General features: G+C 40.3%; 5 protein-coding genes across 10 annotated transcripts; 3 read left to right on the top strand and 2 right to left on the bottom strand.

The window, feature by feature from the left end:
• Window positions 1-2,766: 2,766 nt before the first annotated feature.
• Window positions 2,767-7,323, bottom strand: bub1bb (BUB1 mitotic checkpoint serine/threonine kinase Bb). The gene is made up of 9 exons (XM_023284617.3): window positions 7,175-7,323; window positions 5,734-5,895; window positions 5,315-5,374; window positions 5,083-5,227; window positions 4,788-4,984; window positions 4,527-4,690; window positions 4,198-4,391; window positions 3,994-4,094; window positions 2,767-3,680 (listed from the first exon to the last, which is right to left on the bottom strand). The coding sequence occupies exons 2-9, from the start codon at window positions 5,871-5,873 to the stop codon at window positions 3,386-3,388; spliced, it is 1,296 nt and encodes a 431-aa protein (XP_023140385.1). The 5' UTR covers window positions 5,874-5,895; window positions 7,175-7,323; the 3' UTR covers window positions 2,767-3,385.
• Window positions 7,324-12,185, top strand: zfyve19 (zinc finger, FYVE domain containing 19). The gene is made up of 11 exons (XM_023284701.3): window positions 7,324-7,550; window positions 7,645-7,766; window positions 7,863-7,916; window positions 8,001-8,167; window positions 8,280-8,422; window positions 8,618-8,726; window positions 8,897-9,115; window positions 9,347-9,423; window positions 9,644-9,745; window positions 9,840-9,997; window positions 10,230-12,185. Exons 1-11 carry the CDS (start codon window positions 7,497-7,499, stop codon window positions 10,306-10,308), a joined length of 1,284 nt encoding a protein of 427 aa, XP_023140469.1. The 5' UTR covers window positions 7,324-7,496; the 3' UTR covers window positions 10,309-12,185.
• On the bottom strand, window positions 11,943-19,830 carry ppp1r14d (protein phosphatase 1 regulatory inhibitor subunit 14D). The gene is made up of 4 exons (XM_023284715.3): window positions 19,344-19,830; window positions 12,955-13,035; window positions 12,597-12,629; window positions 11,943-12,415 (listed from the first exon to the last, which is right to left on the bottom strand). Exons 1-4 carry the CDS (start codon window positions 19,521-19,523, stop codon window positions 12,347-12,349), a joined length of 363 nt encoding a protein of 120 aa, XP_023140483.1. The 5' UTR covers window positions 19,524-19,830; the 3' UTR covers window positions 11,943-12,346.
• A 4,116-nt stretch (window positions 19,831-23,946) lies between these two features.
• spint1a (serine peptidase inhibitor, Kunitz type 1 a) lies at window positions 23,947-32,207 on the top strand. Of its 2 annotated transcripts, none has more exons than XM_055005912.1 (11): window positions 23,947-24,076; window positions 24,256-24,703; window positions 25,241-25,398; window positions 25,494-25,635; window positions 27,610-27,777; window positions 28,777-28,824; window positions 29,486-29,617; window positions 29,745-29,795; window positions 29,959-30,129; window positions 30,845-30,904; window positions 31,184-32,207. In XM_055005912.1, the coding sequence occupies exons 2-11, from the start codon at window positions 24,304-24,306 to the stop codon at window positions 31,363-31,365; spliced, it is 1,512 nt and encodes a 503-aa protein (XP_054861887.1). In that variant the 5' UTR covers window positions 23,947-24,076; window positions 24,256-24,303; the 3' UTR covers window positions 31,366-32,207. The 2 variants fall into 2 exon arrangements, with proteins under 2 accessions (XP_054861887.1, XP_023140228.2); XM_023284460.3 differs by having other exon boundaries at window positions 23,952-24,119.
• Window positions 32,208-34,471: 2,264 nt separating this feature from the next.
• On the top strand, window positions 34,472-68,210 carry LOC111578120 (pleckstrin homology domain-containing family G member 3). 5 transcript variants are annotated; one of them, XM_055006096.1, is made up of 20 exons: window positions 34,472-34,655; window positions 40,395-40,462; window positions 41,472-41,513; window positions 51,015-51,550; window positions 54,262-54,362; window positions 56,557-56,626; window positions 56,723-56,769; window positions 56,864-57,014; window positions 57,371-57,502; window positions 58,083-58,265; window positions 58,549-58,641; window positions 60,566-60,652; window positions 60,747-60,777; window positions 61,416-61,517; window positions 61,658-61,690; window positions 62,529-62,539; window positions 62,907-63,272; window positions 64,075-64,191; window positions 65,161-66,631; window positions 66,754-68,210. In XM_055006096.1, exons 2-20 carry the CDS (start codon window positions 40,414-40,416, stop codon window positions 67,398-67,400), a joined length of 4,269 nt encoding a protein of 1,422 aa, XP_054862071.1. In that variant the 5' UTR covers window positions 34,472-34,655; window positions 40,395-40,413; the 3' UTR covers window positions 67,401-68,210. The 5 variants fall into 5 exon arrangements, with proteins under 5 accessions (XP_054862071.1, XP_023140495.2, XP_054862070.1 ...); XM_055006095.1 differs by lacking the exon at window positions 34,472-34,655 and adding an exon at window positions 36,175-36,329; XM_023284727.3 differs by lacking the exon at window positions 41,472-41,513.
• Window positions 68,211-70,223: the final 2,013 nt, after the last annotated feature.

Here is a 70,223-nt window from a genome sequence, read left to right as displayed (position 1 = left end):
TCAGTATTAGACAGAGATTACCTACAAAACACAAAATAAAATTTTTAAATGGTGAAAATTTTTATTGAAAATCTATATATCCCTGTGAAAAAAAGTAATTGCTCCTTTAAACCTAATAACTGGTTGGGCAACCCTTGGCAGCAACAACTGAAGTTAAATGTTTGTGATAGCTTGTGGTCTGTCTTTTACGTTTCCATGGAGGAATTTCAGCCCACCGTCCTCTTCAGAATTGTTTAAAGTTGGCTATATTAGATGGTTTTCGAGCATGAACTGTCCTTTTAAGGTCTTGCCACAGCATCTCAATTGGATTCAAGTCCAAGTCTTGACACGTCCACTCCAAAACCTTGATTTTGTTTTATTTGTGCCATTCAGAGTTGGACCGGCTTGTGTACTTTTGGTCATTGTCATGCTGTATGAACCGTTTGTGTTGAGCTTCAGGTCATGAACTGATGGTGGGTATTCGCCAGGAGGATTTTCTGATAGAAAGCAGAATTCATGGCTCCATCAATTATGACAAGTCGTCCAGTGGAAGAAAAGCAGTCCTACACCATCACACTACCACCACCATGTTTCACTGCTGGTATCATGCTCTTCCTGTGGAATGCAGTATTAGCTTTACACCAGATGTAACAGACCCATGTCTTCCAACAAGTTCCACCGTTGACTCATCAGTCCACAGGATGTTATTTTCTTACAGATCTTATTCCTTCTGGGTCTTATGAGTCTTACTGCTTTTCCAGATCTTAATTTTCTTCCATGTCTTACAGGTCTTACTTTTCTTCGGGTTCTTGCTGTTCTTACTACCTACCGATTTACCCGGATGTCTACTTACCTGTCTGTCTACCCATCTATCTTCCTAATTATGGACTGGAACCAATGACTTTCTACCTTTGAGGCACCTGTGCTAACCACTACACTGTGAACACTGAGGTTTGCTTCTTGTTCCTCCATTCATATTGTTGTTGAACATCTAATGTTTGTGGTATACTTGAGGGCTGCAAGTTAATATTGCACTTGGACCTCTGTGTTATTCTATTGTAATCTAAGCATTCAAATACTTTTTGAAGTACAACAGGATTCAAAAGTATGTATTTAAAACATGTTCAGCTGTCACATGTTCCACAGATTTGGTTTGGTTAGTAGAGTGGAGGACTGATGGCTGACAGCTATTTCTAGGTCGCTGGTTCAACTCCGGCATAAAGCATGAGCTTTTCATATAATAAAAACATGTTCAGTGGTTCTCAAGTTTTCGATGTTTACATGTTATAGATGATTTTCGTATATGTTTGTTCAGGCTGGAAGGATGTTTATAATAGCAGTTATTCATGGGTCAAGGGTTCAACTTTGGTGTGAAGATTCTGCATCCATGCAAGAACAGCTCTAATGTGTACCTAAAGTTGCTAGTTGAATTCTGTCTCAAAGACTGTTTGTGTTCTATGTGTTTCTATCTCATGTGTCTGTTCAGATTTGAAAGTAAGGCTTGGAAAAAACTGTATTTATGTGCACTCAGACATACTATATATTGTGTGCTTCTTTTGCCTGGTCTTAGTTTTTTATGGACAGATAGTGATTTTTTTGTTTTATTTGCACTTTTGCAGGCTTTTCCATCTCCATACCTGAGCATCCAAGTGCAGTTCACCTCTGTGCCTGGGCAAAAACATCTACCAAAGACTTCTAAGTGAGGCAAAGGCTCATCTTTCTGTTAACTGGTGCATGTAAATACAAAACGCACAAATAGGTTAAGAGCGCTGACTGTAAACACGGCCCACATGGTGCCTGAGTGTTCTTGGCTGTCACAGGACAAAAGCTCTTCTCTGAGAGCCTGTCTGCAGCACATTAAGGAAATGTAGCTCTGCTTGTACCATTGCTCCAGTGCAGTAACAGAGAGCTATGGATTTTCTGTCTGAAGCGCTGGCTGCTTGCTTTCATGAGATGAGCTTTTAATAAGTCATGTCAAATAGCGCACCATAGAGGATGCATTATGGTGTAGTTATGCTGTGTTATTATGATGGAGGTGCATCATGTTGCCTATCATTTATCACTGAATTCCTGGTACTCTGAGCTCTATGGAAAACTTAAGTAGACAGTATGGGAAATTACTATTTTGGATGATCTTGGCTGGCAGTGTCATATTACCGGTGTGAGATTAGAGTCTGCTCCTCCTGTGATCCACATGCATGTGAAAGCAGCACCACTCTGTGCCATACATCAGAACAGTGGCCTCTTGGGGATAACCAAGGCCTGCTCTGCCCGCAGCTGCAAACTGTGGATTTCACTTGCTAATGAGCCAAAACCAACCGTCTTCCAGCCATTCATCAATGTCTGGCCTGCGAGCTGTCTGTGTGTGAAGTGGACCCCATCATCACACTAGATTAGGTTTAGGTGTAGTTCCACCACTTTAGCCAGTGGCCTTCTGGGTAACCTCTCCAGGACAATGATTAACATTGTTGAGCTAAGTGCAACATCTGCTCCTAAGTCTCATGTCCAGCAAGTGTTGTACAAGAGGCCCTGCAGCGAGATAGTTTATTAGGATAAATATGTAGGTCATTTAACCTTTCAAATGGGTATTGTTCTTATTTTAACTCACCAGTGTCTCTGAACCTGCAGCAACAGATTCCACTCAGCACTAAATTGTTCTTGCACCCCATTAACAATCCAGACACCATTACCTGGAGTACAATCCATGCTTCCCCTTGCATGCCCCCTGCTGACAGAGCATTACTACAACACCCCTCCTCCACAGTCTCTGGACAAGTCAACAGCAAGATGTTTTAACAGGTTTATAGAACATCAATGACACATGCACAAGAAGAGGTTTTTTTTTAACAGACTGAGACATAAATCCTCACTGAAACCCTTTTTTGACTGTGTTGGAATTGTATAGAAAAAAAAACTGCTGATCAAATAATGAACACAAAAAGTTAAAGAAGGGAGCACACTGTTCTTAAGGACAATGCAACTGAGAAGATAGACAAATGGACTATAATGGAAATTATGAACAAATGTTAGTGACTTGAGTAGTGGTTTAGTATGAACATACATGAATATATAAATATCTATAATATCAAGCAGCCCTAAAACTGCTACTCTAAGTCTTTTCTGTTTATATGAGGTGGTGTAGATGTTTATTCCAAATTGTGTTTATTATGCATCCCAATATTTGCTCCAAAGTATGTTTATTGAGTCCAAAACATTTAAAAATAGTGTCTTTAGTTCAAAAGATTTCCAAAAAGCTTCACTCCTTTGTCTTTTTACTCTTCTCAGTAACTCATGCGCCATGACAATATTTACATCCTGACAACAAACATATAAAGTCTTTACATGATACTTGCCATAAAATCTTGTCAAAACAAATGTAAAAAAAAAAATCATTAAAGGAACAAACTCAGTCTTCTGCTGCAGCACTGGCAGTAGCTTCATCCTCTTGATTTCTGACTTCTGGAGGCTGCTGTGACATCTTTTTGAAGAAGCGTTCAGCACGTAGTTCTTCAAAGCAGAATTCAGTGGCGCCACTGAGCAGCAGCTCTTTACAGTACATGCCCTGCTCCTGCAGTTTTCCCGATTCTGCCTCCTTCTGTTGCTGATGATGGTCCTGGAGTCTCTTGAGAGGAGTTTCCTCTCTGCTCGGCTTACGCGCTGATAAAACTGTGTTCACTGCCGGATTGATCTTACATGGAGTCCTGAGGGAGAGACACAATGATGCACTTACTTTTATTTAACGTACAATTTGAATTTCCCTTGGGATTAATAAAGTATCTATCTATCTATCTATCTATCTATCTATCTATCTATCTATCTATCTATCTATCTATCTATCTATCTATCTATCTATCTATCTATCTATCTATCTATCTATCTATCTATCTAGCTATGTATCAACCGTGAAAACCGTTCATTTCAGTCAACAATTTCAGCAATATGCGACTTTTTATTAGCAAATATAGAAAATGAGACAAACATTCCGATGAAAGTGAGATTCTTGTGGTAACTCACATCGTTGGAGGCTGGTCTGACTCCTCAACAAATGGTTGGAAAGTGGGTTTAGGAGGAGGTGGAGCCATAATAGTATGTCCAAATTTTGACTTCTGAGGCATCTATGATGATGAAACAGAGAAAACAAGGAATTTTAAAAACCTGCCAATGCTTCATTTTACAATACGCATTAATTCAACTGACAAAGATCTCATTATGTCATACCTTGACATCGCACCATCTTTCAGGCCTCTGCTCATTCTCCTTTGCCCTAGATGTGGGAGGAGCGACCCAAGATTCCAACTTTGACTCTGATGAACTGGCGCTTTCAGTTTTGTTTTCATCAAAGATCACCAACCGACTGTTTGAAGCATTGCCCAGGACAGGAGCGCCCTGTGACTGCAGGCCTCCAGAAATATCTGCTCACAAAATGATCAAAATGAAAATTAAGCATAATTTTTCAAAAATGAATGCTGACGTTTAAAGTTGTTGGAGCACTGGTAATATCAGCTGAGCATTTCAAAACAGATTTCTATTTGTATTTGTGGGCTTACTTCTGATTGCTGGACCGGTTCTGTTGACGGGGGCGATGGCCTTTTTCTTCCCTCGATGCTTGAGGTCAGCTAGAGAAACTCTCTCAGGTTGTTTAAGCTCATCATCACTATTGTCTTCTTCCACGTTCATCATCACATGTCGGGACACGCGTGCCTGCAGAGCCCTATGAATATCGATAGAGAAAATTTTGATTATGATACAATTGTTAGAGTGGAGAATTAATTGTATTCGTTCTAAAACTACATGCGATGGATCCATACTTGTGAAACTGGAGCAGCTTATCCTGAGGCTCAGCATATTTCTTGAATCCCTCTTGATAGACCATATCTGCTTTGCGATAGTTGCCCTGATTCTCATACTCCTCAGACCAAGCGATGTACAAGGATGCCTGTGTCACTCCTATTCCCTGGGCTTGCATGTACCTGTAAATGTCCAAGGGCTCCGGGCAGTGTTCTGCCTGATTATATAAAATACACATGTATGGTAAAAGTTATTACTGTTGCATTAGTTTGTCAAAGTAACAGAATTAGTCAGAGGTTAAGCTACAGCACGTACAAATTTGATCCAGAGCTCAACATAGCGAGGGTCATTGTGGTAACTTTTCTCTTCTGTGAATCTGGTCACAACTCGTTCCAACAATGTGGCAAGGTTGCTCTCCTTTCCTCCCTGAGGGAAGGTTTGCTCTGTCCACTTAATATACCTGTAAAAACAGAACCATGTTAGGATTAGGGAGAGATTCAAGAGCATCGTTTATAAATGCACTTTGCCATTTAAACACTTAACGTACCGATCCCAAACACCAAGCGGATCATCTCCGTCATACATGCGCAGCTCAGACTCAAAGACCCTGGAGAAACAAAAGGGAAAGCTATTCATTTAGCTTTGCAATAAATGAAAATTTTAGTGAAAATACGTATTTTTGCATTTCTATATTGTATGTATTGTTCTGTACACTGGTGATAACATAACAGTAACAGATATATGAGCCTATGGCTTGATTGATTTATCACACATCTAATAACATGTTGGTAATGTTAGATTAGATAGGCCAATCTTAAAGTTGACATTTGTTCCTTAGGTTTGCTACGTATAAACGGGCAAGACTGTCAGTGGTACACTGCATTTCTAAGGCGTACATACTCAGTAAAGGCTATTTTGTTCATGATATATTTACTAGGTAGGGTGTCTTTAAAAGATCATTCATACTGTCTCTGTTGGTTGATTGCAGACGTGGGTCCGTCCTGTTGACTGAGTGCTTGATGTAACGCAGATATGGCTCTGCCTCGTCGCAGTGGCTGGATGTTTTCTTTGCTTAGCTCCCATTCCACATCTCCTCCTTCTGCCATTGTGGAAATGAAAAACAGATTCCTACAGACACACACCACAGACACAGATGTAAGTCATCAGCAGTTTGTTTTTTAGTGCTCATTTTGCACTAAAGTATCTAGTTACACTGGCCCTTGTCTACACTGATAATCTCATCGTAGAATAACATGTATGTTATTCAATTCATGCTTTATTATAAGAAACAGTTCAAGTGATTTTAAGTGATTTGTCTGAGAAAAATGGCAAACATTCTCCAGGTTGGGCTTCTACAATATGCAGATTTTTGACTTTTCTGATTTATATTTTCATCAGTGTACATACTTTATAACCATATGTCATTGTTTTGAATTGCATCCTCCTCATATACATATACTACTGTTTAAAAAAAATGGGGGTCAATTAGAAATGTCCTTATTTTTGAAAGAAAAGCATTTTTTTTCAGTGAAGATAAGATTAAATTCAGAAATACAGTCTAGACATTGTTAATGTGGTAAATGACTATTCTAGCTGGAAACAACTGTTTTTTAATGGAATATCTACATAGGTCTAATGGTACATTGTGTTAGCTAATGGTGTTGAAAGGTTAACTGATGATTAGAAAACCCTTGTGCAATTATGTTAACACATGAATGAAAGTGTGTGTTTTCATGGATAACATGAAATTGCCTGGGTGACCCCAAACTTTTGAACAGTAGCGCATATATTATAATTAATCTATAAATAATCTCTCTCCCTCTCTCAAACACACACACACACACACATATATATGTGTGTATATATATATATATATATATATATATATATATATATATATATATATATATATATATATATATATATATATATATATATACTTCCACGCATTAAATAAAGGACGCAGACTGAATTGTAATCAGGTCATGGGAATCATATTATACTACGGTGATATAAGTGACAACACAAGGGTATGAGCACAAAGACCATGTAACAGTAAATTGTAACAATACGAGCATGTCTAAAAAAAATATGAATCTGAATTTTGGTCTAACATGAATTAATACCTCTAAGAATTAAAAGAATACATAGGAAAGTGATAGAAACAACGTACTATTTGCTGTAGCTATCATCGCACATGTATGACTAAAGGACAACTGACGTTTCCACTGTATGAGCTGGTTACTAACGTTAGGAGGGGACTAACGTGGGGCGATAGCTAACGTATTAGCTAGCTAATATTAGCTTTAGCTCGCCATACATTGTTAGCCTAACATACCGTATACACTTTATCGTATATGAAGCAAATCTGTTAATCTACAAAATGATGATTTTCCATAACACTTACACAGCTGCTTTGTCTCTTTTCCAGACAGTCGCAGGTCTGCCGTTGCTGCAGGAGGACTATTCAACGGCTCAGTGTTTTGAACTAGAACCGCGAGACAATTTGGAGAAATCTGATTGGACGACTGAGAAACAGGAAACCGCTAACTGACGTCACAGCACGCCTTCCGGGTTGGTTCCTGTTTTGATTGTAGCAACCTGAAAATAGGTAGCTAGCTGCTAAATAACTCTTCACTGAGTTGATTTTTCATATAGATTTAGCCGCTACAGCAGCATCAGTCATACGAAAATTGCCTGTCTCATGACTCGGTGTCTCGCGTGTCGGTATGGACAGTCGTTGCTATTGTTGTGCGTCAAAGTTTAGTCTCTTCAAGAAGGAGGTAAGGCATCGCTGGCTAATATAACTCACACAGATGTACACAAAAGGTTTAAAGGAGAGCATACTGTGTGCTTTACGCTGTAATGTCCTCATAGCTGGGCTGTAAGAATTGCGGCCGCTCCTTCTGCTCCAGCTGTTTGACTTTCAGTGCTGTGGTGCCTCGCTGTGGCAACACCCAGCAGAAGGTCTGCAAGCAGTGCCATGGTAATCTGACAAGGTAATGCACAAACTATACTGAAAATATTAGTGTAAAAAAAAACTGCAGATAATAAGCTTTAAAGCTAAATGCCTGTTTTCCTTTCCTCATTGTTAGTGGGGAGTCTCCAAACAATGCTGGAAAATGGTCCCCTCCTGAAAATTACAAAAAGTCAGTATATAATGAAATTTGATCCAGTTCCACGCTTTCAGTACAGCTGAGTCATAATATCTAAACGTCATGTGTCCTTCCTAGACGGGTTGCTGCATTCGAGGCGAAACAGCAGGGACAGTCAACACAGCCCGTTGTCCATGGAGGGAGTAGAAACAGCAAAGCAGCCCATCTGCCAACCAAAGGCCTGAGTAAAGAAGATCGAGCTATTGCTGAAAGACTTCAAAAGCTCAAAGAAGACACGACACCAAGTAATGGAATGAGTTTTTGTGGCAGCTATCATTTTGATTCTATGTGACAAATGTAGTAATAACCTTCTTTCTTTTTGCATAAAGCTATTATAAGATCTCACCTTTTCTTCAGAGTCTGTCCCCTCTGAGAAAGATCTTGAGTCTCGCCTTGCTGCTCTAAAAGCTCCCAGTCAGCCAGTACCTTCTGCAGCAGAGATGGAGGACCGTTTAGCAGCTTTACGGGGTCTCTCCCCACCTTCTCAAGCTCCTCCGCCTGTGAGCTAAGTCCTGTTCTACTCTACTAGTATTGTAACCCCCGTGGATGTTACAAACAAGACTTGTTTGTAATGTCCCAAGAGTTAACGTGCAGCTCAGTGAGAGCTTCAAGTATGTTTGGTGTTATTTAAAAGAAACTGCATGACAAAGAGCTGTTCTGTAATTGGTTACAAGTGTATGTGCTCATCTGTACAGGTACATCAGCCTCCAGATAGCCGGACTCAGACAGAACAAGCCAATGATTTGATAACTCGCATGACAGAAGAAGTTGCCATTGACAACCAGCAATCAAATCCTGAATGCAGTAAGATATTACTTGTCTCACTGATTCCGTCCACATTCAGTCAGTTCTTAACGATGCAGTCGTTTCATAGTTTTACACAGTCATACTGATTTTATTGTAGCGTCCCGACACCAAAATCAGCCACTGTGTTGCTCTCCTAAATGTACTGAAACCTGTTCTATTCTCTGCAGGAGTAGATGGCCGTATGAATGATCTCAACAAGGGGGAAGGGGAAACATTAGACGAGAATTTAGAGGAGAACCAGGGTGCAGTCAAGCAGCTGGAGGCTGAGAAAGCCCATCTGCTAGAGGAGGCTATGGAGGAGCTGAGGAAGGAGCGCCATTCACAGGACCAGATTCTCAGCATGGCCAAGAGACTGGCACAGCTGAAGGGGCAAGACCCAGACAAAGGTGCATAACATACAGAGTTATTGGCACACAAGTCTCTTAACCTTAACTTTTATGCGTAGTTTTCCATCGGAATGTCAAAAAATAATTGCAAATTTCCCCCTGTGGGACAAATGAAGGATATTCTATTCTATTCTAGTATGATAAGACCTTTCATTGTAAACATTGTGGCCATTATAGAAATGTTAGAATGTTCATGTATCACAAATTGTCATTATTGTATCTTACTTATAGTTACTGCAGAGGACTTCCAACATCCTGACAGTGATGAGGAAACTGAGGAAGAAGCTGTGATGAGAGTTTTGAAACAGGTGTGGGATTTAAGGCAAAAGAACCCTTACAGTAGAATGTAGATGATAATGATTTGCGCATACTTCATTTGTTACAGTATATGTATTACACTTTTAAAGACCACTGTGAACTAACTTAGGCGGGTCAGAGCGGCCACAAGGGGCTGCTATTTTTCCATTTTATGCATTTGTAATGTGTACTGCAGACATGTTTTAAGGTTATTGCTGATTTTGGTTCCAGCTCTCAGAAGAAGCTGCATTGGATGAGGCCAGTGGCTACAACATACCTTTCGAAGCTAGTGGCCCAAAGAACACTGAGAAGAAAAAAGGTTCTAAGAAACCGGTACAAAATAACACTCAAAATACACATTACTAATTTTTTTAAGCTATTTGAGTTCAAAAAATTTAAATGCTTCCTCATCTGATTTGTTTTAAAGACTCCAGCACACAAGAGCAGAGTTGTTCCAGCTGCTGTAGCACATCCACCATCAGACAGTGATGACGAAGAGCTTCCATGGTGCTGCATCTGCAACCAAGACGCCACCCTTCGCTGTCACACCTGTGATGGAGACCTCTACTGCAACCGCTGCTTCAGGTAGCATGGCATACATGGGTTTTTATAAGCACAATGAGACTTCTGGGTCTCGACTCGCAGTAGAGCCTTGCATGGAAATCTTCTTCTGGTGCCCAAGAAAGATGCCTGTGATTTGGAATGCATACCATGACCCAGAAAAATTGTAGGCAGGCTGCTGCCATCCTGTTAAGCAGCATGAATATAAAGTATTTAGTTTGATGAATTATCAATCCACTCTCCATTATCTCCCCAGGGAAGGCCATGATAAATATGACAGAATGGAGCATCGCACCACCAACTACACTGCGCCAAAGAAGAAGAGGAAGACATGATAGTGAGACTCTGCTGCAGGTGTTTTGCCTTATGAGGCTCTGGTCAGTCGTCACTATTAGACTTGTTCTTTAGCCTTAAGTGACCTATTATTAGAATTACAGTAGCATCCCAGAACGTTTCAACACTACCTAATTACTAAAGCAAGACAGACCCAGTCATAACCCATTAATTATTAGTTCATCCATTTATTAACAGGAAGAGCAGCATCAGCTTTCTGTAATTGCTAAGGCTGATCTATGAATTTACAGAATATATTAGGACACAACTGGTAACATTGCTAATAGAGCACCCATTAGGCAGTGACGTAAACCTTGTGTAAGTGCAATACAATATGTACAATGGCCAAAACATAGCTTATATTTGTGGAATGTATAAAAAATACAAGTAACATTTGCAGAGGTTGCTAGACCATGTTGATATTTTTGCAAAACTGCATAGCTCCTTCACACAGAAAAGTTTCAAACTGTCCAACTGAATAAGAAGCGTAAGGTTGTTTTTTTTAATGTCACTTGTCCTACTTCCTAATGGCAGCAAAGGCTCATTTTAAGTGTACTTTGCACTTGTTATCATTTGATCCTTTTTATGTTTAAACAACACATACAAAAAAGCAAATGCATCATGAGCTCATCTGGGATGATGTACAATCCCAGACTACTGTCATCTCCGGACTGAAGAAGCACAGAGGAGTCAGTATAAAAGGATTACTGAAGGCTTTGTTTTCTTTTGGCAGCCACTGCAGTCACTCTTGTAATCTATGTTTGGCTGCAAGTCTGTACTTATGTGTAATTTCATTATAAATGAAGCAAATGTGTCAGACATTATGTCACATCTGTGAGAGAACTTGGCACATCTGTTAGTTTTATTTTTAACACTGAAGCCTTTTTTCGATCAAAGATATTAGTTGATGAAAATGTGTCAGACTGGCAGGCTTTGTCAGAAGCGAAGTCTGACATTATGTATGGCTTCTGTGTCAGAGAAGAAAAAAGAGTGGAAGTGGGAGAGAACCATACAAATTACTATAATGGAGCCCTCAACCAGGACCCCCTGTGTATGACAGAGAGAAGGCCAGAGTGCAGTTTCATCAGTGTGCATTACTGTCTAGCTAACTGCAGAGAAACCATAATTACACTCTCCTCTGGGGGCTGGCTCCATTAAGGTTGGTATAGAAGCCGTTACTGTGTTTGCCTTTTCTGGCCGTGTCGTACACGTACCACAGACAGGAAATGGATGAGGATAATGGATGAATACTTAATGGAACATCCTGCTGCTGATTTCACTGTGTTTACTTCTAGACTTGACATGTCAACGTCTCCTTTGTTTCCTTTGTTTCACTGTGTTGAAAAATTTACACCAGAAAACAGAGCCTTGCCTTCTGGGAATATGCTGACTGCCATTCTATAGGAAAGTGTTAGAGTTGTCTCCAAGCAGTAGGGCATGATCAGCATTTGTGTTTTAGAGCAGTAGTAAAGAGCAATTGTGGTGACAGGGTAGTTTAATGGGTACTGTAAAATCATGAGTGTAATGTACGTGTCGATGTTTATTTGTATATGTGGAATTAACACCTGACCATACGTATTGGTTCATTGCTTTGTTTAAAATCCAATGTAACCATTTCCATAACTCATGAACCGCCTTGTTTTGAAAATGTTGAATTTTATTTCGACAACACTGTCATCTGAACAAAATATTTATGTACATAAATAGGCAATGGAAAATGTACAGTCTTGCACAAAAAAACAGTCCAACTGAGTAATAGTACAGCTTTTATCACATGTACATTATTGGTATGCTAATGGGAGACAAAATGTTCTAGCAGTCCATAAATTAAAGTGAAATAATAATAATAATACTAATAAAAAATCAATTCAAAAACCCACTGCTGTGGTGTTAGTCTGCTGTTGACCCGGGAAGGAGGCAGAGGGCTGGAAAAGATTCCCTCGGACACGTGAACCGCTCATACCGGTATCCAAATGGTTAATGCGTGGGAGATGGGAAGAGAAGAGGCTCCATTGTCTCGATTGGTAATTTGACCTATAATTATTTCTTCAAGGGACCAGACATTTTGCGTAAACCTTTTATCCTGTAGAGCAGCCCGTTAATAAAATCCTGTAGGGAAGATGGAGAAAACAGATTATAGTTTTTCTGAGCGTGACTTTTATGAACTAGACAACACAGCCATAATACTAACCAAGTCTTTTTAGTTTTAGTGAATTGATATTACAATCTTCAAGAAGACTGTAATATTAGTGTGTAATTTGACATAAGTAATGGAATTTTTTTGTCTCACCTCTTTTGGCTTGCCGCATTCCTGCAACAATTCCTAACAAAGACAATAAACAGAAAAAGGCTCACTAGCAACACTTTCCACTGCAAACATTGCAAAATCAGATTCCATCAAGGGTCAAGTCCCTCTTAAGCTGTTACCCCACATAGCAAATAGTCATATATGTACAGAGGTGTCGATTAGGAAGTGTTAAAAATTCTTTGACCTGACTGTTGGACTCCCTATTTGTTTGCACAACTGAAATTTCAGTGAACTAGCTTAATGTGGCACCCTAACACGGTCAAATTAAATAGATTTCTGAATAAACAAACAGCTAGGGAATATAGTTTTGCATTGTGTAGGCTATTTAACACAGTCTTACCAGCAGCCGGGTTCTCTGCCCTTCATCTGACAGCTCCAGGAGCTCGTCTATGTCAATCTCTAACTCTGGGATCTCTTCCTCCTGTGAGAGCAGAGAGAAATACAAGGTAAAGACAATATTCCTTTATTGCTATATTGCCCATACTTGCATGCTACAAAAGCTCTTTCAGACTGCATTGTATAATGTGGTGTGATCCTTCACTCACAGTGGTAAAATGTCCACACCCCTGAGCACAGCCATTCAGAAGGGAGAGAAGGAACATGAGATGTGATGCAACATGGCAAGGATTTCTAGGCAGCTTTAGGAGCTTAAACTCTACTATTGTGGAGTTTTAAAACATTTGCGCCCAACTTTTGCTAGCAGTCATTTCACTTAATAGTGTTGGTTGAGTTGTAGAAATTGAAAAAAAAAAAAAACAATTCATATTTCTCAGCTGTAGAGCACTGAGCCATGAAGGCTGTAGGAGGCTAAACTTGCCACGTGCCACCATCAGATTTCATGGGTGGTTTACCAAGTTGGCATCTAGCTCAGCCATTACTGAGAGATCAGTTCCAGCTTAAATATTTTCCAAAGATCTTAGATGGGTTTTACACACATCGGGTATATATCTGAAATAACATACAAACCCATGGACGGCATTAACTGTTATAGAGCGACCTGCGTGTTTCCTAAATCCATACAAACCTCTTTTCCTAAAATGTCAGCCTTAACTAAGCAATAGCTGGCAGCACATATAAAGATTACTGCCAGAGATTAATGTGGCAGAGTCTCCACTTATCAAAAGCAAATATAGCAAAGTAATCAATTCATATCACAGGCTCTTAATACCTTTCAACTACACTTTCCAGGGGGGAATGAGGAGTGCTTACTGGAGCAATCCTGAACACTAAGATATCCGGAGTCAGCAGGTGTACACTCACATTTGACAAGTGTGGCCTCTTTTTTAGGAGGAATATTTTCCGGTTGGGGAGTTTTCATGGCTGCACTGGATGAGGCTCGTGCGGCTCTCTAGATGAGGACAGAGCTAATCAATGTGGAAGTGCTGAGTGGCGGATTAGATGGGCCCACCTTCACAGTCCCCTGTGCCCCCTCTAATTGATACATGCTGCCAGTCTGGACCCTGTGTGACTCTGCTGATGTCTGCAGGATAAATGCAGGTCTGATCCCTTTAGTTTTTTTGTTGTTGTTTTTTTCTTTGGCTCATGCTGTTCTTGTCTGTGCTGTGTGGGCTTTGCTTTACCAGCTCTGCTGTGTTGAGCTGCGAATGTTTTTTTTCTATATTTTCTGCACTTTACTGGGTTTGTCCCGGTGCTTGTAGAGTTTAGGGTTCATAAAATAGCGCAGATCATTTTAGGCCTATCTATGTAGTATACTTCCTCCTCATGCATTACATATGTAGGCTTTATTTTTGCAGTAAAACATTGTTTCCCTAATGCTGGACAACTTGCCAGTTAGATTTCACTGCACTCCCACACTCAGTCATAGTGGTATATTGTGCTCAATGTGAGTACTTATTTAAAAGTTAACTGGCAGTTTTGTTGCTGAATTACTGCAGGTGACTAATTAAAGGAAAAACTTCAACCATTGATTGCTACATTGAGGAATTCTGGAGGCTCGGGGTTATTTTGTTTGCATGGTTTGGGTCCACTTGTCCTCTCAAAGGGAAGGGTCAATGGAAATCAAAACAACCCTGCTCTACATGATGACCTTTATCCTATGATGGAACATTTCCATCTTGATGGAGTGGTCTCTTTCAGGATAACAGAGGGCATGAAGGGTCACTCAATGGTTTGATAAGAATGAATATGATGTAACTCATATGTTCTGGCCTTTGTAACACCAGATGGCAACCCATTCAAACAACTATGGGACATTTTGGACCAACTAGTTAGAGAGTGCTCACCAAACAAACACCAAACGGGGGAATTTCTTTTTGACTTTTATGTTGATTTTTCTGTCACCTCTTGTCACCTCTCTATATATTCAATTCACCCTCCGTTGTTAATATTTATAACTGCAGAAATTTGCTCTGGTATAGCTGTTGTGTCATTCACTTCGCTTTGGAGAGTTTTCATTTTCACAGTTAGGATTGTTAAGTGGCCCCACCATAATTGTATAGCTCTGTATGTTCAAAAAGTAAAGACTAAGTGTTAAAATGAAACCTAGAGCTGTGAGTATAAAAGAGATACAGTGCTCTTTTATTTATACTGCTCTTAAACCTCCCCTGTCTGCCTCTGAAAGCAGGGCCATGCCGAGTACCGCTGAATATCAATGAGAGACATTTTCACTAAGCTGAGGGGAACATGTGCGTTTACCATGAAGAAGTGTGAACCTTCAGCTCACTTTTCAGTATTTGTTATTGTTGAGAGTTACCCTCATTGTCGGAGGAATATAGCATTTTAATGAGGCCTCTGGGCAGAAACATTTCAGCAGCACTTTTTGAAGTTAAAAGCAATAGACAAGCTAAAATGAATGTTGACACTAACAGTGGAATTCATCAATATCAGAGCAGTTTTCAGAGAATTGCAGTTTCAGACGGTAGTGCAGACAAAGTCCAAATAAGTAGCTCAGATAAGATGAGAGCTGCTGGAAGGCATAGTTGAGACTCAGGAAAGTTTCACCATTGTCAAGTGTTGATCTAAAGATCCATTTGTGCGTCTCTGTTGTACTGCACGGAAAACTGACCATATAAAACAGATTTTGGTGGTGTGCTAAGTAATTTTTTTTAACATGACTGCCTAAAGGTGGCTTACTGATTAATTTGTTTTTGGTCCAGCCATTGCTTTCATCCATAGAGGATCTTGAAGCAAGCAAAATAGTAGTGAAATTGAATATTGATATTCATGGTCCCAAGTGAACGATTCCTAATGATTTAGGTGACCCCTGACCTTGTTCTCACCTTTGTTTGGTACATTGAAAATCAGACTATGCGTTTGAATTTCCTTGACATTTAAGGTGGATATTTGCCATTATGTTTTAATAAGATTCTTAGTTCTACATAAATGTCATCAACTATTGAAACTAGATATCATCAAGGGATATTAGGCACCCCCTGAAGAGGTATTAGCCAACGCCAAAGGAAAATCACTAGCGACAAAATGATAAGAATCGAGAACCGAAAAAAAAAAATCTACTCGTTGGTTGAGTGGTGGTTTTATTTACTCAAGCATAGTAGAGATTTTGTTAAGCACATGGTAAAAAAATAACTTAAAAATGGCCAGATTTCTGTCAAATAAGGTAGCATAGACTCATTGTCCTGACTGTATGTGGATCAACCCTGTCCCTGCAACCAGGAAAAACCCTGCATGTTGCCATCAGCTTTGCTATTCGTCATCCTCTCCGAGGAAAACATGTAAATTTGGTGATTTGGTAACATGTTGTGTCATGTCATGTAGGTGAGGTCCAACTTTTTAAAATCCCCTGTAGCAGCAGAGCTGAGGCAAGAATAATGTGGTGTTTCAGCAGCTAACAGCATGTTAGATGTTTTAACTGTTACTATTTGAAACAGGTTTGGTTACACTTCCTGTAGTTTCTTTACATATTAAATGACATGCTTCACTGGCCTCTCATTCTAGAAAACATTCAAACAAAACACTGAAATCAAACAGGCTGTGGTTCATTTATGCACAGTGTGTGTTTTGATATTATAAGGAAGCCATGCCCAGGAAAATGTCTGTTCTGAGATGCCAGTGCATGTTTAACTTATCAGAGCTTTCCCTTTTCCTGTCAGAGGAACGAGCTGCCCACATATCAAAATATTCATGAACTTCTCTGAGTGAGTCTTGGTATAGTTACGAGAGGGTAAACAAAGTTCCAAAGTTGGTCTATTTACATAAACCCAAGCCAATTCTGAAATAAGAATTTGATGAAATGGTGGGATTATTCTAAGTCTACACAAAGTCTTAAACAAATGAGCATTTTGTCAGTGAAAAATCTATCACTACCCTGCAGTATACTTATTTCAATAAAGCAGGTGTTCACTGAAAAAACCCAATAGACTCGGAGTTAGTTCCGTTAATACACAGGATCAGGATCAGAAGATGCTCATGATTTTTTAGCCTGTCTGACAACTGTTTTTCACACCTTTTATTAGTTTACTGTTTTTTGAAAAGGTGTGAAGACTGCAATGACGGCGTCCACTCCAGACCGAGGCAGCACTTGTATGAATTAGAGATGTGGCTAAATAATTCAGGCGGTGACACAGGGGGACTGATGGTAAATGCTTCCACGCGGAAGACTCAGAGAACCAACAGAGTAACCTTCCCCTGGGCCCATGCAAAATTCATTACACTGGCCAGTGCACATGGACGAACCCAAGCTAATTCCACACAGGTAGCTAATGCAAATGTCCAGGCTATCCCAGCTGGAAAGTTAAGCCTTCATTTACATATGTGAAGAACATAAACTCCTTGTAGGAAACTTCTAAAGAAGAGTAACTGAAGTCAAAATGTGACAGGTTTGATCATGATTCAAACAGAGAAATGAGTAGTTTTATTATAGAGTGTTGTCACCTCATGAATCATCCGAAGACTTCATCTATCACCTAGCTAGGAAACATCCACTGTCTGTACATGTGCTTCACATTAATACTCACATTAGAGCCAGAACATGAAAGGCAACGTACAGCAAATGTGAAATAATTATATGTTTCTGAGACGAGATCAAACGAGTAAGACCGAGAAAGACTTCAGATCTGGTTTTGTTTTCTGCATGTCCTGGTTTCCACTAATGTGATTTATTCCACCCTCAGCTTCACAAGCACATTACCATATATTACCTCAGGGAAGGAGGCTTGGGCTGCAAATGGAATAAAGCTTAGGAAATAAGTGTTGTGATACTGAAAATATTTAAACAATATTGTAAATCCCTTGCACCCTGCTGTGACTAAAATGTTTTTACATTAAACCAGGCAGGCTTAACCCTGAATATCCACTGATCTAGATTAAGAGATGTTAGCTGCTTATCACCACATTTACTCCTAAGAACTTTCAGTTCAGCCAGCCAGATGGATGTGCATGCTTGCTCACATTCTGCAGCATTAGTATATGCCATATGCAAAGGGCTCCTCGGCAGTGTAAGGGGATGCCAGGCAGAGATGTGGCTCTATGCCACATAGAGCTGAGGGTCTCTGTATGGTTCAAGAATTAAATGAGAAACGCTTTGTCTCTGCCTTCTCCGGCATGAAACGGAGGTGGTGTTGTCATCTGATCTGCATCGTCATTAGGAAGCTCATGCTCCTTAACAGACACCCCTAATTCCACTCTGCCATGATGCCTGGTGTGGGCGATGAGACATCTGTTGCCATGGTTTCCCCTCAGAGAATGCCAAGCAAATCAATATGGAGCCTCTGACATAATTGGATTGTATCCCACGATACAGGAGTGGAGTTATGAGGGTTGTGTTGTTATTGTGTGTGTAAGCTGACTGATGTCTGCTATAATCCCCAGTAATATTAAAATGTAACCATCTATAGAAACATTAATCACTCCATGGAATAATGTATACATATTTCCATGCTATAACTGTTGTAATACCATAACACGTGGCCCATGTTAATGTAAAGTCTATATCTTAAAGCATAAAAATATCTTTCTTGTTTTATGTTAATTCATGTGATGTTGTATGATCTCACAACCATCATCATTAATCCTCCTCTAATGCATAGGGTTATCTGTGTAGTGTCTATCATGCTTAGTAAATGAGTGACTGTAAATGTGTTTACAAACTAACAGGACACATACACAGACACTAAAAGGAGGACATGATGTCCTGGATGCCACCATTAAAGCAGGACATAAAAAACAGAAAACGTTTCAGTGTGTTTAAAAATAATAATATCCTCTATTGTTATTACATTTTCTGGCATTTCAGTTATAATTTATCACCAAGTCACAGTAGAAATTCATGTGGTGCTCCTATGCTGTTCCTCCTCAGTATTGTTTGCTTTAATTGTTGCTGATACTAGAATCTAACACTGTGTACATCATCTAAATGCCTAAATTGTTAATGCAGCTATATGGCAACCATATGCTTAAAGTGATTGAGATGTTTTATTAAGGCTGCATCGTGCTTGCAAATGCTTCCTTGTGACTTCACTCAGACATCATCACATATCTGCAAAATAATCACATCACCATAGTAGAACACCCCACAGCTGACACTGCAGTCAGGCTGATGACACATGAGGAATCCTGTTCCAAAAAAATTGCAGCCATGAAGCACAGCTTCTTGCCTCCCACCCACTCCCCTTATTTAGGTAGCTGTAATCCCTCACACATGATGGATAGCCCACTGCAACCACCTATGAGCAGTTTAGTGCCTCCCTCACCTCCTGTTCAGGCAGCAGTGTACATCTGAGTGTGTGTCTGTGTGAGCCAGCCCTCTCCTACCTCACAGTCAAACAGCAGGTGCAGCTGCCCGTCGATCCACTCCTCAATATCCAGCCTCCTCTGCAGGTCCTTGCGGTTGTATTTGACTGTCAGCTTGCCCAGCTTTCGGTGCGCCGGCTCCTCTGTTTTGTCCGTTGCCTGGAACATCACCCTGGACTGGGTGCTGGGCTCAGACGCCATGGCTGCCACGGCCTCAGGAGAACCGTGGAAACACACCGAGCTGCCTCTCTCACACACACACACACACACACACAGACAGACAGACCCACCGGCTCTGACACGCTGGTCCTGCACACACCGACTCCCCTGATCTGCCTCTATCTGTGATTCTGCTTTTCCAGTGGGCTGCTGTTCCCACGCGTATCTCCTGTTATCTTGTTGAGTGTTCGTGCTCTCCCTCTCTTTAATCCTGGCTCTGGTTCCTGCCTGTCCTCTCCCTCTCTTTCGCTCTGAAGCTCACTGTCTTGCTCTCCTTCCCTCCTCCTCTTGCAACACCCACTGGCTGCACTATCAGGAGGATGGTAATGAGATATGGCTCTGTGTGTGTGCATGCATCTGTATGTGTGTGTGTGTGTGTGTGAGCGTGCACTTCACAGGGTGTGTGTTTGCTTTTTGCTCTTTTCCCTTGTCTTATAGTAGGTGGGGGAGCATAGTTCAATTACAGCAATAAAAAGAGTGGAGAAAGCCATCAAGTTATAATTATTACTCTGGCTGCCAACATTTCATCTGACATCACAAAATATATTTAAACAACACATTTACACTTTTGTTTTTTTCCTCTCTCTCATTACTTTAATCATAAATGTACACATACCAGCACAACACCCTAATTTTCTTCTTATTCCACCCAGTAAATGTATTCATTTGCTCGTAAAGTCAAAAGTGTTTGACACACTAAGGGCTCTTGTGTTCACAAACACGTCTAACAATGGCTGGGTCCCCCTGACAGGTGAGCCAGGGTTCCTCTACTGTGATAGTTGCTTTGTCCTTTATAACAGGCATTATCAGGTGTACGTTTAATAAGCCTTGAAGTCCAATTGGCATCCTCAGTTACGCAACCGTAAATAATTAATGAACTGGAGAGAAGTATTTATTGCTGTTTGGAAGTCAAATGTCAGATAAAAGTGCTGAAACTGTGAGTGTTTGCGAAGTCAAATATCAACAGCAGCACATATCCCGAAGGTCAAAAATTCATGGTAGTAGCTGCCAGTGCCCAAATTATTACAGGTGAGACAACAGAGACGACAGGCTGCAGAGTTTCCACAGATCCTATTACGATATGAATAATGGGGTTCACTTTTTTGTTTTGGCAGGGACTATCCATCAGGCATAGCTGCGCGTGTTCACCCACTGATGCACCGTCTGTTACAAACACTGAATTATTGAGGGCCGCTAGCAGCTCACCTTTCCAGGCAAACAAATTCATTCATCTCATCTTATGCTACTTGGTTCTGCTCCATCGGCTGGTTAAAAAAAAAAAAAATAAAGGGAGGTGGACTGGAGACCTGTGTTAGGCCTTCTCACCTCAGACCTGGCCAGGTAACTCCTTCTAGGGGGGACAAAAAGAAAGCAGAGGCAGGAAATGAGCTTGACTGTGAAGACATCAGCTCTCACTGTCAGAAAGCTGTAGTTACTACCTTTGTTTTTTCCAAATAAACAATTATCCTGTGAGTAAATATGGATGTAATGACTCAGTGTAAAACTCTGAACCTTCATCATCATCTACATTCCATAATTTGACTGACTGCTTCCTGCTTCCTTCCCAACAGTTGTTGACAGATACATGTGTGGCTTTATGACTCATCACATACCGACTGTAATTTATGACTCAGTGCGTTCATCTGAATTTCAGTATCACTACAATTGTGAAAAGAAGATTTGGGTACGTGTGAATTTTTACGACAACACATGTTAATGATCACATAGTACGTAAGGAAGAGTGAGCAAAAAAAGCACAATACTTACAGAAATAAACACAAACTGTTTACCAGCAGCTGTGTATTCACCTGTTGGTGGGATCATACTGCCACCTTCTGGACAAATGTATGTACACCTGGACACCCGAGAGCACAGACATCTGTCAAAATATATGAAAGTATATGAGAAATGTCACTTTAGCGTCATACCTGCCAGCAACGTTCAACTTTTATATTTTTAAAACTTCATGTATACTTAAATTCATTCACAGGGATTCTATTTTTTCTTTATGTGTGCCTCTGTTCTGTTATTTTTTCATCTATTATCATATTTTTATGTCATCACCTTGCAACAGAAAGCATTTTGTGCTCTTTTTGTGAAACACGCTATAAAAATAAAACTATTATTGTTATTTTTAAAACACAAGAAAAAAACTTAATGTTTAATGTTCCAACGAGACAGTGGCCACAAATACACGTCAAATGTGGTAAAGAAATGGCAAAATCAGGCTAGCATTACAGTTTTAGACTGGTCTCCTCTAAAGTATTGATTTAACAATGATCAAGAACCTGTGGACTGTAATGAAGACACAAATGTGTGTCAGGAAAGCCAACTAATTCAGCTTAACTGTACCAATTCAGTGTAAACGAATTGTAAAAGATACAACAAAAAACTTGCCAGAAGCTTGTGGATGGCTACCAAAAATGCCTATTTGAGGTGAAAATCGCCAAGGAGATGTTTAACCAGATACTACTATTGCTGTATGTATATTTTTGACCCACTGTATTTTGTCATATTTCCACAATATCCATGTTAAATCAATGAAACTACCAAAATGCATTGTTGCTGTTTTTTGTGACATAGACTAATGGGTTTAATGATCCCATCATAGAAAATTCTCATTATCATAGAATAGTTATAGGAGTCATTAGACGCTGAAGGCTGAAATTATAAACATGGTCTTTGCAAGTGTATGTAAACTTTCGTTCACAACTACATCAATGGTGGAGCCAGAAAATGTTCATAGGGGCCTGAGACCACTTACACTAACATAATGTTTTGTTTTGTTTTTTTCAGATTTTGCTGTAGGGCATATGGTCATTTTTTGGTCACTCACTTTTATGAGAACTCATATACAGTATGTACCCCTCAACTGATTCAAACCTGGACCAGCTGCTTAAAATGCTTCTTTAAAAATTATTATTGTTGATAAAGCTTGTAAGATTATTACAATTTAAATTACATAAGAAAAGTACAAACAAGACAGTTATGTTTAAAGTGTCACACTGATGTCACACTGTCCATCCTGCCTTTAGTTTCTTTCTTTTGGCTGCAGGTTCTGGGTCAGTTTTGCATTGGTTAGCAGCTTGTACCACTTGTTTCCAGAGCTCTTAACCACAGTCTTGTAGAAAATCCTTCCTTAAATTACTTCACACAGTGTTTAATACCTTTGTTTGTGCGTGCTTATCCATGAAGGTGACGGTGCAGTTCAGACTTGTGCAATATTGAAAGTGACACAGTAACGTGACCAGGTTTGACCTACTAAGACTGACGGCACGACTTCTACAGAAAATTAACTAGAGTCCTCATTCAGATGTGAATTAGACACAGAACAGGGTTCATGTCTAAAAGAGGCATATGAGTTTGTACAAGAGCTTTAAGAAATCCACATCTGAACCTAAATGTCACCCACTTTGACTGATAAAAACATGATTTATACACTACCATCCAAAAGTTTGGGGTCACCCAGATAATTTCATGTTTTCCATGAAAACTCACACTTTTATTCATGTGCTAACATAGTTGCACAAGGGTTTTCTAATCATCAATTAGCCTTTCAACACCATTAGCTAACACATTGTAGCATTAGAACACAGGAGTGATGGTTGCTGGAAATGTTCCTCTGTACCTCTATGGAGATATTCCATTAAAAATCAGCCGTTTCCAGCTAAAATAGACATTTACCACATTAACAATGTCTGGACTGTATTTCTGATTAATTTAATGTTATCCTCATTGAAAAAAAAATGCTGTTCTTTCAAAAATAAGGACATTTCTTAGTGACCCCAAACTTTTGAATGGTAGTGTATACATATAAAAACCGATGCATTTTACGCTGTTATGCACTTTTCAAGACATTAATAGTAAATCTGTGAACTACAACGGAATCAGTGTAAACATTTTCTGGTTGGTCAAAGTGTTTTTTGGTTGAATGGAAGTTTTGATAATATTAAAATGCATCTGTATGGGAACAATGGCATTAGAAAGAGGTTAGGTTCTGCTAAAAAAAAAAAAAAAAAAAAAAAGTTCTGCCAGAAAAATAGTAATTAGAGGATGTCCAATTCAATTAGTTTGTGCAGAACCTTCATCCAGGCTTTACTATTGACTTTGTGGGGTGGACAGGCTTTATTCTCTCCTTTGCTCCACCCCTGATGTATAAAAATAATAAAACTCTGCAACTGATAATGAAATCATTAATTATAGAAGAAGCTCAAATATGCAAAGTCCTTTAATAATAATGCGTAATGTACTAAGAAACATAAATCAGTGTGCTAAACTGCATAATTAAGGTGCACAATAGGCTACACTAACAATGATGCTTTCCGTTCACTCAGTCTGAACTCTGTTGTGTTTGGGGCTTCGGCTGCAGGGAGTGGCATCAGGAGTGGAATTTCACTTCCTGGATCTCTCAGGTGAGTCACCTGCGTAATGTCGTGGATTGCGGAGGTGTTTGTCGAGATCAAGCAAGTTAATCTCTTGTGAGAGTTTCAGAGTTGTGAAGTATCAGATCAGCCTGAGGAGCTCCGAGGAAGCAGGTCAGTGAAACCGGTGGGCAGCTACGAGTCTCTTCACTGAGAGGTGAGAATGAACCGGTTGTTGTGTTTGCACCTCTGCGGCCTGAACACTGCATGAAAACGTTTCTTTTTAAAAAAAAAAAAAAAAAAAAACAGTAATTACCTATTTTCACTTTCTACCGCTTTCACTGTCTTTCCAGGTGAATTTAGGATTTTATTCGTGTGGAAACCCTCCCAGGACTTTTAAAATGAACGCGTTTATTAAAGGACAATCGCTCCTTCTCCTTGTATGTCTTCTGCGCGCCGCGGCGCCTCAGGACTTCGGTGAAAACTGTTTAACCAAATTCAAGCAAGGTCGGGACGATTTTGTGCTCGACGCCGATGAATCTGTGAAAGACGGAGCTACGTTTCTGTCGTCGCCGATACTGGATCGAGACAGGGACTGTATAACAGCCTGCTGCAAGGACCAGAGGTGCAATGTCGCCTTCATGGAGAAAGGAGAAGAGGAGGGCTCGGTCAAGTCCTGCTTTCTGTTTGACTGTCTGTACAAAAAGAAATACGCCTGTCGCTTTGTCAGGAAGAAAGGATACACCAGCCAAATCCTGGAGTCTGTCTATGAGAGTTACCTGGATGTGGATGCAACCCCAGGTAGGAAGAACACTACTCAAAGCCCAACACACTTTAAACTGCTCGTCAGTTTATCATGGGGGAATCCTCATCTCTTAAGCTATCTCTTAAGTTAGTCATGCCCATGAAAGATGAAAAGGGAGATTTGACATACTTTGCATTATAGTATGCTTTCTACATGTATGACAATATCTACTGGACTGATTTTCCCTTTAAAAACAGAGGGACTATAAATAAATATCCCCCCAAATCTAATTCTCCACCAACATTGGAGATGAGCTCAAATAATTTTGTTCACTGGCTGTCAATGCTTTGTGTTAGAATACAGTTTGTAATAAGGATATGCGACACCACAGATTTCAAGAAGAAACCTTTCAGTTTTGCATGTTCACACATGTCAGGGACTAATGGCGCCTGCTTTCTGTTTCTTCCTCATCTTGTCTAAATGTCTGCAGGTGTTACTACCGTATGTCTTTCTTTTCGCCTATCTGTGCACAAGTTTTTTTGCTTCTTTGAGCTTCTTTGTGTAAATATAATGATCTTATGATGTGTTTCCAGCTGATTCTGACCGTCCACCTGTGGCCAACGGAGGTCTTGACCGGGTGGTCCAGCCTCAGGACAGTGTGACGCTGAACGGCATCCAGAGCAAAGACGACAATGGGATCTTGTCCTACCAATGGCAAATGCTCACCCCGTATCCTTATGCTATCATTGAGGTAAAAAGATTGTCTTACTTGTCTCTTACGTTTACGCCATAATGTTGTTTATTCTGTCTGCGTTTTAACTGGAAATCTGCTTTCATGCCTCATAGGAAACCAACTTTCCCGACCAGATTATTGTTTCCAATCTGACGTCTGGGGTGTACAAGTTCAAACTGACTGTCACAGACACCGTCGGTCAGTCAGACTCAACCAAGGTTACCGTCCTGGTCCTCACTCCTGAGCAGTCTGAGCGTGAGTATCTAGACTGAGGAAGAAGATTCTCTGAACATATTCATTTATGCAAAACATCTGTTTTCTATCGCACCCGAAAACAATTCATCCTGTACCTGTCATGACATTAATGTCACTCTGAAAATCGGAGGCTGTGAATTACATCTCGTATTGGAGCTGGTTTTGCCAGCATCTCTGAGTAAACAGACTCAGTAGGTCATTTGGGTGAAGAAATGGTTTCAGTTGTAATGAGTCATGTTTCCACTGAACTTTATGTGTTGACATTTTCTTTCGCTTATTCAGTCACCTGTCTTGTGTTTGATGTTGAAATACAGACAGGTTTAGACATCACGATGCCCCTCTGTCTTTAGATTTCTTATCAACTTTCTAAATTCTCCTCTTAAAGCCCAAAATATCCTTTCTGAACTAATTGTAGCTGGCGTGTGATTTCAAGTCTTTTGTTTTGCTCTGACATAAAAGCTTTCCAAGGTACTCGGTTTATCAGTTGCTCTGGTACTGCTTTGCATATGTCGCCAGCGTGAGGAAGTTAGTTGTGATCAAACCTGTCACGGCATGCTCAACTAATTCCTGTGGCCTGAAAGACGCAACACAATCCTGATATAGAGATAAAAGGTGATTTTATAATGATTGCATCATATTCCGTTTTTGTAAAGAGAAGACTGATGACAGTAAAGAAATGGAAATATGGGAGAGTGGTTGGTTAAATGGCGTCCTCAGTGCCACTTATAGTGTCCAGATTGCTTCCGGTGAAACAACACAGAGTGGTTGTGAACACGTCAGGAAACAGAAAAGTGTACAGCAGCTGGCGCTTTTTTTTGTTGTTTTTTTTTCCCTGCTCCCCTGATACCATCTCTCCACCCCCAACTCAACAAAACCTGTCAGTCTGGTTTCACCTTTAGTTAACAAACAAGAAGACTTCAGTCACCGTGGCAGTCTGTAGTCATTAAAAGTGATTTAAGTCTTTAACTTCTATCCTTTAAAAGTGGCTTCTTTTGTGTATCTGCGTGTTGTTGGTTGACTGTAAACTGAAAGACAAGAAAAGACTTTTAGCCGCTCAGTGTTTCAGTTACCTATTAACAGCTTGAGCAGTGGTAGGAATGTGCTTCAGTGCATTACCACGGCAGTGACTTCACTCTTCTACATGTCAGCGCTGCGAACGAAAGGCTGAAATACCACTTCAGCTCGTTCACAAATGACTGATAATAACATGAGAACTTAATAACGACAGTGTGGCTTACAGTTCCTTATTTATCTTAGCAGCGGGACACTTCTTTGTCATGTGTAATAGTAGCTGTATTATACGTGATGATACTTAAAATGTGTATCATCAACCACATGCAGACACCCTGCATCTTCTTCTCTAACCTCATTGTCTGTCGAAACCAGCCACTATGGGTTGTTTCTCAATCGTATATCTGTTCATGAGACACAGACACAAGAAACAGACAGTTAGGAGAAAGTACAAAAGGAAATCCCACTGAAACTGGTCCCAGATATGAGACAGACAGTGTTAGTGGTTAGTCAAACTGGTTTATAGATGTCAAGTCATCTGAGGCACATTAACCTTTTTGTAACTAAATTTTATCATTAGTAGTCCTTTGTGACATAGTTTGTGAAACTTCCCACTTTACTGAAACTTTGCTTTTTTTTCCCCAGTACTTACAAAATCGTGTGTGGAACACTGCGAGTCAGTCTTACTTAACTCTGTGAATTTCCACAGAAGTAGCAGATTAGATTTGTTTCAGCAAAACACAAAAAGGGATTGTTAAAAAGCTTTTTACATGATTGGACTCTTCCTCACATTTCAGATTTACTTTTAAATGAGCAAATCTGAAACATTATCACTGTCACAATACTGCTGGTGATATTTAATATGTGTACTGGTGCAGTAAACAAACAGATTTTTAGGAAATGGTAGCAAGACAACCATTATTAGCTGTGAATCGGAAGTAATCCTTTACTGTTTCCCACCAGATCACTGTATGGCTCCGAAGAAGATCGGGCCGTGTCGAGGTGCCTTCCCTCGCTGGCATTACAACGCCGCCTCAGAGAAGTGTGAGGAGTTCATGTTTGGGGGCTGCAGGGAGAATCTCAACAACTATCTCTCTATGGTTGAGTGCTCCAACGCCTGCTATGGCTCAGGTATCTGTCCTCTGGGTTTTTTACTGAAATTTTCTATAACGCTGTGTTTTGTGGGGTTTTTTTTTTTTGTTTGTTTGCTTTCTTTGTACATCTTGTGTTTGTAGGGTGAATGTGATACACAAGGTGCGATCAGGGTTATGAAAAAACAGACTGTAGACTGCTATCATCATCAAAGTCGTCACCTTGTGCAGCAATGCAGCACTCCCAGCACGCTTGTAACACTCCCTAGAAGTAAATATGTCAAGCATTTTTATGCAATGAGCACTGAATCTCCTAAACTGTGGCAAAACATGGACCTTTTAAAATTGAATTCAACAGGCCAAAAAAAGGGGTTTTAGACGGTGACATCCTACTTAGAAGTCCCAGAACTTTTTGATCACACCTTGTATAGGCAGCCTTTACCTGATGGATTTATGTGAAAAATGTACAGAGCAGACCATAGGTGTTTGAGCAGTTACACATTTTAACTTTCTACTGGCTTTGTACTCCAGTGTATTCAGTTTAAATATAAATAAGTAAAATAACTCCTGTTGCATTGAAATCTAAGCTTTTAATTGAGTGGGTTTGCATCAATATTGCAAGAACTTTGGAAGTCTTTATTTCAGAGCACTCAGGTTGCAGGTGTTCAAAAGTAGATGCATGCTTGGCTACTAAATGTGTGTTAGGCAGCTGTGTGAGGTGAAGCTTGTAAATGAAGATGATAAAAATGAAGTTGAAAAAGCAAAAATCTACCAGATCTTATTAAGAAAAAGGAAGTGTAACTATGAAAACTAAAAATGGGCATTGACCTAGTAGGCTGACGAGCATAGGTCTTGTGGATGAGGAGAAAAATAAATTTTCTAATGTCAAAGATGTACAAATCCTGCCCAGTTTGGCCTTAATATTGTCAGCAATTATCCAAAAAAAAAAACATTATTTCAGGAAGGTGAGTGAGTCTCTACTGTTTGCCTTGTAAATGTATTGTTTTCAACCAACAACGTCATTTGTTTTTTCTTTCAGAAAAAGGTGGTATAGCTGGTAGAGGTTTGCCTATTCCCACTACCCAAGGTAGGTGAATTCTGGTTGTCGATGACAGACATACTATTATTATATGCTGTTATATTTGTGACAATCATTCTGTTTTTTAATTTGTATATATATATAATGCTAAATACTGCTGTCATATGAGAACTGCAGAGAGTAGAAACAAATTGTGTAAATCCAAATATGCAAATGCTAATATCTTTCCTAGCAACTAGTTAACCTGAAATATTAAATAATAAACTAACCTCTCAACCCCAAAACCCACCTCCAGGTTTAAAAGGCATACTTTATTAAATGATTGTAAACATGACATCGTTTATCAGAGCCAGGAACTATAAAATCTTTGGATTTGTACCTTTCTGACATGTTTCATTTAGCAATTCTCCAAAAATAAACAATTTGCCTTAACCAAATTCTCAAAAAGAAAACCTAACAATTCTAAGGGTACCATGTATCTAGCTGCTCTATGCTCTACTGTGGTCACCAGCTAGTCTTAAACTGTGAATCAGAGCAGTAAGGATAGACAGACAGCTTAGCAGTGGGCTGAAACTTACTGCAAAATTCACTGTGGATTCATCAGTGTGAGTGACCTTATTTCACTTTATCGCAGGATACAGTGTTATTGCAAAATTATCAGCGATGGTGCAGGACAGGTGACAATTTCCTCTTTGTTTGTGTGCCTCAGGAGAAAAGTGTGGCACCCCATGTAAGCCAGGGCAGTTCACCTGCACTAACGGCTGCTGTTTGGATCCAGGACTGGAGTGCGATTCTTCCCCACAATGTAGCGACAGCTCGGATGAACTAAATTGCGATGATTGTGAGCAGCCACTATGCAAACTGGGTTTCATTTTCATACAGGCTGATGGAAATCTCAATAGAACACATTGATAAAATGCTTCTTTAAAATACATGCTAATTTGAATTATTTCCTGTGTATTTATCAGTGAACAACAAGTTTCAGATTCTGCGGCAGATTCCAGTGGATGAACAAAAAGGTGATTTAAACTTAAGGTCTTTTTCGGTTGGTGTTAATTTCTGCTTTCTAAACCGTCCACTGTGAAGAGAAATGTTAACTTCCAGTGGATTCTAAATGTGACACAGACTCTTGTTATCAGTTTTTGCTGTATGCACTCTCACCACACTGGTTGTTTTTCACAGTACGCTGCACAGAGCTTCCCGACACTGGCAACTGCAGGGACAGCATCACCAAGTGGTACTACAACCCCGTCCAGCAAAACTGCCTACGCTTCAACTATGGTGGCTGCCAGGGAAATGAGAACAGATTTGAATCTGAGGAGTCCTGTATGAAAGTTTGCCGTGGAGTAACAGGTGGGTTTTGGGCATTTCGCAAATGTTGGCCACCTTTTTGCATTACGTACTCTGGTAAACTGTTTTCTACACTATTATTTATTTATTTATTTATTTATTTATTTATTTATACACACACTAGAAAAAATGCACAAGAATATAATACACGCTCGAATAAAACTCCAGTTTTGAAGGGAGCTCCAGAAATAGTCTAAGTATTGTTGCATGCATATCTTTGTTACATCCTTGTCATCCAAGTAGGCCTAGTTTGATAATACAGAGTCTTAAAAGGGCACTAATAGAGTTACAAATGTGGACCATGTTATCTATGTTATTAAATCAATGTTTATATGTGAAAGAGTCCATCCGTCCGTCCATCCCGCTCTGTGAACATTCAAAACTGATGTCAATGTACTGTTGACTACCATTTACGTTTTTACATATCTGATTTTTTTGTGTATGTGCTTGCTCTAAGGAGGCGATATGTGCATACACAGTGACAAATTAAATTCCTAAAGCTGCTGTAATTCTTATCTTTATGCATCAGATGTCAAACAGCTGAAAGAGAAAATTAGCAGCTAGCGGGTGAACATTTGACTGCGTCATCATGAAGTCAGCTTTATTTTCACAGGTTCTGTGGCCCCCAGGAGTGAAGATTTATATTAACGACTCTTTTTCCTTGCCACGCACCACATAAATAATTTTCAGTTATATCATATCTTTTTCTTTATTTCAGAAAAGGACGTATTTGCAAGAAAGGAGGAGTTTGAGCGCCAGTCATCTAACAACGAGATTGGTACATTACCCTTTAGTTTTTTTCCCTGTGTACCTATACAGCTTCAAATTAAACCTACATAAAAACCTATCTGCTCCATCAGCTTTTACCGCAACTGAATTCAGCAAAGCTGTCAAAGCTTTGCTCTCTTTCAGCACATTTTTCCACTTCACTGAGTTGTTCAGAGTTGCATTTGATGTATTGGTCTGCTTTGTCAACTTTGCAACTTTTATCGTATTGTTTTGGAATGATGAGCCACCAAGTTAACTTTAGCCATATTTATTTCAATTCATCTTACAGTCACTACGGTGATAGCTGCCCTCCTGGGTGTGGGTGTCGTCATCCTGCTGGGCGTCTTGATTTACTGCCTTACGAAGGGCAGGAAGTCTTCACAGCACCAACGTGTCCCCGTCAATGCTCCCATTACCTCGATAGAAGACAGAGATCATCTGGTCTACAACAGCACCACCAAGCCCATCTGACCCCCAAGTCCTCACCTCTGAGCCTGGTAGTGAATGATGATGGTCGGATCTGTGTCATACAACCAACAAACTCAGATTGACAAGAGAGGAAACATGTCTGTTGGCTAAGTTTGAAAGTTGCAGGAGACCTTGTTTTATTTTGTCCGTATGTGGATGTGTTTTGAGGGTGTTGTACAAAGAAAGCAGAAGGCCTTCAACTGATAAAATGTGACATCTAATTAGGTTTTTAACGTGTTTTTTTATGCAGTGGCCTGTTAAAATGAGTTGTTAGATTACGGTTTGTACTCAGGTTAAAAGGGAAGGATTACCACAGAATATCTTTCCATTTAAATGTGCAGATGTTACCTACCTGTCTACAATTTACTGCTTCCCTTAAGTGATCTTACAATTGTCAATGAAAGTGTTTCTTTCTTATAACCAAACTCTGGGAGACTTTGTGGCTATGTAATGTCACAGTGATCCTTCACCATCCTGAGGTCCTGCCACACCAGCTTCTTTACTCTGTCAGATTTATTTTTATTCTGTTCTCTACACTGTTGTTACATACTTACACATACAGGCATAATGTTGTACATAATCATAGAACTTAAAGTAGTATTTCACTTGAAGGTTATTTTGTTGGCTGATTTAGTCTTTATTTTTTTATTGACAAAGTGTTTTTAGAACAAGCATCATTCATATATTAACAAAAACGCTTATTCACAATTTTAAAAAAGCACCCTTTGCTGTTGAATAGTCAACATTTTAAGCTTTTCAAACATTTGTACATATGACCTGATATTGGTTTCTTTTAGCTGTAACAGCATCATGATGTTTATACTAAATAAAAATGTTACCTCACATTTTTTGAGTGTTTAATTCCTTGTGAAAGAGGTCGTCGTGTTCAAACATGTTTGGAAGGAAAGTTTCAGTTGTTTTTTTTTTTTTGACTACTCAGCCTCATTCACCACTGTCTGCCATTATATGCCACACTTTATACGCTTTGCTTTTGCTGCAACAAGTGAAATGACCACATTTCCTTCTTCACACATATTTGCAGAAGTAAAACATTTAATTCAGTTCTTGCGAAATCTCGGATTTTCATTATTTAATGCATTTTGTGCTATTTCTCAGTCCTCTGTGGTTATGTTTTGTAAGTTTTGTTGCCATATGACGTGCTTCATCATGTAGATGGTACATCTAAATGTTTTTTCTGCAAGTTTTTGAGGTCAGTCGTTCTATGGTGTTTTACCTCAAATTCCTTTTCTGACTTACTTTCAAACAGTGGTTGTCACATTTTGTGTCAAACCACAGTCTATGAATAATCGCCTGAGTGCCCCATTGGCCTTTTGATAGGTTGTGGTTTATGTATTCAGGCCTAGCTTTCCCATTAAAGACATTTTTCAAACTGCATATGTGTACAGCTTGTGCAATTACTTTACATTCACTTACATTAAAATTGCTGTGAGGATTGGTCTTGCAATACATCTATGTTTCTTTTTTTTCTTCTGGAGACTAAAAGCTCTGAGTAACAGAACAGCTTACAAGTGGTTGATCTGTGTACATTAGTTACTAACCTACTGCATGATTTGATTAATACACAGATGCTGTGTTTTGATCTCTTCAGTCTGTGAGGTAAGAGCCTTTTGGCGCTTCATTTGGGCACCAAAAAGTAAACTAAGAGGGATACATAATCAATTGAAATGTAAGTGCTCTGTGTTGCCTACAAAAGATGGCTTAAAGTCAAGGATATGAACTTTTAGATATTCATTTCAGTTATTGGAACTGTACAAAGCTGTGCTTAATCTTTCGTCTATAGCAACTTTACCTTGTACATTAGGGACCTCTAGTGGCAGCTGGGTGATCTCTACAGGACCAAAGAGAGCCTGTGCAATGGGGTCTAAGAGACGATGTGAATTTAATTTAAATAATAGATTTAAACTGTCCTAAACAATAAACCACAGCTCCATAGTGACTATGTGCACCGTTTAGTTGTATTATGTTGCTTTAAATAACACAATATACTGTATTAGGCCTGATATAGAGATTTATCAATATTACCAGCAGATGGCAATACTGGTCTGTCAGATGTTAAACATTAAACGTGTGCAGTCGGTTTATTAATGTGAAAACCCTCTATGAACTCTATCCCACCAATTATAAATATATATAAATTAAAAAAATATGTAAAATCGCTGCACATCTTTTGCTTTGAAATACATTCTGGACAGCTTTGTAGATTGTTTGAAGCCTGCTCTGTCCATCTGTGTTAATGACAATGAGAGCTGCTGACTCTTTGGCTAAAGTCGTCCAGCATATGTCTTTCTTCAGCTTTGTATGGGGACCTTGAGATTATTTCCAGGAGGATGGCAGAGAGAGGGGTTTGTGCAAAGCAAAAGCGCCCCACATAAATTAGCACCTACCCTACTGATTCACTGAAGCCATCCTTTGTGAGCCCCCCATTCTCCTGACCTGACCCTCATAAATGTAATTGGCAGGGTTACAATTTATGTCTTTCACAAGCCTGTCATTGTTTTGGACACAGATTCCAAGACTGCAAGTAAAACAACAACAACAGATATTTAAAATAAAAATACACTTTTCACTTCCAGCATTCTGTTTGTTTTAAACTATCTTGCACTGAAAGATGTGACCAAACCATTGCAGTCCAGATGTTATGATGTGGGAACACCTCTGACTCTTGGCCTGTCAAAAACAGGCGTTCCTTTGCCGCATTCAAGTAATTATGGTAAAATAGAAACTCTTTGGACGAGTGACTTCTGATAGTTTGTTTGCTTGTTGTTTGTTCCAAAAGTTCGCTTTTTTACAAAACTAAACCAATAACGTTCATCTCTTCACTTTGAGCTATTGTATTTGTTATTGGGAATGGCAGTTGTAAACAAAACAATACTATGCGCTGCCTGTTACCGCAGCAGTTATACTGTGGCTCGTGTTATTCATCTATTTGAAGGTTAAAGTAGCAGGGCGAGTGTGAAATCCACCTTTTTTAGTAGTTAATATGAGCCAGAAGTAGAAGACGTTTACATTCTTATGGAGTCTATTCTTGGTAGCCACATTTCCGACGGGCAGTGAAGGCAGCGCCGGTTCTTGGCCGTTCCTCGATGCATCAGTGTGTTTGGTTTGTCGGACGCGCTGCGAGCTGATGACCTGCGGAGGGATGTGCGTTTCCGAACTGCGTGTACTATGTGAAAAGAAGTCGCTAACGGAGTAACTTCAATATTTTCAACAAGAAACCCGGGAGGAAAAGTTTTACTGGGGACGGCAAAGAAAGAAAGAAGTTGGCGAATTCAGTACGTGAGTTGCTTTTGGGGCAACTTTTCCAAATCTTAGGTAACTTTAGGGTTGGCTACGGTAAGACAAGCTGCTGTACATGTCAGATGTTACTCTTATTCGGTTATTTTGTCCATATTTATGGTGTGTTTTTGAGGGCTGTTGAGAAACACTATGTTTTTCATTATCTTTCCTACTCGGTTTGTCGATGTACCAAAACGAGCAGTGAGATTAAAACGACCAATTAATTACTCAGTTTTAGCAAAAAAGACTATTTAAAACGCCTGAAAGTGTGAAAGTTACAAAACATATGAGTACATGTGTTTTGCTTGTGACTTCTGACAAGACTTAACATTTTCAGTTGTGAGCTCATATAAACTCCCTCAAAACATTCCTGATGATGAGCTCCTCCACCTTTGACTTTGTTTTATTTACAGATATTGCAACCAGATTTTAGATGCATTATCTGCTTCATATAACTTCACAAGCTACAAGCCTCAAGCGCTGCAGTGAGCAGGAGTTTCAGTCAGATAAGTTGTTTGTCTTTGAAGTGAAACACTCTCAGCTGAATGAACTTTGGTCAGCTGCTGCAGTCTGTACTTTTTTTCTTTTTTTAGGGAGAGAGATTTTCCACTTTAGCGCTCATGTCAGACTTATCTTGTGAGGAAAACTGATCTTTATTCTGCAGTTGAGTCATTTGCCATTTCCTCTTTCCCTGCATCCCAGTTTTCACCCCCTATGGTGCACATGCTTGGCCCCAGCAAACCTAATTGTTTTTCTAATGAGCACCCCAGTGAGAAACAGTGAGGTTTTAAATGCAGGCTGTTCATAGGTCAGTGGCTTTCCCCATCAGCTGTTAAAGAAGAATAGGACAAAATCAATCAATTACCACTGAAAAGTTCCATCTTCTGCTTCTTTGACCTCACTTGACCTTTCGTTCAATAACGTCTCAACTTCGTTGCAGATAAAGGTTGCCTCGGTGAGATGAACAGTGCTCTCTTATAGGTGGTCCAGACAGGAAACTGCCCAAGTGTGTCTTGGATCTCAGAGTTGGCTCGTAGTTCCTTCTTTCAGAGTCTTGGTATGCTGCAGCTGTGATAAAATTACAAGAGCTGTAGAATACAAAGGTGGTTTCATCTATGGAGGCGTTATATTTTTAAACCCTGCATGTGAGCTTCTCATAAGTCACCCTCTTTGTGATTTAGTGGTTCAGTGCTTACTTGATGCTGCTTAGACCTGGATCTCATGAGGCCCTTAAGCTCCAGTTTTTACAAGTTGGAGCTAGGATTACACTGTGAGAGTTAAAGGTTGACTTTAAACAAGACCTAACAACATTGTGTTTATTTGAAAGCGGAGAGAGAGTGCCATAAGTGATTTAGCATTCCAGACACCCAAGGGAGGTCTGACTCTGTTTTTTTGTCATTGCAACACTGACAAGCCCTCACAAAGGTACAAGGGAGCTTTTTGCCTGCAGATGTGGTGTAATGTGCCTTTAAAGGGGCACACGCCAATTCTATTTGAAGACTTGTCGTCTAATTTTACACAGCAGTCCTGGCCTTTCCCCTCCAAACACTGTATGACAGTATGGAGGACTGCTCACCCTCTGGTTGTCTACCGTTTATAATTGTGAAGAACTGGAAGACTTCACTTGTCATTTGTCCGTTGAGATGGCACTTGCCAGTCTCACTTACCAGGTATGCAATGCATTCTGTGGTTATAGGTCGCTGGTGGGGAGGTGAAAATAGCTGTTTCTCCTTTTTCACAGCAGTAGGAAACGATTATTCTCCCATTAAGGGCTATTTTGGCTGGAGTGTACGTGCACCATATGGGCAAAACTCTTCAAAATGCCCTGTGGGTGCACATGACGATGGATCACTTATCGCCACATCCCAGCAGCATGCTTAGAAATGCAGTTAGACAGAAGAAGCTCGTATGTTGTGTGTCTGGGGGAAAGTTAGGGCAGCGCCTTTGTAAAGGATGTGGATTTGATTGAGTTGAAGAGCGGCCATCAGGGCGTATTGTTTTCTCCAGTGAATGAAAAGCTGTTAGCCTCTTAAAGCCTGTGTGTCAGGGGACAAACTGCAGGAGTAATGTGGGAAAGAGGGCACTCACAGAAAGGCTGTTTTTTGGGGGGTGTTTTCTGCAGGGCTAGACGGGGTAAGAGGGCAATAGCGAGGTCATGCAAAATAAACATGGCATCGATGCTGAAATAATAAAGACTCTGTCTCAGTTAGCTTGTGGGACCCTAGACCTCTGAAAGTCATGCCAGGTTGGATTTTTATTTGCTCTGAACGTAAACATCCGTCCCCACCGATGCTGTCTTATGGAAATCTGCTGCACCGTGATTGGCCATAGACATCCCACGGGGCTTATGTCATGCTCCCAGTTTCCCGTGGGCCCCATTGGGGTAGACGCTTTATTCAGCGTGATGCGGTAGGTCTCAGACTGTGAGAGAGAATCACGGCAGGAATTTTCTGGGCTATTTTTAGTTCCTGCTCGCATCTACTCGTTCTGCACCAGGGGAAAAAAATCAATTTGCATTTTTAATTGTTGCACAAAAGACTAATTATATTCCTTTTTGGATTCTGATGCTGTGCCCAAACTGTTTATTGTGTGCATCATCAGTTGGCAGTTTTCTTTGGGTACTGTTACACATCTTGATTTTTGCATTTAAATGAGAATGCACATACATACAGTCAATGATTTGATAAAAATCTTGGTATTCAATTAAGACTTTTGTGAATAAACATCATGTCACTTCCTCACTGACTTGTCTGTGCCCTCTGTGAGTCTTCCTGAAGAGACAGAGAAAGTGGCATGTCTACCCAAGAGGAGAAGTCTTGTTTTCCTCTGTAGACATGTTCACTGGTTTCACTTCCCTCATAACGCTAACAGACTGTCAACAGTGAAAAATACTCCAGACGCTCTTCACCCCCTGAGGACACTTTTCCTTTAACATGTCAAGCCAAAGATCTTGGCTCAAGGTATGCTTTTGTCTGTGTGTATTTCTGAACAGTAAGCTCCTAGACGTATCTGTGGTGATGACTAGGTATAAATTTCCTTTTCATTTGCATGAGTGCTGTATCTTGGCCAGCATCTGCTCTGCTTAATCATCTGTTTGTTTTGTTTAAAGAAAAGGAATTCAGGCTTTGACTCCCTGGATCAGTGTAAAGCCTGTCGATTAGAGGAACAAGGAAGTTTATCAGCGCGTCTGAAGAAATGATCCGTTGCAGTTCTTTCTTTTAATAACCACCAGATTGGCTCTTGTGGCATCTGTCTTCAATTAAGGGGCAAGTTGCAAATTCCCATGCGGGAGGTTCATGCTGCGGGTAATGCAGTCATCAGCTGTGGGAACCAAATGCTCTCCATTTGTGTGAAATAGCAGCTAGTTCAAGCACAGGTGGTCAGCTTGGCATGAATGTTGGCCTATATGGTGGTGTTTTCTTTAGGATTTAAATTTTGGCCGTGCCCCCTCCCTAGGAAAACAAAGATTTGAAATCGCCATATGTCAGCAAATACAAAGTGAAAGCGAGTTATGGTTGTTGAATTCTGTCCAGATGTTTCAGGTTGTGGATTTTACTGCTGTACCATGTCCTGTCAGACAGTTTAAAACATTTTTCACAGTCTCTATTCAAACCATCTTTCTACACCTACCAGCAGGCTTTGATAAGACATTGGAAAAACATTTTTAAGACCCAGACGTCTAGAGTGTATCTAGGTTTGAGCCACTTATTCCCAGTCTAGCCTCTCATTGACCAAAGACAGATTAGCATAGTTTTGGACTGGTCATTAGGCAGGGGTAGTTCAGAGGTCATAGTAGGTGGGATTATCAGAGGATTTTATTAGTTCACTGTTCACTGAGACAAGTTCAAAGACTGCTCGTCAACATCTGTGCGGCTCTTGTAGGTTACATAAACTAACTCACCACTTGAAAATCAATTGGACAAGCTTGATTCAAGACAGAGGAGGCTTCAGACTTAAGGAATGTCTCTGTATAAACTACACTGAGCATAGCTGTTGACAATGTTTACAGCATTTGTACCACTCTTTGCTCCACAACAAGATTGTTGGCTACCATCATGTATATTTAGGGCAAGAAACAGCAAATTAAAATGGTAGTTTTGGCCGGATTGGTTAAAAACATTAATGCTTATGTATATAAAATGCATTCCATGAGGATACAAAATCTGAAGAACAGTGTGTCTTGTTTAAATTAGATATTTATTATTTTATTACAATATTTTAAAATCTAAATATGCTCCTTCTGTTACAACAGCATTTAATGATCAGTTTGTTTCAAAGCAAATTTTTTAAAAACTCAGATTGTTTACATCTATGCTTCCTTGATGGAGTCATCTTCCTCTTGTTGCTTTACTTAGCACCACACATAGTAAATCAGTGGAATTCTGTGAAGCCATCAGCATGGTTGTGTGTCTGCATTCTTGCGTTTGTAGGAGTTACAAACAAATGATCTCCCTGGTTTACAAAAATTCCTTCCTAGTGCTACCAGTGGTCTGAAAGCGCACAGACTACATCAAGTAAGTAAGTTAGACATAAATGTCTTTTTAATTTTAATACAACTGAATGTTTATTTTTTGTCCCTTTATTCACTTATCATGGTCTGCCTCAAGATGAACAACAAATGGAAAGCGTTTTCTTGCACAGAATTTTTTTGGTCTAGGAAACAATCTTTAATGTAGTGCCGGCTGCAGTGAAGCAGTGATCTTAATGTGCAGATCCAGCTCTGTGACTTCTCTCCTTGCATTCCTGCACATCTTAATTGGTGAACCTCCTGGCAGTGGACTCGGTTTTGCCTCGGCTGGCCTGGCTGTCAGCTCGGCACAGTGGCCAGCAGATGCACTAGGAACAATGCCCATCCTAATCACCGAAGAATTCCTGCTCCTCTGATCTAGCTGGCCCAAGAATGTGATGTTTAAAAGGCCGGAGGCTGACCAGGAATCACAGAGGGACGAGCTCTCATGCACAGTGTTAATATGCTGTAAGGAGACTGAGAGGCAGTGATGTGAGAAACTGGCAGCACAGTGGCTCCAAGGGGACACAGCTCATCATTAAGAACACCACAGTCTGGCATAAGGGATTAGAAAAATACATGCCACCAGGGGTGAACCTGGAATCTCACTGGAAGGTTACACTGACAATGAGAGGCTTGTTTTGATGTGATATGGATCACTGAGCAAATGTATACCAACAAGGCATGTTTAAGGAAAATAAATTCTTTGTGTTGGATTCACCTGTTGTATTTCACACTAATTCTATATGGTGACCTCTTTTTTTGATAAAGCACTTTGAGATGATGTTTTTTTTTAGGCATGTTTCAATTAATATTACCTAATTCATACTTGTATCACTCAGATGACCATCAGAGAGGTTCTCCAGTAATTTAGCATTTACTTACTAGCTGCAGAGTCTCTTGAGTGTCCATTTTTGTCAAGTTGGACTCCCTCCTGCCCATTTTGTACTGATTAGCAGGGGTTCATATCACAGTTGCCTGTACATACCTCAACCTCAACTTCATTAAACGTTACCAAGTGGCTGGCATGAGCCAACGCAGAGATGTGAGCAGGGGAATGAGAAGAATTTCCCTTTTATATAAGACCCATGTCTAGTTGAGAGAGAAAGATGAGCTTGTTGTTGAAAGAAGAGTAACTTAGACTAAAGAAACCAACAAGGTCTTTACTCTAAGTGTTGGCAATGTAATTCCTGGATTTTCTTTGACCCTTAATGTTTTCTGTTGTCAGCTCCAGAGGCCTGTGTGCCATGCCAGAGGGGTCCCATTCTGCTCTCCACCAGGACCCAATGGGGGAAGGTAAGATCAGTGGTGCAGTTATATTTAGTATGTCCTACACTCCGGTAATTACTTTCTGTGAATTGAACAGATTTATGATACAGAGTCTTAATAAATCTGTTTATCCCTACTGGTATATCAGGTTTCCCTGGTCAGTTTGCTAACATAACACAGAAGTACAGCAGAGGTGAATGGAAAAATGCTAGAAATGGAAGAATAAAGGAAATGTAGAGGCTTTGAGAGGCAGAGCTGAGAGAGCAATGAACTCCCCTCCTACAGTCCCGGCTGGCAGAGAGGCTCTTTGTGTAGCCGTGGAGCTCGGCCAATCCCCTTCATACAGCTGAAACCCCTGAACACTCGCACATCAAACCAGAACGTGTCAGAAACACCGACAGCCAAGATGGTTAGTCTAGCCAGCGGTGCTGACCTTGTATGCTGGGGGCCACTGAAATTACATATTATTTTAGTGTTCATTATCTTCAGTCAGAGAGCCACAGCATTGACACAGGGCCTCTTTGTATCTGTTTGCCTGCTCTGTCCCTCAACTCCACACCACCCCCTCAACTCCTCTCCTCTCTACTGAACACATTTGGCACTATTCTTCCACTTTGGCTGAAGAATATTAATGTGTCAGTGGTTGCTTTTTTCCCCCGCGCCTGTCCCTTTGGTTCAGCTTTGGCTAGAAGAGGCTTTTAAGGGGACACGTGTACTGCCCTCATGAAAATCTGCGTCTCTATTTCCAGAAAAGGCCACTCTGCAGCAGCTACACATTCTCACAGCTCATTTTTCAGCTCAGATGTCTTGTACAAAATCACCTTGGCAATGACAGAGCACCCACTTGCAGTTGAAACATTTTCAGACTGATTTGTTTATGAACTAGTTGGAGATAAGTGTGACTGATCTGGTTCGCTCGCTGCGGATGGATGGATGGATGGATGGATGGATGGATGGATGGTAATTAAGGGGCAGGCAGGGCTGCTGGTAATGTGCTATCTGTGTGAGGTGATGATTGAATGTCGTTAACTGACAGGAGGAATGCACATGGTGAAAGGAAGCACCCTGTCTGGTCAAGGTAAGCAATAAAAAGGTTGTAGTTACAATCCAGCTCCAATTCCTCTTAATGGTCAAAAGATTTTGAAGTAAAAAGAACCTGTGTTGACTGTTCTACTGCTCGCCTGCTTTGGATGACACCATGTATTATCAGACAAAATTACCATATAGGAAAATGTTTGATCCAAGGCCTACCAAGATGTTCTTTTCAGCTGTTCAAAGTATTTTTTTTATTGTTCTCTTCGGGGATTCTTTTCCCAGACAAAGTGAATGATGGAAACCTACCAGAGACCCCTCATAATTTCCATCAAAGTCAAACTTCCATCATCATGGTGGAACATGTACCAGCATGATTATGATCCTGGTCTCCCACATGTAAAATATATTCTAGCGGTGAAGTACAAATGCATGTCCAGACTGTCAGTCCAATGACGGTGGCTCAGCCAGGCATTAACAGACCTGAGGCTGCATGAAACAACTCTCTCAAAGATAAAAGTTCCCTCTGACCTACTTAACCCCAAGCAGGAATGTAGCTGTGTATGCAGAATGTACAGCTTTAAAGGGGTTCTGGGGGGACGGATGGATCATCTCCATTCACTGCAGCTTTTCCAGACCAGTGGGCATAGGGTTGTGGACATAGATAGATGATGGCATGGATGGCTGTGTCTCTGAGTGGGCTTGTTAATGGAGCTCATGGACTGGAACTCTTTCTGTGCTTAATTGCCTGTAGCGTTAGTCACAGACAGCCTCAGGTGAACCTGCAGCTACTCCTGTTCAGCAAAGATTTGAACTCATGCACTGAAACTCCCAGCAGCCTCTTGTCTTGTATGTGTGCAAAATTACACTAGTGTTGCATAACTTTATGCAAATCCATTACATAACAGTAGCTACGGAAATCGCATTTATAGATCGCTAGATTCACTGTAATTCATTTTACTATTGGACTCAAACGCCTATGCTCTGTACAAAAGAATTTATTTGAATGTAAATTATTTTACAGCCTCCCACAATAGCATTCCTTCTATAGTGCTCTTCCGGTGGATTACCCACATTAGTTACAGGCTCTCTGCTTTAGTTGTTCCTGTTCAATGGCCTCTTCAAAACCCATTTGAATCTATAAAACCCTTATCATCTTCCTCTTCAGCACCTAACATTCAGTTAAGCAAGTATGCCATGCATCAAATATAATTACACTGCAGACATAGCACTAAGCCATAACAATGTTGAGGTCATTTTAATAATATGTTATTGTAATTGATTGTTTATGTAATTAATGCTGTTTCTTGTGATTTATTAGAGCATAAGAAAAGCTTATGATTGTTGAGCATTCCATAATATACACAAAGACTGACGGAGCAAAGTGTCAGAGCAATTTTTTTTTCATTTGACTGAAATGTACAGTAAATTTAATTAAGACCTGAACACCAAGAACAATACCGCCACACCCTTTATAACACTGCATGTAACAAACAGCTGGATGCTAAGTGAAGGAAGTGTTCTCACCGACCTTTTCCCCTCCACTTCACACAGCTGTCCTGCCGCCAGTCTGTGTGGACTCTGCAGAGAGGCGCTAACAGGACAACAGTTTGGTTGTAGATTGTCAGTTTGGTGGTAAGGTTTACAACGGATTCACACCTCAGAGCCCAGAAGTGTGTATTGCCCAGAGGAAATGTGAGTTCTGAATAGATCCTGGATTCGCTGTGTGCGATCGTCTGAAGAGCTCTTGGAGGGGGGGCTTGTTGATGGAGGAGTTTCCTAAGTGGATCATCACATGCCTATGCACTGAGGTCAGCTGGCACGGTTGGATCCTTTAAGAGCCTGGGTTCAGCACAGGGGAGTTTCAGAGGATTAAAAGTTGAACTTTTTGAGAAGTTTTCTCCTTTTGGTACTTTGAGAAAGCTACCTCCCTGAAACATGTCTCTTTGTTGCTGATGACGTGATTTATGTCTTTTCCCTCTTCCTTTTTTAAAATTCTATATTATTACATTATAATTTATTAGTAGTAGCCACCTTTTTAGCTTAACTCCTGCCTTGAATCTACAGGTGCACCACCACCATGAACAGAAACTAAAAATTTACAAAAGTATTTGGATGTTTAGGTACAATCAATACACAGAGTTGGTTTCACTTTGAAACAGCAGAATTCCCCAAAAGCTTCCAGTGAAAACATTTTGACCTTGACTGTCAGTGAGGAATGTAGGTTCAGTTTGTGTGTGTATTCAGACTCTGTTGTCCACTGCCGTTTATTTACCGACCTTCAGGCTAATTATTAACATGGCAGTAAAACCGCGTTGTACATATGAAGGACTGTTAAAAGGAGAAAACCCTTGAAGTGACCTAAATTCTTTCTTCTATCAAGGAATAAGAAATCAAATCAGGCCACCGGTCTCACTGTGTAATCACCAGTGTTCTGACTCATGCTGTTTGATAATGGTCTGTGAAGACTTAAGGCCTAATCCTTTGAGGCACCCTTTATGCTTGCGCCTCATGCCCTCCTGAGGGGCTGCCATTCACCGTTGCCAGGTGGGGAGGAGTTTTTCCCAAGGAGATCACTGCAAGGCTACCTCCCATGTCTCCCAACAGCCATTGGGGGAGGAGCTGATTGCCAAAGGTTGTGAAGGCGTGTTGAAAAAGGAAGTTCAGAGTGGATCTTAAGGGGCAGAAGGGCTTTATTAAGATGTAGTGCAATACATGATTCCCTCTTTATCCCCCAAGGGAAACAGGGTCAGAAACATATGGATAAGTTAGCAGATTAGCAGTCTCCTCTTGAGCTAGTTTGAAGTTGTTTTTGTTGTTTCCTTGCTTTTGAGTGAACACACTAATCCGCCAATTAGGAACTAGGATTTTCAGTCATGTTACAAGCTTTAATGTGGCAGGTGGAAGTTCTCCTGTGGTGAGTGGCGGTAGTTACTTTGTGCCATCATAATAAAGAAAATGATGAAAAGACAGCAAGAGTGTGCTTTGAGCTATGATTTTCGTCAAGGAAAATACAGGTGTGTTGTATGAAAAGTTGTAAACTTTATTGAGGAGACGTCGGTTGGTGTAGATGTATCCCAAATGATAAGCACTTGTAAAGAAACGTGTGTCTGAAGGGGATAGAAGTAATGCATGAAGCTGCCAAGACAGAGCTAGGAACCCAATAAACTTAGTCGAACCAGATGATTCAATGTTGCGAAACAATGCACTTCAATTACCAATATTTCAGTTTTAACATCGCTGATCATGCAGTTACAGATAGTGTCTGGAGAGATATCGCAAGGTGACTTCAGATATGACTAACTTTCCGCTGGGTTCAAATTCATCATCATTTGATACATGAGTCAGTATGAATCAAGCAGGAGCAGCTGTATGAAGGTTAATAACTGAGCAGGCAGGGGCTTGTTTGTTTTCTATGGGATGTTCTGTCCACAGTGTGGTTACTCTCACATACTCTAATTGTTTGTTTTCTCCTTTTGAAAAACCTAAACACTGGTGAAAATGACAGACAGGCCACAGGAGGCCAGATATTTAGAGGAACCATGGGGCTCCACATTGTTCATTGTTACATATCAGTTTTCCAGTCGTAAGACCAAGATCTATTTCTAATATTAAATTCTCCTTTAGCTTTCAGATTTGCATGTGAAGCATAAACATAGGCTGTGTTGTTCCTGTTTCATCGCTCTTGATTTGCCTAGAAAACAAAAGGCCACAAGCTAGACTGGATAGCACGGTAGGGAACTTTAGCGCAGACTCTCTAGTAGGTACATTTCGGTTTAAGCCAGACTTGGGTAAATTCAGCTGAAATAGTCATACAGGTGTGTCTCTTCAGGATACAGCTTCTCTTTAACTGACAGGCACACACTCATCATTCATCATATTAAAAGTTCAGTCACAGAAGTTGGAGACATTGGAGAGGGGTGAGGAGAAGTTGATTTAGAACTGTTCCTGGACTACAGTTGTTGTTTCAGCCCTTTGGCTTCATTGGACTAATCACGATTTCTGTTTTGAAGGTATGCAATTATTGATATTTTAAGACTTTGATACATTTAAAAATGTGTTTATTTCTACATATAACTTTGTTTTATAGAGATATTTGAAATATTTCTTGACAAGGATTGTTATTATCTGTTGTTGATGCTTGTAATATTTTCCATGACGCAATTTGGAACCCGCACTGTAATCTTCAACAAACGTAGTTATTACCCTTGTTTGTGTCTAGTTTGTTTCCTAATACTGTTCAGTCAAGAAGACATTGTATTATGCAATACACCATTTACAAAGATTTTCATGCTTTCATCCTGTTGACTGCAGAACAGAACAGATAACCCAGGTACACAAACAGGATGATATTAGGTATAAGAGGAAAGATTAGTATAGCTTGTACGGGAAAGAATTTGCATGGTTATATCTGCATGGAGACAGGTTTGCATGAACTCATGAGAAATGCGATTCACATCATAACAGGGATACGTAACTAACAACTAACGTCACAGCTACATGCTGGGGCTTATCATGTTCTCAGAGAAGATTGTATTATTCAGCTGGGAAAAAAAAAATGTTGCATTGATAAATATGCCACATTATGTCTGTGGAGCTTGATAAAGGAACCCATTACTGACTGTAATGACTGTTCTTCAGGTGTGTCTGTCATTGGCCAAGAATGCAAAAAAATGTTTTAATGCAAGCCAGAGGATTTTGTGTATAAAGGAATGCTTTGTGTTTCATACACCAACAGCTTCAGGCAGATAGAGATCATCTCTGTCATAAATGTAACTGTAGCCTTTTAGAAAAGTTAATAACCAGGTGCTGTGGTATTCATTCCAGTGTGTCTATTTAAGTCATGCACCACACTACAAAGCACTGCACGTCACACATATAACCATGATGTCAGAGGTGGACACGTTTCATGAACAGTCTGCATTGTTAGCTGTCTGATAAGCTCAGACTGAAATGGGAACAAGTGTGGACTTTACATTGTTAGCTCTAGACTGATTAGTCATGAAGCCCCTCTGTGAGTGACTGTGCTGTCTGTTTTCAGTGATGAACCAGACTGAAGAATTTACCGTAAATCGTATTCCTCACACTGAGTTGTTTCTTACCAATTAAGTGTATCATTGTACAGTGGAGCGACATTAAAGTGTCCACTCCAGAGGATTTTGATTCAGAGAGGCACAAAAGAGAAGGGAGGTCATGCTTATAGTATTATTACACCTTTCTCTGTAAATATTAACCTCAGCTTAACAGCTAGAACACTGGAATTTAAAGAATTAGATTGAGGTTCTGGCTGTTTTTTTTCTCAAATTCCTACCATTTTACTTTTAACAAAAACATTAGTGGTGTGTTGACACAAGCGTCTGACCTAATGTAATCCATTAAGGACCACACAGTCTCTATACACTTAGTCTTGCAGATGAATTTGTTAAGACTCAATAGACTTTAAAAGAGTGCCGCCAGGTAATGAGGTTAAGAGGCTCTCTGAAATGTAATTCAAATACTATACTGTCTCTGCAGCCTTGGCTTGGTTAATGGTTACTGTGAGCTAACAACTGTATTGATGCAGAACTGAAACAAGGGAGAGGGTTGTGTTAAGCTGAGGTAAAATACTTTGTGAAATTGTAGTGTGTGAATGTGAAAATCACGTTCTTGGCTTGGCTGAAATGGACTTTTCTCTGGACCGTATACTTTACTGTCTATATACTTAACATTCTCCACCACCTTTCAGTAAAACATATGATTTTAACAGGTCTACCCACTAAGCTGTTTATAAGAAAGAGGAAAAAAGTTATTTTTTTAAAAATAGACGCAATTATTCTCTTTAAGTAGACTTTAACAGGATTCTAAAAAGTTCTGAAATCTGCAGATATCAAGTAAATGCTTACTCACATACATCAAACATGGCAAATGTGAATGCATGCAACACTCAGAGATCACTCAGAAATGTACGTGATACTTCTTTATGATAATTCTAACCATGATATCTAGTGTACTATTTCACTGCTGTGATATATGCACCATTTTGTGCAATTCCTAAATATGTCATCTAAATGTTTAAAGAACAGTTGTCTCCTAAAAAACTGTTAGCACACGAAAAGGTGGGCTCAAAAGTATATGTTTGTGTGGTTGTAATGTTTTACTCCTTCAGCCAGTTAGTAGTTGTTCAGAAAACGGATGGTTTGAAGTAATGTGCAGCTCACTGCCCTGTTATGGTAGTTTCTTTTTACAGTCCTTTCCCTGCAGTTGTTGCCAAAAAAAATCACTGGCACTTGGGCTTTAAAAGATGAGTTTCAAGAACTTTTTTCCTTCCCAAAAAAGTCAATGGTGACAAATTGTCTGAAAGCAGTCCCAAACCTGTGCTGATCTTTGATCGGTACTCATTGCCGAAGGCCAATTTGCTTGAATGTCACAATAAATTTCGTTTAGTGTATGTATTCCTATTTTCACTATTAATCATCAAGCCAGTAGCTGTTAACATTGCAGTGGTACCAAAACCAATAGAACCAAGAAAAGTCATCAAACCAGGATGCAGTTGGAACACAAATATGCACAATATAGTTGACTGTGTCTGTATATGGAGAAACACGCCTTTTAAAGTACAGTCTACAGTCTAATTTTCTTTCATTAAAATGTGTTTATTATTTTTTTTGAACGGCAAAAATTGACACTAGACACTTTGCAGGTTTCCACATCTGAAAACAGAGTGGCACAGTCATGGGCAAAAGCTTTGCCACTGTGGCTACAGATCCCTCAGAGATTAGTGATAAATAGTAGCTGATGCTGCGGCAGCGAGCAACACCAGTCTGCTGTTATACTGTCTGTATGGTGCTGGTTGCTTATTATTCAGTATATTAAGAGAAGAGAACCAAATCTGATGGGGAAGAAAAACACGTTTTTGATCAAGGAACGGAGTCACAAAAGATACAGACTACACTGGTGATGACCTTTGTCTTCTAGCCCACCAGGTTATTTGCATTCCTCTGCACAGCCTGTTTCAACATTAACAGTGCTTGGTTCACCAGTGCTGCTTTGCCTGAAACATGTGGTGTTTGTGGTATCAGCTACAGATAATTCCTGCCTGTACAGTCTGTATCTGAAGTGGCCAATCAAAGCCACAGTTGCAGCTGAGCTGGTCCTGAAGTCAAGTGTGTGCTGCTGGCTTTAGATAAGTCAGAAAGTATTCCTACTCTACCACTGTTTACTTCTTAGCACAGTTCGTTCATGCATGTCTTGTTTTTAAGTTGTACATAAGGAGATTTAGATGATGAATCTGTGAAATGGTATATTAACTAGAGAGAGTGGAAGTATGGTTTTAAATTTGGGCTAACCTTAGTCCACATTGTGTTGTTTCTCTTCCTCCTTTTAACTTGGCAGTGACTGCAGTCTACAGCACAGTGGCTTTATTATAAAGGAATATTAGGTGGGATGGAAAGAGGAAGGGAGTTTCACATGGCAGACAGAGCAAAGCTCAAAACCAAAAGTAAAGACAGAAGCGGCAAAGGAAGCAGATGCCTCGTTCTAATTCGTAGTGGTGTAGTGAGTGTAATAGTTCACCACTACACTCCCTTTACACCATCAACCCTGTGATTTGTCACGGAGCGTAAACAGAGCTTTCTCCAGTGGTCAGCATCTGCTTGCCAGCTCATCTGTTTCTCCCAGTGAGGTTTTGCATGGGAAAAGTGTTGGGAAGGCTTGGTGTGGATTGTGCAAGTAGTATAGTGTGAACTACATGAGCTCAGTACTGACTCATGGAAAGTTTCCGCATGCCAAGAGGTGTGTGTGTGTGTGTGTGTGTGTATTTGTGTGTATGTGAATGAACTGAAAGGCAGTTTGACTTTTCCTGTGAAGCCTGTCATCCAGCTGCACATCCCACTTTTCTCAAGACTTCATAAATCTCTAACTTTGAGCTCTTCCCATGCTCTTATGTGAAATGTTTGGCTTGTTTAACATAATTTATCCAAATGAGAACTATAAAAGGTTGCATGTTCTGCATGAAGAATAAAGTAAGTTAGAAGTTAGCCAAATAGTTAAAGGTGAATCAATTGTAGTGGGGTTGCATCCTCTTACGGAAGGATACTTATAATGAAGTACATTTTGTCTACAACATAAGGTTTGTGTCAAACCTGTGGGCTGCAGACCAATGATGAACATCTACTAACAGAGATATTAAGGTTAAAAGCTTTTCAACACTTGTGTAAAACAGAATAACATTTTATAGTAGAGTATTTCAGGACATAAGCTACATCTGTGGGCTATCAACACCAAATTATCCTCTCCAGCCCCACTTGGCAATATCACTTACCTGAGACCTGCACTTCATGATTTGCTTAATGATGGTTTCTGCCTCGTAGATTTCCATTTATTAGTCTGAAGTCGAATCGCATGACAAAGCTTCGTTTCTTTAGCTTGGCAAAATGGTTTTCACCTCTTTGCACTCCAAATATTACGGAAATGGAGCTCTCTGCACAGAGGCCACTCAGTTCTTCGTTGTCACAGCACCATGACTTCATTTATATATAAATATATATATATATATAGGAATCATTTGTGAGGAAAATTCTCCATCTGGCCAGTAAGGATGTAAAACTGAGTATGGATTCCATTTCTCTTAAATTCTGACACAGCTCCATCAAGACATATAAACAAAGCTCCTGTTCCCCTTACCCATTTTTTTCTTCTCATCAGTTTCCCCCTCTCTGTTTTTCCAAGGTTCAGCCTTCCGTATTCAGGAGAGCAAAAGGAAATGTCTGGGTTTTCCATAGAATATGCAGTGTTGTAATTAGGCCATGTCAGTAATGATTTGAGAGAGGCTTTTTACTGTAAGCCACTCCTTGGCATTTTAGTCAGGGAGTAGTTACACAGAATTTCAAGCTCTCTTGTTAATTCTCAGACAGCAATCTGTTCAGCATTGCTAGAACATTTATAGAATTATATATAAATTATATACAATATGGTGTCTTTATGCAGTTGGAACCTGACTGTTATTGATCCATTTGGTGAGAGAACGCATCCTTTCAGACAATAAAAAGTGCATCTGTTTTGTGTCCAAACTTGTCTTGTGGTACCCCTTCCAGACCCCAATGAAACATAATAAAACTGCCAAATGCTATCACTTATATCATTTCATTTATTATTTTTTTTAACCTTAGAGAGCTGCATATCTAAGAAAGTAGCAACACAGTATAACAATAAATTTGCAAGTTACTATTAGCAATTTTGTCTGAACTACTTAAATTATCTTAAACACTCCAGTGTAGCTCCACAGCAGCCAACAATAAAAGAGTAATTACAGGTCAGTTGCCAGGTATCCAAACACATAAATATGACTGATGTTATTACAAGAAGATCAACTTACTACTAAACGATAAAGCATTAAAAAAAAAAAAAGCTTGCATTAAATTAATTTCCATAAAATCTTTTAAAGTCATACACAACCCAAAAATCTATACAACAGTGTTAAACTTTATATTGTGTCTGCCAGTATTTTTCCCTTTGTTTTTCTTAAAAATTAACACCCACCCTCTGTTTCTGTTCTTCTCACACGTCCCAGAATCTCCTCAGTTGTCCTCATCCCTCCCCACCAGTGAGCATGTCCAGGAAAGCGTCGATTTGGGTCCAGACTGTTACAGCCAGGTTTGTGTGGAGCCGCTGGACGGAGAGGGTGAACGTCCAGTGAGCCTGGTGTCCACCCTGTCCTCCAGTTCATCCCGTGATAGTCGCAGCCTCTTTGGGAGCACAGTGGCCCTTCCTTCCTCCACCACACCACCCGTACCGAGTGAGGAGGACATCAACTTGGAACTGAGCCCGGCAGAAAGCACCAGAGAGCAGGCCGTGAACCAGAGTTACACAGGTTACAGTCGATACTGGCAAGAACAGCTAGAGCCCAGGGTGATCAGCAACCAGTGGAACAACAACAACGCCACTGCCAACAGGAAAGCCATTGGCGAAATACCTCATATCCCTGCCTCACCTGTCGTCACGGACGCCATGGCGCCCAACCCAAAGTTGACCTATGTAGACCGTGTTGTCATGGAGATCATTGAGACAGAGCGCATGTACGTCAAGGACCTACGCAGCATCGTGGAGGTGAGTGGCAGTCAGGGTTCTGGTGGCTATACACACACTAAATTTTCCGTTCCAGTTATTTTTTTTCAGTTTCAGCCAAGTAATCACTTCCAGCCAAACGTTTCACGTTATAGCAAGTAAATCATCTGTGTTCTGTGTGTTTAAAGCGCATGTTTGACTTGGATTAACATACAGCTATGACTTAATGTCTGGAGTGCTCTTTAAGAGTGATTTACTGAATTTGGATAGCTAAGAGCAAAAATAGGGGAATTTTACCAAATAGCTCTTAAGGGCAAATAATGCCCACTCTGTTCCAAGCAGCTGTTTGTGGTACAAACAAGTCTGGTACTTGTAAAACATCAACTAGATTTTCTTTTTCTTCACCAGGTTCCATTCAGATTTTTTCCCCCAAACAAATCAGCCAGCTGACAAAATTGTATTCCGGAAATCTGGCAATTGTGTGCTTTGTTTATAGATTAGTTCGTACAGAGGAATGTTGTGTAATATTTTATGATCTGGTTACAGTGTTTTGTATAAGCCATTCTGGATATTTACAGTGCAGTGACAATTTACAGCCTGTAGCCTGCGATTATGGACTGTGCTCATAGCTGGTGTTCAGTTACTGATATCTGGAGTCAAAATAGGATACAGTGCAGCTTTGTAATGGCATGGATCTTGTGCTGTATGACCTTACTAAAGGAAAACTCATCTCAAAGATGCCAAGAGTGTAAAATGGGCGAGGGATGATGTTGACACTCAATAGATGACTTACTTTTTATCATGTTTTCTAACTTTGTAGTTTGGAAAAATCCTCCAGACAGAATAACCTTCTTGGCCCTCAAGCTTTCCTGGTCTTGCAAAGACACAGGAGCACTCTGCAGTCGGTCTCCAGTGCACCAGTGGTAATGGCTTTAACATGTGAGGCATGAGACTGACTGGCAGTAATCCAGCTAGCACCTCTCCTCACCTTGTCTCAGACTGTGCTGGCGTCGAGCATTTGCTGTGGGAGGGAGCGCTGCCCCTGTTGCAGCTTAAGCAATGACTTGCTCCTGACAAACACTCACAGGACTTCTAACTATTTCATTTGACAAGAGCAGCAGCCCAGCCTGGTCTTGCCCCAGTCACACAGGCACTGCTGCAAGCTCCAAACTGGTCCTCCCCAGCCAACACAAACACCTCCATCTTTACACCAACTGAAAGAATAACACAGATGAAAGAAGAGCAGTTGGGTTTTCCATAGCCTATAGTGTGGGAACACAATCAAGTACAGATGTGTCCTTTATCCTTTTATGATTACTCTATGGCTGTAGTCATTTTGATTTAATGCAGCTTATTTTAATATCACACCGAGCCTTGGATCTGACAGATATGTGTGAAACTCTTCCTCAATTTGACAGTGTTTCTTTAGCAAACCAATTCACAGCTTCCACTCGATTTTGACACTGTGCTTATGAGCAGCTGTAAAGCATGTCCTTTTGTTTCTTCTTCCTTCTAGTTTGTCTCTCACTCACAGTCACTCTTAAAGCTCTCTCTCCTAACGGCCTATCCATGTGATAATGTTTTGAGAACAGCTGTTTGACCCCAGCTGGTCTCACATACCTAAATACATCCCAACACCTGGCTTGAACACACCCAGAATGCTCAACATTGTTGAAACAAGAATTGAGTTTGGTGCGTATTATTTTCAGAAAGGTCTAAGAGATCACTCTGTGTGATTTTTATTTAATTCTGGATAAAAATATAATGTGAGCTATACCAGTATTACAAGGGCAAATCATCCATGCCTGTGCTATAATAAACAGCAGCTTGTAACCTATAAGCTGTGAGACACTATACACCATATTAAATCTCACAAGGTCACAAGTGTATAGTGTAACACCAATGGTGAGTTTTTCTATAGGAGACCATGAGACGCCCTGCTGACTGTAAGTCTACATTACCCCCATTGCTCTGGAATTCTCCATAGATGGTGGGGTGCAGTTCATTCAGTTGTGTGATATGATGACTGTACTCGTAATCCAGGCTGTCCGGCAGGCCTGCTAAGTGTATGTGTGTCTGTATATGCACCACATCATCTGGGAGGCTGTGTGTACAGGCTGTTTACTGGTATCTTCTTTATTTAGTGTCTGCGTGTTAGCCTCTTGTTAACCTACTCCTTTGCTTGCTTAGAGTTGTTTGTTTGACACATGAGTGTGTAATTGAGCAAAAGAGAGGGTGATCATTCAGATGTTGGCATTTTTGGCTTCGGTGTTTCAGATATTTTTATCTACTTCTGAATTCTGCTGAGGTCCAGAGGGAGTCTGGTTCTTGGAGAGAAACACTGTGCTGGTGTTTCTAGTCTGGGTACTACAGGACTTCTTCCAGAGAGTCAGTTGTTCCCTGGTCTGTGGAAAAAAAATCCTTAAAAGGATCCGTTAAGCATCACACAACTAACTTGTGACCAGTGATGCACCTTATTTAACACAGGAAAGCCCTGATATCCTGATACAACACTTGCCTGTTAATGCACATTAGATGACATGTTATGGCCCCTAATACTAGCATTTGGCTGGACAAACCAAATGTCAGGTGAAAACACACCCCTCAGCACAGAATAGAAGGAAAAGTGTTTCTCTGTAAACATGCTCCCTCTGTTGGTAAGAATTTGGAAGTGCCCGTGTGCTGCTTGACTATTTTACCAAATGTCAGTGTGAGCTTTTAAGTGTAACTCCATCTCTTTTCTGTTATTGCAGGACTATTTGGCACACATTATCGACATGGCCAACCTTCCCATACGGCCTGAGCAAGTGTGCGCTCTTTTTGGAAACATAGAGGACATCTATGAGTTCAACAGGTAAATCCTCACTCTTAATGAAAAAAACATTATAACCCTAACTTCTCTTCTCAGTACATTTATGTAGGACTTTTTTCAACACAGAAATACAGAAAATAAAGCTGCATTATCATTGAAGAGGCACTGTTTAGATCCATGGCAGAGCAGAAACAGCTGTGATCAGTCACTGGTGTAATTACTTCCCTGTGCAAGCCATTTAGGCACAGAATGTTTTTGTATGGGGCTGCATAGGGTCATAGTGGTTAGCACTTTCGCCTTGCAGCGAGATCCCTGGTTCGCGTCCCGGCTTTCCCAGGATCTTTCTGTGTGGAGTTTGCATGTTCTCCCCATGTATGCGTGGATTTTCTCCGGGTACTCCGGCTTCCTCCCACAGTCCAAAAAACATGCTGAGGTTAATTGGTGATTCTAAATTGTACTTAGGTCTGAATGTGAGTGTGATTGTTTCTCTCTATATGTAGTCCTGTGATAGACTGGTGACCTGTCCAGGGTGTCTCCTGCCTTCGCCCTAAGTCAGCTGGGATACACTCCAGCACCCCCACGACCCTAATGAGAATTAAGTGGTACATAGATAATGGATGGATGGATGGATGGATGTTTTCGTATACTTTCACATGTGTGTTGTGATTTTTTGCTGTTAGATAATGATGCATGTCAGGAAAGTTAAGAATGGATGGATGATACTTGACTACTTTTCCTTCACTTACTGCTAACACTTCACAGAGGGGCTCAAAGCAGAGCAGAGAGAAACAATGCAAAGAAAAACATTACAGTAAGGTACTTTTGCAAGTATGTGAAAACATAGGAAATAGCCGTGCAGCTGGTTGTGCATTTTATCATCACATGTCAGCAAGTGCTCATTGCTGATCATGCTGCTTGCCAAAACACACATTAGCATTCCTTTTCTTCTCTCATAGTTAGGAGCCTCCCTGGTAATGCCAAGACTATTGTACAGCTCTGAAGCACCAATCAGAAATATGACATTTGATAATACTTTTTGATGGCATTCTAGCCAGCTGTACTGGTGTGTGAGAAAGATAATGACAGATTTTGGATTCAAAAGTGCCATTTTCAGAGAGGAGGCTTTTCCTGTTGTCACAGGATTGCATTGCACTGAAAATAGTGATCTATTGCAGTATTTTTTTGATGGAAATCCTTGCATCAGCCAGTGAACAGATGACATATTTTTACTAATGATTGCCACAGAGTTATGATCATTTGTAGAAGACTGTCCAGAGGAAAACCGATGTTTGTTGCAAGAGAAACGTACTGCAATGTCTTTTTTTGCAGTATGCACAGCACAATATGTATGTGTATGTCTTTCTAATGCTTAAATACTTTGCTGTAATTGAATCTCTTGGCTTGTTCACTTTTCCCAACTTGAGTTCACAGTGGTTTGTGCCATTAACCTACATTTGACTTTGACAGTAAGTGATAAACAGTCTTGCATTCATCCTAGAATTTTTATTTCTTTGTGGCACTTAACCCTCTCCAAACTGTAAATATTGTTGACCAAGCAGTCATGCAGCATGAACAAATATTGACACTGTGTCATAAAAAAATTCCCAACTCCAGTAATTTCCCCACTGTTCCGTCAACATGCTGGCACATTTGCTTCTAATCGGTTTCAGTCAAGAATCCCACTCTTTGATGTAAAGTTTGAAATGCTTTGTGATGTATTGTGTTTGACTCTCACATTTCCATGTGTTATGTTAACTGAATGTCTTTGGTGCAGAGTGCCTGTGATTATTAGTGATCAGGTTTGTTTTTTCTACAGTTCTGTTTTTCCACAGTAATCCACCATTCATGTGTGCTCCTCCAGTCAAGCACATTTTATTGAGGTGATGTCACAGCTTGTAAAGCATGAAGTACATCTCTCAGCTTTCGGTTTCTCAAGCTCTAAATGAAGCTTGTTTTTGATGGGACTGTGGGCATGCAGAATTCCAAGTCGAATGAATGTTCTCAGTCCAAACATGTGTAAAGGCTCCTGCTTAACAGCAACAGTATAGTGCCCTCTGCTGGTGCTTTTCAAAACAAAATTTGAATATCATTGAAGGCTAAAACAGACTTCAGTACCGAATATTAGTATTGATTTCTTCTGAGTATTCCTTCCATATTTACTCCATTCAATTCTAGCCTTTCATTGTTTTATTATGCCTACCTAAACAATAATTTATTGCTGTGCTCTGCATTTCAGTGAGCTGCTGCAGTCATTGGACATGTGTGAGAATGACCCTGTGGCTATTGCTCAATGCTTTGTAAACAAGGTGAGCAAAACCTTTTTTCCAGATACTTATTCACAGCAATATCAGTCCCTTAAATGAAGCACTAGTGATACGTATGTCTGGTTTGTGTCTCTCCAGAGTGAATACTTTGAAATCTACACCCAGTATTGCACCAACTACCCCAAGTAAGTAGCAAGAAGATATTCTTTTTACACCATGTTGTTGTTCATGTATTATGTTTCAGTGAGTTGACAAATGTTACTCTTTGCTGTCCTTCAGCTCAGTGGCAGCACTGACTGATTGCATGAGGAATAAAACTTTAGCCAAGTTCTTCAGGGATCGGCAGGCTGCTCTGAAGCGCTCCCTCCCTTTGGGCTCCTACCTGCTAAAGCCAGTTCAGAGGATCCTGAAGTATCACCTGCTGCTTCAGGTACAGAATGGCCTCAGTCATATACTTCCAACACAACTTTAGCTTAGAATACTTCCTTGGTAGACTTTTGATTCTGTTATTGATAAATAATGGCCTCATTTTTCTGGACTATGTTGAAACCAAGTCATTTTACATTGCTTGTTACTCCCTGAATTCTGACTGAGTGGTAAATAGTTTGACATAAGAGTGATTTTTTTTTTTTTTTTAGCCCCTCGAGGCTAAAATATATATAGCATTTGAAAAATCACACAAATATTGATATGGAAGCACGTTTAGTTTGTTTGTGGAATGATTTGTGGATGACTTTGCTACGAGTAATAACCGCTATGATTTTTTTAATTTATTTTTTTTTAAAGGAAATAGCAAAGCACTTTGACCCTGACGAGGAGGGCTATGAGGTAATTCAAGAGGCCATAGACACCATGACAGGAGTGGCCTGGTACATCAATGACATGAAGCGGAAACATGAACACGCTGTCAGAGTGCAGGTCAGATGGGATTGCCACACATCCTCACCAAAATGCTTTTCAACAAGGGAATTTGTATCATTTCTGACATATGGTACACTACATACGTCAAAGTGCATTTGAAAGCTGAGCAGCTCTGTTACACACTGTACCCACTCCCCTATCTACTCCCACATTCTTCAGAGACTAAATGGGATTTTCTCTTGTACCTCTGTTGTGCGCTACTACTGCTACTCTCTCTGCTTTTCTGCAGGCCTGGTGGGTTCAAAGTCATTTCTTTCATCGATTTATTCCACATATTTGCTTTTCTCAGCATGGCAGCCTTCTGTGACTCCCATCCCTTCCATAAATATGTATTTTTAAGCTCCAGTATTCTAAGTATCTCTAAGCAGATATTGCCCGATTGCAGCTTTGTAATGATTTCTTTGATTTAACAGAGCATCCTGTTCATCTTCCTGTTTCCTTCTTTATATAGGTGTTGTGTAAGGATTATAAGTAAAAGCTGACACAAACCTGACATATCTTATCTTTCATAATGAAAGAAGAAGACTGAGAATGTGTGTGTGCATGTAAGCGAATGTGCTTTCATGTTCATCTGTAGGAGATACAGTCACTTCTTATCAACTGGAAGGGCTCTGACCTGACCACCTATGGAGAACTGGTGCTGGAGGGCACCTTTCATGTGCTCCGGGCCAAGAACACCCGTACACTCTTCCTCTTTGAAAAGATGCTCCTCATTACCAAGAAAAGAGGGGAACATTATGTCTACAAGATCCATATCTCAGTATGTTTTTTTTTTTTTTTTTATAAATATAAATATATATATATATATATATATATATATATATATATATATATATATATATATATATATATATATAGCATCATTTTAACATGTATGCGATTAAAAGCACAATATTTGGATTGAACAGAAAAAGATCACATTATCTGTTAAATTTGATTACATTTTTATCATAATGAAATGTTTCTAAAAAGGCAGAAAATACACAACTAAACTACATTAGGTGTAACCGTTCTCTTCATGGCTACATTCTTTGTGATTTCAGTGCTCCACCTTAATGCTACTTGACAGTGCCAAAGATCCCCTGCTCTTCAGTGTTATCCATTTCAAGCGTCCCAAGCAACCCCATACAGTGCAGGTAAATACAGTGTGTCCACACCAGTAACTGTTGACCTTTCATGTCCTGCAACACAGTCATACTATACACAATGTACTGCTTTTCAGTGAGTTTCAGGAAATTCACAGGTCACCAAAGCAGTAAAGCAGCCTGATTTGTACGCATTTTACTAAGGTTTATTATGTACTGTTACATATACAGCACTCTCCAAAAGTCTGAGACAACATGAAAAAAATCTGTCATATTTTCAGGAAAACCCAGAAATAATTAGAAAGTTTGAGGATGTGGATTTGGAAACGCTTAAGAACACAACAAGTTGTTAAATTTTGAATGAAGAGAAAAGATTTATTATTCTGCAATACAGTTTATGCAACTTTTAGGCATTGACCATGTTAGATCCATGTAATATTTAGTTAATTTCATGCCTTAATGTTTTGTTTACTTAACAAATGGATATCAGTCTTAAATAGTTCTGTATTGTTCACAGTTGGGTTGTTGTTTTAGAATTAGATTTTTGAACAGTAATATAAAATTCATCAGTATTATGTTTTGCCATTTGTCTACCATCAATGCCCAGAGAAATACTGCCTGCCACAGTTGGATCCAGTAGAGCAATCCCATTACATTAATACATATGAAGTTTCAATAATTTCTCAGCTATGCTATTCATTGCCATGATAACTCCTTTCTGCAAAGGTTTCTTGAGTTGAATCCGTCCACTGAAGCAGTGTTTGAATAATCAATGAATCTGATCAACTCATCAGAAGTTGGGTAAAATAAATCAGCTAGCAGCTTTGCATGTTTCATTCGTTCATTATTTTTTCAAACGCAGTGAAAGATTGACTTAGAGGCCTCATTTATAATATCGCTAAGTAAAGATACAAACAACCAGAAGATGTAGGCATACAAATAAGAAACTTAGATAATAACTTCTATGTTTGGATGTGTGTCTTGTAAGTATAGCTGTGCCCCAAGTTGCAGAGAGTTAATTAGTGAAAGTTATTCTGAGAAAAGAGGGGCCTTATCAGCATCAAATCGTGGCGCCACTGAAATTTTCTAAAAAAAAATGCAGAAACTGGATCAGTTGATTCCAAAGCTCAGACAGACTCAAAGTGACCTTCCCGTTAGAGGATCACTGGCAACATTGCCGTAGAATTTGCTAAATAAAGAATGCATGACTCAAATCAGAAAAGCCCTGTCTAAAGAAGACTGTCTAGTACTGTTCTCAAAGGACAAGTCACATCTCTAAAGCCAAATGCTTGAAGTGGGCTACGACATACCGGCATTTCACTTTTTTTTTCCTGATGAATCCAGAGAGAGGAGAGGGAATGATACCACAGTGTGTCAAACCTACAGTGAAACATGATGGGGAGAATATTCAAGCCGGGGGGTGTTTTGCTACTGTGAAGTTGGATTCTAGCACTAAATCAAGTCCACCCTGACCAAGAAGTAGCAGCACTCTATTCTTCAGAGACATGTTCATGCTGCAGCAGAATAATGAGCCAAAACACACCTCAAAGTTTCGAGGAACTACTTAAAAACCAAAGAAGAGCAACTAGTGTGACCACAGTCTCCTGACCTCAACTCAGCGGAACTTTTATGGGGCACTTAAGCTCTTTGGAACGTTGTCAGATTGTGTTGGAATAATATGATTTATCAGGTTTGAGTCCATGCAGCTTGAGTGCTGCTGTCATTCAAGCAAAAACAGGAACAAATACTAAAATATTCTAAAATTTATGGACAGTTGTCAGAGATTCAACTTTGTACTCACATTGTTAAACTAATACTGTCCTTTGTGATTAAAAAGTTTATATTAAATTTGAAACAAATGAAGAGTAGAAGTATCTTCACAAGTGGTCTCAATCTTTTGGTTTCCGCTGTATAGATTGTATGCACGTAGAGTTTATGTCTTTATTTTCTAAGTTAGCGGTTCTTCTTGTTTCAGGCCAAGTCTGTTGAGGAGAAGCGGCTCTGGGCCCATCACATTAAGAGGCTCATTCTTGAGAATCACAATGCCATCGTCCCACAGAGGGTAAACAAACCACATTGTTCCTCACACCAGATTTCTTTCTGTTGTGCTTCTGAAGGGCCTTTAAATTCAAACTACTGTTTGTTTCTCTTTAAAGGCAAAAGAAGCTAGCCTTGAAAATTCAAACTGTAAGTATTACAAACAGAATTATTCTAGTTGTGCCAGGACCAATTTAACTGTTGCCATAGCAGCCAAAGATGCTGCTTATTGTTAGTTTGTGTTATTATCCTTGCAGAAGTGCTCTTTGTGTCTGTGGGAACGTTCAGATAAATTCAGCTGCAACAGAAAAGACAGCAGACAAACATTTGATAACAAAGTGCTCCACAACAATCAAGTGAAACATACATTTTATTATCTGAATTTGCTTAACAGAGCCAACTAAGAACTGCTCACCCCTTTCCTAGACCACTAGATCTGTCATTCTGTGTTGTTTCTGACCGGCAATCTTGCTACACACAAACAATCCTATTGAGTTTGCCCTTACTACCTACGGAGAGTAAAAAACATATCAAACAACTAAACAGAAAGAGAATACACTCTACAATGAATGATAAAAAACAACAACAGTCTATGTCAGTTCACTGCAAACTGTGGATAGATGCACACAATGGTTCTTATAAAAGAGAAAGGTCGTTTATTGTCAGTGGAAAATCTGGAAAAACAATTTGCTGAGACGGCATAGCCTATAACCCATCTATCTATCTGGAGGAAATAGTTTTTTGTAATTGCAGCTCTGATTGTAATGATGTATCCTTCTGCTGCTCAGATCCAGGGAAGTACCAGTACAGTCCTGAGAGGCTAAAGAAAGCAGAGTCCTGCCAGGCTGACGACTTCCATCTTGGAGGACGAAACGGGAGGAGGAGATCAGGTACAAGCCCCCTATTCATCTTATAACTACATACAGTGCTCTGTTTGTGTTTAACATTTAAGAAAAAGAGAATAGTTTTGTTGATTATTGTTACTTTCACCTCTACTGAGCTGTCCAATTTGAAATTTCTTCCTTTTTAGAGCCAGTGAAACAAATCATAAGGAGCACAAAAGGTTAGTACATTGTTAGGTTTTTGTTTATATCATTGAATGTTGAGTGGGATTTTGCCAGACAAAGGGCCAGATTCATTAACAGGGTTCAGTTTGATCTACATTCTGGCTGCTATCCAGTGGTCCGGCAGCCCCACCGCCCCTTTCCAAGGTTATTTTGTGCCTGCTGGATAAGAGCTGTTCATGTCTCCATTGCGTTTGTGCTTTGTTCTCCGTCAAAGACACCTGGAAAACAGATCAAAAGACACACACCCTCACTCACTTACTCACTCCCACTCCACCTCACCCATAATGAAGTTAATTATGTGCCACATTGGTCGAAGGCTTTGTCATATCCAAGCTCTTTTCAATAGTCAAATTCAGCCCTGCCTTCAGATGTGTGCGTCTTCCTGTTTTCATTGATTGTAATTGGCCATTGCGAGGGACAAAACCTCAGTGTTGCTGTCTCCAGCTCTGCTCTGCTCCAAGTCCGGATCAATTTTTGAACCAATGTAATGAAGAAGCAATTTTCATGTCAACCTTCTCATTTGGGTGAAGGAGTAGGTCATCACATCCGGGCTAATTGCATCATGTCCAGTTTGAGCCTCTGAGAGCAAGATGTTTCTTATCGGTATTTATCTAATCACAGGGCCTCCCTTAAGTCTGGACCAGACTAACAACTACCTCACTCAGTTTGTGGAGGCAGAGACTGTGTCCTGACCGTAATTGTATAAGATGCATGTGGGATTCAGGATATTTTGTCATATAATATCTGACTTGAGCATGTTTTTCTTCGCTGTTATTGACGTTCTCATTTGTTTATCTCTCTGCCTCCTGCTCTTTATCTTTGCTCTCCATGCAGCTGTTTTGAAGGTAAGCGTCTGAATTCCAAATGTAGTGTTTTTTTTATTAAACCTTGATAAGCTTTTTCAGTCTGTTGTAGCAAAGCAGTTTATTTAGGTCACTGGGCTGTGGTGAGATATGGTTTGCCCGGTTGTGACTCAGCAGTTCAAACTTTCAATTCTAAATGAACTAAGAACTCAACTAAAAATTGAGAAAGTCCAACTCTAATCTTCACACAACATACTCTGACTCTTCCCTGGATTGCAAAACTCATATCTCACCCAAAGCTAAAGCTGCTTTATGATGATTTCATCCCATTTACAGCCTTGCAATCACAACATGGCTCTAGCACTGGCCTTGCAATAACAAATCACATGTCTATGACTTCACGCTACAGCATGCAGACAGTGAGGGTGCACTGCTGGGGGATAGGTGCTCCCTTCAGCCAGCCTCTAGTGTCAGTACGCTGACCTCCAGTCTAGGCGAGCCCCAGGCTGAGAGGCCATGTGTGGAGGATCTAATTCCCCGAAGCGACTCTCTGGAGCAGCTAAGTGCTACTGACAGTGACCCGAAACTGGGCTCTTCGCCCAGTGAGGGAAGGCTGGAGCAGGAGAAGGCAGAGGAGGAGGAAGAGGGGGAAGGTTACAAGGAAGATATACTGATGGGAGACGACCAGGTAGCCGACTTTGCCAGTTCAGTGCTGGCAGCCATCTCCTGCTGGCACTATAGAGCCAGGGCTTTGCTTTCTACTCACTTCACAACGGTGAGGGTTTCTGCCACCCACGGGTTTCCCATTTCCTGCTCCATTCCACTGGCTTACCAATACTCTCTGCCACTTTCTCCCACGCTGGCTCTTGTCCCTCTCCCTCTTTTTTTTTCCCTGACCAGAACCAACTAACACCTGCTACCATTTGCACTGTCCACATTGATTGCCTCAGGTTGAATTCACGCTACTGAAACGCATGGACTGAAGTTATCTCAGGCTGCTAACTGTGAATTCCTTAAAAGCATGAGTGAAACCTAAAAGTCATAGCTTGCACAAGTCTTTGCTTGTGTTGTTTAACTTTGGATTCCATGTCAACCCACTCTGCATGCACATTTCTTTTGGAATTTTACGTTTTCCTTGTGCATGTTGTTGCTGTGTTTCATAATTGTGTGTTTTGGGACATGATTGATGTTGAAGCTTATGCCGTTCAAACCCTGCCTGCATTTGCATTACAACCAGTGGCTTAATGCACTCCGTTCAGTGTTGTTTGACTTCAAAGGTTAATGTAGCCATCTAATTAAATGATCATTATAGTAGCAAAAGCTTTGCTCTGTGATTGTCATGTTTCCTAATCATATTTGCCCTCTGAATTTTTATAAGTAGAGAGTCATTGTTAAGGTTAATTGTTAGTAGTATTGTTACTGAATATGAATGAATACACATCATTTCAATATGAAGACAAAACATTATTGTTAAGAAATGTGTCCACTGTGAAAAATTGTCCTGCTTATGCTGCCTACAACCTTGAGAGTTTCAGAGTAAAAAACATTTAGTTTAATGCCGTGTTTTTCCCTTTTAGGACGATCAGAGCAAAGATACTCCTGACCTGAAAACTACGCAAAAAGAGGAGGTAGAAATTTGCAGGCACGAGGAAAAACATGGGGATACGGCTGTGAAAGAAACTCTCAGCACACAGGTACTTATTAAAGCCTAGTATAATGTTTTTACACACATCTATTCAGTGTTGTTTCCACACGTGTCACTGAGGCCACATGAGACATGTATTCAGTCTATTAAAGAATGCCCATCTATCATCACATTTGTTGGTAAGCCTGTTTTCTACACATTGTATGTTTTGAATGAAACTCTGTCATTGTATTTGGTGTTGCTGTTACTGCTCTGTGAGATAGCGGACTCTATACTACATTAGCCTTATTAAGAAGTACGTTTTCTACCTAACAGGTGACCTTAGCCATGTACACAACATTGTGGAGCTATGTTAGTGCCTGATTCATATTGGTTGTCCTGAAATTTAAAATGTGCACACTGTTGTCCTGTTGCCAGTACTCCCACTAAGAAAGGCAGCATTAGATTTGGAGGCCAGCTACAGTTCTTATCTGATTCTCATAATCGGAAACTTTGCGAAGCAGCTTCTGCATCTGAGCAGAGTTTGGGGTCGTTATTCTCCCTCACCTTATCTCCACCGCACAGCTCCAAGCTGTGCTTTTTTTTTGCAATTACAGACACTCCAAAAGAGCAGGGAACACCTGGAAACTGATTTAGATTAATGGCAGGCGAGAGTGACATCAGCAGTAGGAGCATTGGTAGAGCCACAGACATTGTCACATTGTATCTGAACTTGCCAAGGGTAACGAAAATGATCCAGGAAAGAGTCATTAGCAACAGGCTGCAAATGGCATCACAGTGTCTTTGCAGTTTTTTCCACACTAACATATTGCACATAGAAAGAGGTCACTGTAATAAAGCTCAAGGAGGCCTAATAAGATAAAACACATCCTGCATGAATTGTAGATGCTTTAGATCAAACTGCCTAGATGACTTTGAAAAGGACCATTAGGCTAATGGGGAATGGAGAGTGCTTGCTATTAGAATGTGTCTTTTACTCATTATACCCCGCTTTGCAAACTCTGTTATCATGTTTCAGGTCAGTGTGCGGGAGCTGTGCCCTCTAGACTGTGTCCCTCTCTCAAAGAACAGCAATCAGCTGGAGGTGGATTATTCTGAACACCCCGAGTCTCCTGTGACCCCTTCCGAAAAAGAAACTGACTCCCCAGAACCTCAAGATACCTCTAGAGAAAATGCAGAGGAAGAAGAAGGAGGGAGTGACTCCTCTGGTCTCCAAGTGGAGGAGACGAGTGTACTGACAAATGGGGAGCTCTCAGAGGAGGAAGAGGAGGTGCTTTCAGATAATAAAAGCATCCTACCGTCCTCTGTGTTGGACCAGGCTAGTGTGATAGCTGAGCACTTCATCAGCAGCCTGTCCAGACGGAGCAGTCTACTTTCAGAGGATCTGGGTTCCCTCGCCTGCCCCTCACCACCGGTAGACAATGATGCCTTCCAAAGCCCTTCAGCCTGCATGGACTTTGAGAAACAGACCCAGCTGTTGGTCAGCTCTTCACCAGAGCCACAGGCAACCTCAGATGTTGGTCTCTCAATAATGCCTGTGCATGAACCTGCACTGAACTCTCTCATGGAAGGGAAACGGAGGTCTACTCTCTCTAAACAAGATCGCCTCCTCATTCATAAAATCAGACGATACTACGAGCACGCCGAGCATCAAGATGCTACTTTCAGCATCAAGCGCAGGGAAAGTCTGTCATATATTCCAGCGGGTCTGGTCAGGCACCTGAGTCGACAGCTTGATGATATTCCTCAGGAGAGGGCCGTCCCAGTCCACAGGAAAGGCCTCTCTCGGAACAGGCCGACTTCTTGGTCTGTCTTTGACCTTCCTGGATTAGAAAAGAGTCGGAACACTGAAACTTGTCAAAAAACTGAACCACAGAGATCAGTCTCAGTAAAGGCTAGATCTGTTAGCGTCACAGATGCTTCTACAACAGAAGAAGAGTTCAGACCCTCGTGTGACATGCTCAAAGTTTGGCAAGACATGGAAAATGAGCAAGAGAGCAGGGAGGTCCAGCAGATTGCAGAGGAGACCGTTAGTGACCCAATATTAGAAGTGACTGAAGATATCAGCTCAGACACTTCAGACATTAAAACCAGTAAGCAACCAGCTCAGATTTTAGAAGAGTCTGAAATAAGCGCTGCCTCAGAAAGCGCCAGTGTGTCGTCACCTACCACAACTTCCCCGGCTGTGGAGGGAGGATCTGATCAGGACTCTAAGCCAGGTAGGACCCGCAGGCTTCAAGACAACAGCCATTTCCACCAGAGCCATCTACCAAAGATCATTAGCTTCAGAACAAGCATGGATGAGGACCAGATCCTGCAAGACATGGGAAAGATGAAAAACAAGGTGTTCCAGCTGGCACGTCAGTACAGTCAGCGGATTAAAAACAACAGACCTATAGTCTGGCAGAGGAACAGAGAAACAGCAAATCAACAAGGCTTCAAGAATTTACCTGCTGTCCAGGAGGAGAAGATGCAGTTAAAGAAAAAGGGTAAATAGGTTGCAAATGATTGCCACATTGCTTTCTTTTGCAGTAACCTACCACTTAGACACATGTATCGAGACAATTGAAAAGCTTTGTTTGTGTTTGTCTGTTTTTTTGTATGTATGCAGGTAAACCCAACCTGAAATTGCCTTTGAATGCTTGTGATCAGGCAGTTATCCATGAAATGCGTTCTCCAAGTCCAGTCCAGACCCCCAGCTCAGGAGCCAGCTCCCAGAGCACCATTACCTGCCCACAGAGCCCACAGTCGGAGACCTTCCATTGGCCTGATGTTCAGGAGCTACGCACCAAATACACAGAGACCTCCCATACCTCAAAAGTAACCCGTAGCTGCACAGTCCCAAATGGGACGCTGGAGTGCTGTATGAACAGGTGTAATGGCTGCTCACACAAATACCACAGCTCCTTGGACCTTCACAAAGCTCTGACAGACTGCCCAACAGAACACTCTGAAGCACTACACAAGGAGAAGTGTCCTGTGGTAGAGGACTGGCCTCAGCATCAGACACAGCTTCATCCCCTGCTGTGCAGGTGGAGCTCCTTGGACCACATGCTGGGGTCTCTGCCCCTCCATGAAGTACAAAACCTTCAGGAACCTGTGAGGACCTGCTGCAGCCTCCAAGCAGAAGACGGCCTCCTCCAGGAGGGTCTGGATAGTGCAGCGAAGTCTGCTGTCCTGAGTTCAGGGAAGACTTCAGAAAGTAATCTTGTGAAAAGCTTACGGGAAAAGTTCCAGAGCTTAAGCACAAGCTCATGAACATGTTGGATTATGTATGTTTTTAATATCAGGAACTGTCTTGTGGGAGCATTAACTGAGAGTTATCTGATGCTTGTCAAAATCCATTTTCCTGTTTTCTTCCTCTGTCTGATATTCTTAGAGTAGAGGAACGATAGGTGATGATGTTGGCACCAGTGTAACATAAAAGGGATATTATAGGTTACTTGTAAGGCCATGAGAGAAAAGCATATTGTCTTTAAAATGGTGTATTGCGATATTTCTACACTGGGTATTTGTCTGCACAGTACAAAGTTTATGTAAAAAACAAAAAAAATGTGTATATAGTCCCTGTATCAAATGAAAATGAGGTTGTACTTTATTATTATATCCACGTATTTGATTCCCACATACTGGTGGGGATTTTTGCTATAGCTGCTATAGCACTGTTTTCATGAACATGTATACTGTCAGCTAAGACTGTCATGAGGAAGCAAACAGGAGCTAAAGTCTCGTTGCCAAGAGCTCTGCTGTTAGCAAAGACTGATTCACCAAAGAGGGCTACCTTTTGATGTTTGCTGGCTTTTAATACATGTGGTCACAGCAGTAATTTGCTTCCATGTTTACTGTAGCTGCTTGTAAAACTTATTACACATCACTGGAGCTTTATTTTTTTCAGTAAGTTGTATATTTTCTTGAGCGTTATTTATGAAACTGTATATTTGGGAAAGATTGGCTTTGTGTAAATACTTGACTAATGGCAACCCCTCTTTACTTTTCCATTCCAGAAAACATATTGTTTCATACCTGCAGTTTCCCATATTTTCAATAAAAATAGAAATGGTAATTTTCCACAGGTGCCATATTTTTCACTGCTTAGTAACTTTTTAAAAATATTGTACGTCCATTTTAAAACAGGTTGGCTAAGTTAAATGTACAACTTCAAAGACTGTCTTCTATCTCCATCAGGTAAAATGAAAATAAAAGAAAGCAAGGGCATTGTGTCATGTACATAACAAATGTGAGGAATGTGGCTTGGTGGTGTCTAGGAGACAAAAAGACACAGCAGCTGCACTAAACTAAGGAACCATGAGAAAATTCAGTGCAATCAAATTTAGAGACCTTGACCCTCCTGTACAGCTATAAAACACTTTTATTGACTTGCTCATCATGGCATTTCCTGATCTTAAAAGACTTGCTTAAAACATGAGCTTAAACTGAACTACAGAACAATAGTATTTACCCATGCATAGTGTACGCAACATGTGCATGAAATTTGAGAAAATGGAAACAACAGCATTGTTCATGTACGTATTTTTAACCTTCAAGCCCAGCTGGTGGCAAATGGAGCGGCTGGGTCCGGTTACGGCTCTGGCAATTGGATTTTCCGTTCTGAAACGGGTACTGAAAAACAATAAAACGAAAGGTTATTTGATTTTCGTTTTAAAATACAAAAATTAAAATTGAAATACAAGGCGTTTTTCCTTTTCACGATCAAAAAGGGATATACGATTTTTTTTAAATGTTTAGATTTTCGTTTTATATTTAGAATTACAAGAAAGTAAAATCAGTAAGAGACAGAAACGAAAAAAGGTCAGTTTTTTCATTTTCTGAGACCGGAAGTGGTCATCAGCAAGAGTGTAGCCAAACAGAGTACGGTGCATAAACTGTATATACATTTTTTTCGTTAGTTTTCATGGTCAAAATGAGAGATCAGGTGGCCGATCTTAAAATAAATCAATACTGATTTTTTTTTATAGAGCGTTAAAGTTTTGCAAAGCCAGGGGGCGGGCCTACTTGATTGACAGTCTGGTCTGGAATGATTGACAGGTCCTTGGAGGAGGCAGCAGATTCTGTTCTCCTCGTTTGGATTAACTCTGATATAATAACTGTTGGTTTATTTATCGGTGGAGTAGCAGAACATTTTCCACAGACAGTTTTCCTGTCTGTTGGCTTGTTTTAACCAGTTTTCTACCTTCGGCTGATTCTACCAGCAGACACCGAAAGGACTCTGATAGTTCGGTAAGTAAATGTTTATTTTCGTATCGGTGCCGCTTTTAATGCACTTTATATGCAGCTTTAGTGTCGGATGTAATGTGTGCCATGCACTCCAGATGTTGGTGGAGTTTGTTTCAGTGTGTGTTGACCAGAGAAGAACGTTAACATAGTAAATATTAGCTTTAATGTCAGCGATGCTAACCGAGCTAGCTGCTCAGTCGTCGCCTGATTAAAGCTAACGTAGCATTAAGCTAACGATGTTTGTGTTGAGTTTCATGTAAACAGCTGAAGTGTGTTGTGTTCCTGTAATGTGGTTCATTAAGTTCATAAAACTGTGGTTGGTTGACATTAATGTAACGTTCAGGAAACTTAAATGTGATTAAAACAGTAACGTTAATGTTCTAGTTGTCAGTAATCAGCTTTAATTTGACACTAAAACAGACTGATAGTTTTAAATGACATCAGTTTCATTAATTTGTTGAAAATTGTCTCATTTGTTGTTGTGATGTTGCTGCTGAATGATCCGTGTTGAAGACACGTTTAGTTCTAGTATCAGAAGTACAAGAAGGAAAATGGAAGTTTATTTCTGCTACGTCAAAGATTTCAGGAATAAAATAACTAAATGAGTCTTTATGCCTCAAACTTTATTTTACAGTAAAGAAATAATGAAATAATTACAGATAATAAAATATAAATAGCAGAGAAAACCTGAGAGAATAATTTCCTGAAAAGTCTGTGAAGGAAAAGCAGCTTTTTATCCTGAAAGATCAGAATCAGCTCCAACATCTGCATCTGACAGAATCAAGTCAACCAGAAAGAAAAGAAAAAAGAAAATGACTTCTTTCTGATCACATCTGTTCCGCTGCT

The sequence above is a fragment of the Amphiprion ocellaris genome, chromosome 20 (assembly GCF_022539595.1).
Source record: "Amphiprion ocellaris isolate individual 3 ecotype Okinawa chromosome 20, ASM2253959v1, whole genome shotgun sequence".
NCBI lineage: Eukaryota > Metazoa > Chordata > Actinopteri > Pomacentridae > Amphiprion > Amphiprion ocellaris.
The sequence above is the reverse complement of the archived record's forward strand: the minus strand, read 5'-3'. Positions and strand labels throughout refer to the sequence as shown.

Bases quoted from the DNA above. Each gene is read 5' to 3' on its own strand.
- bub1bb (XM_023284617.3), bottom strand. From the start codon at position 5,873: ATGGCAGAAGGAGGAGATGTGGAATGGGAGCTAAGCAAAGAAAACATC. The intron at 4,985-5,082 runs GTACGTGCTGTA...TTATATAATCAG, and splicing joins TTGAGCTCTGGATCAAATTT to GCAGAACACTGCCCGGAGCC. The intron at 4,691-4,787 runs GTATGGATCCAT...CGATATTCATAG, and splicing joins AAGCTGCTCCAGTTTCACAA to GGCTCTGCAGGCACGCGTGT.
- spint1a (XM_055005912.1), top strand. From the start codon at position 24,304: ATGAACGCGTTTATTAAAGGACAATCGCTCCTTCTCCTTGTATGTCTT. The intron at 30,130-30,844 runs GTGGGTTTTGGG...TCTTTATTTCAG, and splicing joins AGTTTGCCGTGGAGTAACAG to AAAAGGACGTATTTGCAAGA. The intron at 30,905-31,183 runs GTACATTACCCT...TTCATCTTACAG, and splicing joins GTCATCTAACAACGAGATTG to TCACTACGGTGATAGCTGCC.
- zfyve19 (XM_023284701.3), top strand. From the start codon at position 7,497: ATGGACAGTCGTTGCTATTGTTGTGCGTCAAAGTTTAGTCTCTTCAAG. The intron at 8,168-8,279 runs GTAATGGAATGA...CCTTTTCTTCAG, and splicing joins CAAAGAAGACACGACACCAA to AGTCTGTCCCCTCTGAGAAA. The intron at 9,998-10,229 runs GTAGCATGGCAT...TTATCTCCCCAG, and splicing joins TACTGCAACCGCTGCTTCAG to GGAAGGCCATGATAAATATG.
- LOC111578120 (XM_055006095.1), top strand. From the start codon at position 36,220: ATGGAGGACTGCTCACCCTCTGGTTGTCTACCGTTTATAATTGTGAAG. The intron at 57,503-58,082 runs GTCAGATGGGAT...GTTCATCTGTAG, and splicing joins AACACGCTGTCAGAGTGCAG to GAGATACAGTCACTTCTTAT. The intron at 64,192-65,160 runs GTACTTATTAAA...ATCATGTTTCAG, and splicing joins AAGAAACTCTCAGCACACAG to GTCAGTGTGCGGGAGCTGTG.
- ppp1r14d (XM_023284715.3), bottom strand. From the start codon at position 19,523: ATGGCGTCTGAGCCCAGCACCCAGTCCAGGGTGATGTTCCAGGCAACG. The intron at 13,036-19,343 runs GTAGGAGAGGGC...CTGCTCTCACAG, and splicing joins ACCTGCTGTTTGACTGTGAG to GAGGAAGAGATCCCAGAGTT. The intron at 12,630-12,954 runs GTAAGACTGTGT...TGTCTTTGTTAG, and splicing joins GGCAGAGAACCCGGCTGCTG to GAATTGTTGCAGGAATGCGG.